Here is a 61116-nt window from a genome sequence, read left to right as displayed (position 1 = left end):
ATTTATTGATTCTGCTTTTGATTTTTGAAGAAATCTCAAAGACAACAAAGTACTTTACTTTGTTGAGTGAAAAATGTCTCCAAGATATTGTCTACCTTACTAAGTCACCCTGAGGTCTAGCAAGGTTAATCCAAAATAAATAGCAAATCTCTTTAGGACACACAAAAAGCCTAAACATTTCATACATCCATCTTACTCAGAAACAACTGGTGGTCATTATAACTACAGACAAAAATAATATAAACGTGAGTTTGAGAATCAGGGAACAAATTTATTGGAAAAAGAAGCCATCAATTGATGCTTCCAGAGGAATTTGGGATAGTTTAATTTGGTCATTTATTCAGATTAAGTGGTTATTTACAGATAATCTTCACCTCCAGTGAGCTGCTGAGTCAGCTGAACTCAACTCACTCTTGAACTAAAGGTTCAGATCATCAGATGGGTTTGAAGAAAGGTAAGGGTGAGTAAATCAGTAAATTTTCATTTCTGTCTGAACTATTCCTTTAAAGGCAGCTCTGTGGATCCGGAAAGATTTCACAACCCTGACCACAAATACTCTAACAACAGTGCAATAAATTCTGTACAACTGCAACCTTGATACATGCTATTTCAACTCCAATTTTCCCTCTTGTGAGCAGTATATAGTTTCCATGTTGGAAACAGGCTCGTTCCCTCTCTTCGAATGGTGTCTCCAGTGGAGGAGGTTAAGCCCAGGGTAATAGGCCTATATGTCAATACTTTGAGGAAAAATGCAATATTTCATTAGTTGAGGGGTCTGCAGTGCATCTGTCTTTGGAGAACACATACACATTCACACATACAGGCAACATCCCCAAATAATTTGGCCAATTTCCACTACAAAATTAATGTAATATGTAAATCAAGATGATGAAAGCTCAAATTGCATATCTGCTAAACCAATCATTTTTGTCCTGCTGTAGGCTATGGAATATTTTCACGAAGTTAAAGGAAAAACAATGAGAATGAGATACAATACTCTATAATATTATGTTAAATATAAAGCTTCTTTTAAACATTAAATTTATAAATACCTATACTTACTCACAGAGCTGGGTAGTTACTGATTCCAAATTACATGACAAAAATTGTAGTCAGTAACGTAATCCACTACATTACACATTATAGGTAATGTAATCAGACCTGTCCTAACTCGTTTATCACATTGATTTAAATAGGAAAATCTTGTACCATAATGATGTAAAAATACAAAGAGTAAGAAAATATATTCCATTCATTGTAATTAACAACATGAAGTGTATTAAACATTACATCAAGGTTTTCCAAACTGGAGTTCGTAAAGGAACTGCAGGGAGTTTGTGAGTTTAATGAAAAGCTAACAATTAAATCATAAATCACGTAAAATTAAAATAAATAATTTTAAAATAACAATCAAATTAAAACACCTAAAAAAAGTAAATGTTTTATGTTTACCTGCATGCCATATGACCATTAACCAATGTCAGAGAACTGTGAACACGCATATGTGATACTTAGTTATTAAAATATTTATTTTTAAATCTCAGGGGTACTTAAAGGAGTCCTTGATTATGATTTCACTTTTTTAACTTCAGTTAATGTGTAACGCTTATTTTGTTTACTGTGTGGAGACGTGCTGATATCGTGTTTGGTCTCGTTCTGTATCGCGTATCTTGTCAGTGTCTGCGCTTGCTTGGCCATTTGTTGTGGAAAAAAATAAAGAAAGTGTGTCCAGCTGAATTAATTTAGTATTTTGTTAGACGGGTATAAAAAAAGCTTAGTTTACCGCGGTAGCGGTCGCGTGACGGCCTCCTCGTGTGAAGACCGAAGAGTGTAAAGACCATGGACTCTACCGTGCGACTCCACCGGGCAGGGACAAGTATCAAAGGATAAGTATCGCTTTTTATTTCTCCTCTTTCCTACTACTTGTTTCACTTCTGTTTCAGTTTTTATAACCATTTCTTACTATGTGTAAGTAAGTTGTTGTTTTTTAGCATGTAAGTTTGGCAGTGTTCTTTTTTTAGGATTACTGATAAACTACTGTCATTTGATTTGTATTATTTGTATTTGTTATTTATTTTAATTTTAGTTAAATTATGTCTGAATTTATCATGTCTGTATAGGTATTTTATTAAGTTTTAGTTTTATTTAATTATTTTAATACTTCAACAAACTAAATGGAAATGAAATAATATATATATTGAATTTATAAATGTGTATGTCTATATATATATTTATGTATGTGTGTATGGTTGTACATACACATATGTAGTTGTTTTTTTGGTGTTTGGCTTAGTGTTATGTTAGAATCATTATCATACTCTTATACCTTTTGTTCTTTAATATTTTGAATTGTTTTTAGCTTTATTTTTTGTTTTTCATTTAAATGTTAAGTTTTGAAATTTTGTTGTATGCATTTGTCATTTTTATTTAATTACTTTATTTTTAAAATGTGTATAAGTAGTATCCTTAAAAAGCTTCATCCTTCATGAACCCTAAAATGTAAATTTTCAAATGCTGTGTAGCCTCCTGACTTATGACTGATCTCTGTGTGAATGTCCACAAAACTGGACTTTGAGTGTATATAAGTGGCAGACTATTTTAGAAAGGAAAATGTCAAAGATGAAAAAGAGGAATTCGAGTAATAATCAATAATTTATTGATATTGTTGAATAATATGTAATCATGTAATCTATAAAACAAGTAACTGTAGTCTGATTACTAGTATTTTAAAATATACTCCAATTACAAGTAGGCTACTTAATTTTTGGAATCTGATTATGTAGCCTAATCCAAATTAGGCTAGGCCTAGGCCTACTTGTAATCAGTTAGCTCTGCTTCTACAGTGAGACTCCCAGAAGGAGCCACATAAGGCTCTTTTATAACCATTAAACATTTATTTTGTAATTATTTATACAAATTATTAATACTTAGTACCGCCTCAACACCACGACTGAATCTACAGAGTGACCGATGTCATTCCATTTTTTTAACGAATCACAAACATACAGCGCAAACAATGTAGTCTTATTACCAAATGAACAATTTTAATGATACATTCCCTTTTAGTGAGTCAAAAAACATAGCCTACCGCACTGAATCAAAGACATTTCTTTTTTTCAGGCTTTTAGTAAATCGCTTTCGAATAAACTTTCTTTAAAAGGGGTCATATGATGCTTTTTTAAAGATAATTATTTTGTGTATTTGGTGTAAGAGGATATGTTGACATGCTTTAATGTTCAAAAAACACAATGTTTTTCAAATACTGTACATTACTGTGCTTCTCCATTAATGCAGAGAAAATCAGCAAAAGGTGTCTAGAAAAATTTAAATCAGAGAAATTGTCTAAGATGGATTATGATGATAAAAGAAAACCAATAAAATAACTCTACTCTGTAGTGTCTTTTTGTTTCCTGTTACACTTTTGTTCTTTATTGATATGATCATTTTCGTATAGTAACTTGTGCCAGTTTAAAACAGTCCAAAGCTGTATTTGAGGTAAAATAACTATGATACAGATAACTTTGTGATTTCCCTTAATTTTTTTATTTAATCTTTTGCAAATAAGGCCTAAACTGACTGGTTAGCTTCACTACAGTACAGGTGACTAGGTTGATACTTCAAATGTGGCTACTGTTGTGAAAATAGAAACAAAAGACAATCATTGCTACATATCTGAATTTTTGAGTTGTCACGAGTGTTGTTTTCATGACTGCAATTGTATCACAAGCACAGAGGGAAAAGTATGAAAAGAAAACTGATGATATCAATGACATTTCCCCCTTAATGGCAACAATGACAGAATATGGCCTGGGTATAGAATTCAAAGCACCAAAACGTTTAACTACAGTCGTTTAACACACAGTCGTTTAAGCTTATTTGTTGAGAATGCAAGTTTACAGCTAATTTAGAAATGTTTACAAGTTCTGTATCTTCATCATTGGCTGATACACCCCTGATATGAAATATTTTTTTCTTATTTTATTTAAATAAAGCTTTATAATTATTCTTTTCCAAATGTATTAACAAAATAATTCTCTGGATAAAATATCCCATAATTAAAAATACTTTTTTTCTATGAAATGTTGCAATCTAAAAGAAGATTTCATAGATTTAGTTCTAGTACGTGGACACAAAGGAGAAAAAAAGTAGTCTGTACTTCCAAAATTCTGTAGTTATAAAGCAAAGCTAATTGCGACAACCATTAGACAGGGTTGTATTAAAGGAGAAATAAGACGTGGCACACTGCAGCTCCTACTTTATGAGAAAATATCTGTTAGTTCTGTTAGTGTCTCAGAATATCCTGGAAGGTTTCTCTACCGGTATAAAAAAAAAATCAAATTCTCAAACCTCTTGTACAGTACACGACAAATCAATGACAGTTCAGAATAAAGGCTGAAATATTATGTCAATCATCTATAAATATACAGATGAGCAATGAACCACTGCTGCTTTCTCGCAGTCATTTTATCTATATCCCAGAGATTGAGATATAAATCAGTATGACATTACATTAATCCCTAAATATAATTCTATCATAATTTAAATAAAATGGCCCCGTATTTATGCCTCAGTCTGTTCTTTCAAAACTCGGCTGTACACAAATAGTGCTTCATTAGATTAGATTGTCCAGTTTCTCCACTTACAGGAAAGAGCTCAAACTGTGTATACAGTGATGTAAAACTGCAAATTTCAACAAATCCCACACATTTTGTACACTTACTGAACAGAGCACATACTCAACAAATTCAAGTGAAGGTGGACATACATTTTACGTGGAGATGTGACATGTTCTGGTGTTTTATTGCATGCTGTACAAAGGATGAAGAAACTGAATTATGGCCACAGTGAAAGAGCGTTCTTCAGAGACGGATGACCAAAAATCGATCTTTTCACAGCATGTCACCTTCCCTTCAGTGGCACAGTGTAGGCTTGACAAATCTAGCTAATTCCTATGAGTTTTGAACTCAGAGAAGACCTCCAACTCTGAGGAGTTTCACTTTAAAAGTGAATCCATTCTTCTTCAAATGAACAGTACACTTGATTTTAAGGGTATTCACAGAATACATTGAGATTGAGGTCCTCATTTCTTATGCAGTCACAGAAATCTTCCATGTTGGTTGGTTAAGTAAATATACATGATGACACCTGAAAATTGTGACAAAAATACACAACCCAATTTGGGTCTTTGAAGAAAAGGCAAACTAAACACGGGTAAAAAGGATTAAATTAGTTTTCGTAACAGTTGTTGGAATGCTGTTTGACAGTTTGAGATTCAGACAGCATGAAGATTCTGAAAAACACACATACTGTACGTTCCATTACATTTCACTAAACTAAAACTGGATAACTTTGTCCACTTGCCTTGTTATTTAACAGTACATCCAGGTTGTATATTTCAAGGTATAATTACCCAAATTAAGAGCAAAAGAACTGATGGTTTTGCAAACCAGTCTACTAGAACCATGTTCATAACAGTTCTAGCTTTCTTTTTCTCAGAAATCTTTCCCCTTGCACACCCTGCTAAGAATGGCCATGGTGCGATTGTCCTTAGAGAAGCATCCACATATTTGTGTAAATTTGTGATGGATGATGGAAATAGAATTTTCTATATTAAAAAGTTACCTTTCAATACCTTGTTGAAGAACTAATTTCACCTTCTCATTTTGTGAGCATACAAGTGTGCGATTATGATGAAAATCATAGCTCTCAATGATAAAACGTAATACAAAAGGAGTTTAAAGAAATCAATGTGTTTTTTCAAATCACAAACATCAGGGGTTAAAACTAAGATAGATCATAATGTATACAGCACTCTCATACAGTTCAAATAGAATGTTTTTGTATTATAAAATATTTATAATTTTGCTAAGTGGTAAAAAAAATGATTATACCACTAAGAGGAGCGATCATCGTGTGGACTTCCATCTGAGTTCTCAGTCTCTCCCTCTGATATGGCCTGCATTGGGGCAGTGTACAGCCGACTCCGCGTGCTATAGCGACTGCTGTTTGCCGCAGGTGGAATTCTGGAACGTCCCTGTCTGGAGGCAGCTGACATGGTAAGTGTTTTTGGGGAGAATCCTTCACTGGAGGGGAATTGGCTTGGAAGTGGATCTCCACTGCTAGTGGACTCCTGGAGGGGTAAGGGGGGCTCCTCTGTTTGCCTTGCAGCCTCTAATAGCAGCTCTTCTTGAGTCTTGGGTGTGATGGGGCTCTTGAGGATCTCCGTAGCAGACATGCGGTAACTTGAGTCTGAGCGACTACCCTTCTTTAGCAGCAGGAGTTTGAACTCCTCACTGGATGTACTGGACTTTTTGGCACTCCTGTAGATGGGTCCTGAGGCTCGCTGAGAGCTGTTTGAAGGGACTGAGGCAGCAGGGGTGACCGGGCATACAGTAGGATAGCTGACTGGGGCGGTTGCAGGTGCTACTCCAGGCCGACTTTTTCCACTCATCTCCCCCGAGTCTTTACGTCCCAGCACTTTCCTTTTAGATCTGCAATCATTTGGTTGACAATCATTTGGTGTATTTCGGTCACATAAAAGTTTCAATGATTGCATGAAATATCATCCTAACACCTGAAAATTGTGACAAAAATACACAACCCAATTTGGGTCTTTGAAGAAAAGGCAAACTAAACACGGGTAATGATTGCATGAAATATCATCTAATGTCACATCATAAGACACATAGAATGAAAATGTGGCACTTGAATGTGAAACAGTCATGCTTACCTGTGTATCATGGCAAACAGATCTTCAGTTGTGCGTAGTTTGTTGGGGGATGGGAAAGCATTATCATCATCAGGTTTAGAGTCATCAGTCAAAGGAGAGGTTGAATTGTCACTGGGAGTTGATTCTGTCAACATGCAAAGCATTCATACATCAAGCTCAATTAGCTCTTGAAATAAAGCTATGCATTCAACAGCTTGGCACCTGCCTTCATGTTGAGGCTGACCAATATGTCAGTTTTACTGACTGATCTGCTCCAATAATTCCTATAGTACAGTTGGAATAGTGGCCGGTAGAGGTGAAATAAAAACAATCACCAACTCTGCATGGTGTCATGTGACTATGTTATGCACAGGATTGGGGAGTAATGAATACATGTAATGTCGTTACGTATTTAAAACAAAATATGAGTAACTGTATTATGTTGTAGTTACATTTTAAGTGATTACTTTTCAATTAAATTAATTTATTTAATTTAATATTAAAGTAAAATATTTGTCTGTAAAAGTTATTGTTTTTCTATATTTGTAACATATGGTTGTCATGACTGCTAAGGTGAGGAGCGAGGAGACATAGGAGTTACACCACATAAGAGTCTTTAATAAACCAAATCACAGGAAAAACAGGGCACGCAGGAGACACACATAGCACCAATTGACGTATAACACCGGACAGGAAACAAGAGGCAGAATACACATTCAATTCTGAACTAAACGAGGGAATTAATGAGACACACCTGAGATCAATCAAACACAATCAGAACAGTAACAGGAAGATAACCAAATAAGGGCATGTCACACACGAGGGAATACTAGGTCAATGGGAGCACATGGGGAGCAAAACACACACAGACAGTCCATATTTCTGACATATCGCCCCTCCCGGAAGGTGCGTCCTCGTGCTGAAGTAACAACAGAAGGAGGGACGGGTGGGAACTTGGGAGGAGGCTCAGGAGGGGGATGGACAACTGGGAGAGGGCCGGCAGACAGAGTCCAGGGAGGTGACGATGGAGGGAGGAGCCAAGGAGGAAACAGGAGGAGCCAGTGCGGATCAGACGGAGGGAGGAGCCAGGGAGAAGACAGGAGGGACTTGGAGCATGCGGCACCATGTGGGACCCACGGTGGAGCCGACGGAGGGAGGAGCCATTGTGAAGGAAGGGCTGACGACTCCAGGGGGTCGACCAACGGCGGCGGAGCAGGTGGCGGAGGAGGCGGAGACGGAGAGCCAATGAGCCAGGGTGACGAGGAGGATCTGGAGGGCTCGAGGTAGAAATGATGGCTCTGGCGATCGATGCGGAGACAGGGATCCGGAAGGCTGCGGTGGAGCCGGAGCGACAGAGGACCAAGGTGGAGCCGAAGAGAAGGAGGAGCATGACAGAGCCAGAGGGACGGGGTGCAGCTGGAGGAGTGGAGTCCCGAGGCGACGGATGGTCGACGACAGACCAAGGCGGAGCCGGAGGGATAAGGGAGCCCGTTGGAGCCAGTAGACTGATGGGCCATGGCGGAGAGGAGGGAGCTAGGAGCCACGGTGGAGCCGATGGGCCGAGGCGGAGTCTGGGATTCAGAGGCTGGAGGCGGAGGTCAGGGATTCTTCCGCCACGGTGACGATGGAGACTGGCAGACCCGCGGAGCTCACACCATACCGATGGTGGGCTGAGGGCGAGCAGAGGGGCTGTCAGACGACAGTGGTGGAGGAGGCAGGAGCGGGAGGGTGGGCGTGCATTTCTGAGCCTCCGGGCTCTCAGGGCTGCACTTGGGAACAGAAGCCCTCTCTGGGCTGGACAGGGAAACAGGAGCCCCCTCTGGACTGGACGGGGAACAGGGCTAAACTCAGGAATGGGAGGGACAGAAGTCACAGACGGAGGAGGGAGGAGAGGGGGCAGGTCGGTATACAAGTCAATAAGGTCTCCTTCCTCTTTCCATTTACCCAGATCAATTCTCAGCTCACCCTCAGCCACAGTGCAGGGGGTGGAGCTCCTCTCCGTGCTCTCTCTGTCCACGGCTTTCTACCTTGTGGCGGGCGTTGTAGCCAGCTCTCACACCTAGTCTGATGATCCATGAGGCTCTGGCTCCATGGCGATCCTCAGCTCTGTCGCACTCCTAGGCAATGGCTCGTCGGTCGCGACGGGCTCTGGCTCTCCATCAGTGGTGGGCTCAGGCTCAGGCTCTTGCTCCACGCAGCAGGGTGATGGTGGGCTGGGCTCTGGGTCTGGCTGTGTTCTGGATCGGGGAAGACGCTCTCCAGACACCGGATGATTGCCTCCCTCCCATGTTTCCATGGGGGAAACACGGGAAACAAAAAAAAACACTGTACAAAACACGGAAACAAAAACTAAACTTCTTTGTAGGTCCGGTGGTCTGTCACGACTGCTACGGTGAGGAGCGAGGAGACGTAGGAGTTACACCACACAAGAGTCTTTAATAATCCAAATCACAGGGAAAAAAGGGCACGCAGGAGACACACATAGCACCAATTGCCGTATAAAACCGGACCGGAAACAAGAGGCAGAACACACTTTAAATACTGAACTAAACGAGGGAATTAATGAGACACACCTGAGATCAATCAATCGGAACCGGAACAGGAAGATAACCAAATAAGGGCATGTCACACACGAGGGAAAATTAGGTCAATGGGAGCACATAGGGAGCAAAACACACACAGACAGTCCATATTCCTGACAATGGTATAGTTAAAGAAATAGTTCATCCAAAAATGAAAATTTTGTCATCATTTACTCACCCTCATGTTGTTCCAAACCTGTATAAGTTTCATTCTTATGTTGAACACAAAAAAATATATTTTGAAGAACCAAACAGTTGTTGGTCCCCATTGACTTCCATAGGGAAATAAATACTATGGAAGTCAATGGGGACCATCAAGTGTTTGATTACCAGCATTTTTCAAAATACCTTCTTTTACAATATGTCCAACTTAAGAAAGAAACACATACAGGTTTGGAACGACATGTGGGTGAGTAAATGATGACAACATTTTCAGTTTTGGGTGAACTATCCCTTTAAGCAATATCTTTTGAAGAAGAAGAGTGCTGCTTTCCTGAATATTAGCACAATTCCAAAATGTCATACTGATTATATCCAATTCAAAAACAATAAGTTAATATTAAGTGACACATTAAAAAACAGCCTGAATAGCCCTCCTTGTTGGCAGAAGCAATTTAGAGTAGCTACACCCACCAATGTCTGGACATTACAAAAGATGGATGTTTAAGAACAGTAGCAGTGGTGTACGGAGTAAGACATGCGATCAATCCGAGTTCGGTTTCCATCTTTTGCCGAACTAGTTCTACTACCGCTCTTCTCCCTTTTATTATCACATATCAGATCAGAAAGGCATTTATTTTCAATTAAAAAAAATTAAGTAAATATTCGAAAAGTGGAAATAAAGTGCCTCTCGGGTTCTTAATAATGAAGTGTTGATTGGGTATAGTGGTAGAGTTAGGTGTAGGGAGGGCACCCAATAAGGCAGCATCCATTAATAAATTTAAGTAATTATAATTTACATTTAAAATGCATACTGTTTCAGAATGTACTACAACAATATCTGCCACTATTTGAAGTAAGTATAAATAAAGCATCTAATTACTATTACACTTATTGCAAAGAAAATACTACCTTTTTACCTAGTAGGACCAAGGTGGAGCCGAAGAGAAGGAGGAGCATGACAGAGCCAGAGGGACGGGGTGCAGCTGGAGGAGTGGAGTCCCGAGGCGACGGATGGTCGACGACAGACCAAGGCAGAGCCGGAGGGATAAGGGAGCCCGTTGGAGCCAGTAGACTGATGGGCCATGGCGGAGAGGAGGGAGCTAGGAACCACGGTGGAGCCGATGGGCCGAGGCGGAGTCTGGGATTCAGAGGCTGGAGGCGGAGGCCAGGGATTCTTCCGCCACGGTGACGATGGAGACTGGCAGACCCGCGGAGCTCACACCATACCGATGGTGGGCTGAGGGCGAGCAGAGGGGCTGTCAGACGACAGTGGTGGAGGAGGCAGGAGCGGGAGGGTGGGCGTGCATTTCTGAGCCTCCGGGCTCTCAGGGCTGCACTTGGGAACAGAAGCCCTCTCTGGGCTGGACAGGGAAACAGGAGCCCCCTCTGGACTGGACGGGGAACAGGGCTAAACTCAGGAATGGGAGGGACAGAAGTCACAGACGGAGGAGGGAGGAGAGGGGGCAGGTCGGTATACAAGTCAATAAGGTCTCCTTCCTCTTTCCATTTACCCAGATCAATTCTCAGCTCACCCTCAGCCACAGTGCAGGGGGTGGAGCTCCTCTCCGTGCTCTCTCTGTCCACGGCTTTCTACCTTGTGGCGGGCGTTGTAGCCAGCTCTCACACCTAGTCTGATGATCCATGAGGCTCTGGCTCCATGGCGATCCTCAGCTCTGTCGCACTCCTAGGCAATGGCTCGTCGGTCGCGACGGGCTCTGGCTCTCCATCAGTGGTGGGCTCAGGCTCAGGCTCTTGCTCCACGCAGCAGGGTGATGGTGGGCTGGGCTCTGGGTCTGGCTGTGTTCTGGATCGGGAAAGACGCTCTCCAGACACCGGATGATTGCCTCCCTCCCATGTTTCCATGGGGGAAACACGGGAAACAAAAAAAAACACTGTACAAAACACGGAAACAAAAACTAAACTTCTTTGTAGGTCCGGTGGTCTGTCACGACTGCTACGGTGAGGAGCGAGGAGACGTAGGAGTTACACCACACAAGAGTCTTTAATAATCCAAATCACAGGGAAAAAAGGGCACGCAGGAGACACACATAGCACCAATTGCCGTATAAAACCGGACCGGAAACAAGAGGCAGAACACACTTTAAATACTGAACTAAACGAGGGAATTAATGAGACACACCTGAGATCAATCAATCGGAACCGGAACAGGAAGATAACCAAATAAGGGCATGTCACACACGAGGGAAAATTAGGTCAATGGGAGCACATAGGGAGCAAAACACACACAGACAGTCCATATTCCTGACAATGGTATAGTTAAAGAAATAGTTCATCCAAAAATGAAAATTTTGTCATCATTTACTCACCCTCATGTTGTTCCAAACCTGTATAAGTTTCATTCTTATGTTGAACACAAAAAAATATATTTTGAAGAACCAAACAGTTGTTGGTCCCCATTGACTTCCATAGGGAAATAAATACTATGGAAGTCAATGGGGACCATCAAGTGTTTGATTACCAGCATTTTTCAAAATACCTTCTTTTACAATATGTCCAACTTAAGAAAGAAACACATACAGGTTTGGAACGACATGTGGGTGAGTAAATGATGACAACATTTTCAGTTTTGGGTGAACTATCCCTTTAAGCAATATCTTTTGAAGAAGAAGAGTGCTGCTTTCCTGAATATTAGCACAATTCCAAAATGTCATACTGATTATATCCAATTCAAAAACAATAAGTTAATATTAAGTGACACATTAAAAAACAGCCTGAATAGCCCTCCTTGTTGGCAGAAGCAATTTAGAGTAGCTACACCCACCAATGTCTGGACATTACAAAAGATGGATGTTTAAGAACAGTAGCAGTGGTGTACGGAGTAAGACATGCGATCAATCCGAGTTCGGTTTCCATCTTTTGCCGAACTAGTTCTACTACCGCTCTTCTCCCTTTTATTATCACATATCAGATCAGAAAGGCATTTATTTTCAATTAAAAAAAATTAAGTAAATATTCGAAAAGTGGAAATAAAGTGCCTCTCGGGTTCTTAATAATGAAGTGTTGATTGGGTATAGTGGTAGAGTTAGGTGTAGGGAGGGCACCCAATAAGGCAGCATCCATTAATAAATTTAAGTAATTATAATTTACATTTAAAATGCATACTGTTTCAGAATGTACTACAACAATATCTGCCACTATTTGAAGTAAGTATAAATAAAGCATCTAATTACTATTACACTTATTGCAAAGAAAATACTACCTTTTTACCTAGTGTAAATAGAATCTATGGCTATCTGCACTTAGTGTAAGTTGCATAGCGACAGATGCTATTTACACAGTGTAAGTGCCATGTACAGGTGCATCTCAATAAATTAGAATGTCATGGAACAGTTCATTTATTTCAGTAATTCAACTCAAATTGTGAAACTTGTATATTAAATAAATTCAGTGCACACAGACTGAAGTAGTTTAAGTCTTTGGTTCTTTTAATTGTGATGATTTTGGCTCACATTTAACAAAAACCCACCAATTCACTATCTCAACAAATTAGAATATGGTGACATGCCAATCAGCTAATCAACTCAAAACACCTGCAAAGGTTTCCTGAGCCTTCAAAATGGTCTCTCAGTTTGGTTCATTTGCACATAATGCAAATAACTACTGCCTTTGAGATAAATACACAGAAGACTTGAATGTCTGTGAGCAACCTAGTGCTGTTTGGTGAATGAATCCACGCTTCAAACGAATTGGTTTAGCGAATGAAATCAATTACGTTCATAAATCACTTGTTCAATTCCTTGAAGAAATTGGTCCTTTAGAACAAATCAAATGATTCCATGACTCATTCATTAAGAATGTAATATTTGCCGCCACCTACTGGTGGTTTTAGTTTCATATTTAAAACATAATTTATTGCCCTCCCCATCATTTTATATTTCAGTGTTCAAAATGTTATATTTAAAAAGATAATTGCATAATATTATTTATGCATTTATAAGTTACTAAACTTGAGAAACCTAACAAAATATGTTACAAAATACGTTTTAAAGCATGTATTTTGTAATCTGTAGTGAAAGTAACCTTCCCAAAGTAACCTGTGAGCAACCTAGTAGTTTGCGGGGAAGTCGTGGCCTAATGGTTAGAGATACTCGGACTTGTAACCCAAAGGTTGTGGGTTCGAGTCTCGTACCGGCAGGTATTGTAGGTGGGGGCAGTGAATGTACAGCACTCTCTCCCACCTTCAATACCACGATTGAGGTGCCCTTGAGCAAGGCACTGAACCCCCAAATGGCTGCCCACTGCTCAACCACTGCTCCGGGTGTGTGTTCACGATGTGTGTGTGCACTTAGGATGGGTTAAACGCAGAGCACTAATTCCTAGTATGGGTAACCATACTTGGCCACATGTCACGTCACTTTCTTTTCACTTTCAACCCTGGTTATGCACAGAGTCATGCTTGAGAAGCTGATTTAAAACACTGACAGAAAAAAAACGAGGTATGTTTACAGTACTTGTTATCATTACCTACAGTCATGGTAAAATAAATCACATTTGTTAAGTAAATGTTTTTTACAGGACAATTACCTTTGCTGAAGTAGTCCTCTGTGTCCGGGGTCGACCCTTCTTCTTCTTCCCTTATGTCCTGTGAGGCACTTCTGGTTGTGACACCTGATGTCTCATAATCCTCTTCTCGGCCTTGTACATCGCTGATTGTGTAAGTGTGCGATGCCTCTTGAGTTGAAACAGGCACTTTGTCAGGGCTGTTGCACAGTACAAAATTGCTCCTCTGTATATCACTGTAAGCTGGGGGCAGCATTGTGCTGGCCGAACACATGGGCTGTGCTGAAGGGTCTGACCATGATAGCTGATTTAGATCTTGTTTTAGTCTCTCTGGTGACAATGTCAGTTGCACATCTGGGTACTTTCTGATGTCTTGTTCTTGCTCAGGACCTTGAGATGACCTTGTCGAAGAGTCTTCTTTTTCAGGAGTAGGGCCTACAGGAGTTCTGAAAGCAGTCATTGCCCAGTAAGTACCAGGACCAAGCCTCTCCTGTCTCACTTTCACTTCCTCCTGGGGAAGAACAACATTTTCCACCGGTGGTACCTGTGATTCACAGATCTGTGCCGCAGGGGGTTTGTAGGCTGGTGGTTTCCTGTTGTGCCTGTTGCTAGAGGATGGGGCATCAGTTATTACTGTGGGACACTTGGGACGAGTTACTGGATTTGCACTGACCAGATCATACCCTTGGTTCCCTTCAGCTAATCTACAAATAGATCGCAGTTGGACTGATCTAAGAACAGTTGGAGTGATGGCCAAATGGGCTGAGCTGGGTACTGTGCTTGTTGCACTCTCTGAAGTAGAAGCTGCAGTGCGAGCCTCTGCAGCAGCGGCGGCAGCTGCAGTGCGAGCTTCTGCAGCCGCAGCCGCAGCTATGGCGGCTTTCTGCTTATTCTGGTGGAGGATGTGCATCTGATTTCTGTGAGAAAAGTGCTTGCTGTGAAGAGCACTTAGGTCAAGGTGACTGGGGGGTATGGCATGGAAGTCAGTTTCCCTCCTGGAGGAAATGCCTGGGTCTCGGACTGAAAGCTGTGGCTGTTGTAGGGAACAAAGTGAGGACTTCCTTTCAGGGACTTTGGGTTTCCTTTTGCCACTGGTTGGAGACAGGGGCCCTGGGAAGAAAGCGGAGGGGAAGGAAGATGTAGGTGTTTCCGACTGACTAGAATATCCACTGGAAGGGGATGCCAAGCTCACCAACTTTTCAGGGGAAACCAGCTTGAAGTCACCTTCAGGTGGAGGAAGAGTTGGAGAAGTAGGTCTGGACCTGGGTTGACAGGCTTGCATTTCTGCACATTCTGGTGACTTGATGCATTCAATAACAGTTGTACCCATAGCAGTGCTAGAGTTGGACAGAGGCCGGTAAGGGTCATTTGATTTCAAGTCATTGTGGAGCCAGAGGTCTGCATAGTCAGCTTGCACAGCACCTTCATCCTTGAACGAATGTGTGTCTGAGGAACTGAATGGAGAGGAGCAGTCAAGCATGTCCCTGACATTCTCCACTCCCCATGCGCCAAGTGACTCAAGACCTGCAGTGTCAAGGTGCCCTGCAGAATCAGCCAAGTCCAGCTGCAGTTTCATCTCCCTGGAAGACAAGGGCAGCGGCAACTCACAAGTAATCTTTGGTTCGTCCTGCTCTAGAATGTTCACACCACTGCTTGTTTCCTTTAATGAAGAGCTACGTTTTGGTGGGGGTGGCTTGGCCTTTGGTTTTTTTAAGGAGAGACATGGTCTACCGAGTGTCCTGGTTGCTCTATACTCTGACTGAGTGTATTCACCCATGCCAGGTGCTATATTTCCACTTGGGTCACAGTCAGGGTCAATGGCTGCATAGTTGTAGTAGCTTCTGCTACCCTTAAGACCACAGTCAAAGTGCATGGAGGAATAAAATCCTTCAGTGTCAACGATGTAGTGCATCTCAGATTTTCTAGCGGATGCTTGGTCACTGAAACTCTCGTAAGTTTCCCCACTTGAATAACTGGGGCAGCTGACACCACTCTCATCCTCTCTGGAATGCTTTGGGCTGAAGTCTTGGGGGCAGGGCTGATCCCGCTGGTCCTGGGTGCTGTTCCACTCACCATCACTAGCAGTACTGACCCCTGCATCATCCATCTGATCAGTAGCCGATGAGGTAAAAGAATTGGACCGCTGCCCCTGTCCTTGTGGCTTGTCAATGTGGTAGGGATCAATTATGAAGCCGGTGGTGTCATCAATGACATGGGATCCAGTATTGAGGGAGAGTTCTGAATCACAGTGTGAGGATCCAGTCAGGGGAGGAGAGGCAGCAGGCGGAAGAGTTTCAGACGTCTGCGATGGGCAAGTGGAGCTGCTTCCACTCCAGTTGCCGCTTGATGACTGGTGATCCTCTTTATGGTCCATCTGACTGCCTAGCACTCCTGAAGTGGAGGCAGAGTGGATGGGGCTGCTGAAAGTATCAGAGCTGGAGGAAATCTCACAGCTCCCCATGTCAACTTTGCGTGGGAGTCTAGATCTGCCTCTCTCAATCCATGTGTGGTCAGGGCTCTCCGAATGCTGCATGCGCTTGAGGCTTCCAAATTGAAGCTCTGGCATGGCCTGGTCATCAGTGCTCTCCTCCTCATCCTTCAGAATTCTCTGTCCTGGACCTGGTAAAAAGTCCTCAGCTTCATACGGAGAGAGTTCTTCATCTTCCTCTTCGTCATCTTCATCATCATCTTCTTCATCATCATCATCACTGTCATCTTGGTCCTCATCCAGAAGCCGGCCACCCTCACGTGGTAGACTTCTAGAACGGACACGAGTGGCTGATGCTGCAGCATACACAGTATCAGAGCGATCTGGCAGGGAGGTGATGTTTCCAGTGGAGTGTGAGAGAGAGGCTGGAATTCCCTGACACCTCTGGGCACGGATACGCCTCCGGGATGGAGCAGCAATCAAGAAGTCATCAGTCTGACAGCCAGAGTCCTTGGTGTTCAATACTCGGCCACACAAAGAGAGCTCCTCATGCCACAATGACTTGTGTGGGTTGGCATGGATGATCACTGTTCTCTCTCTAGCCACAGGTGATTCGTCAGAATCTACAGGGAAATCAGAAAACCAATAATTAAACTAAAAATATATGAAGATAGAATTGAAGAAAATGTGACATGCAGATTTTAAATGAAAACAATAAGCTGCTTTGATGAACTTGGACTTTAGATGTAAAGCATCAGTTGGTCATACCCATGTCTTGTTGAACTCGTTTGGGGATGCCAGTGATCGTTTTTCGCCTCCTGAGTTTCCGGCGTCTCTGTAGAACTGACTGTGAGTGAACAAGAGAGCAGCGAGCACTGGCTTCTCTGTCAAATCCAACACCTGTGAAGAAAAATAACAGTCTCAGAAGTAGTTAAGCCAATGTCATGGATTCCCTTAGTGGTAGAGGGTGATATATTCCACAGTATCAAATTATTTTTGATTTAATTTTACATACATATTGTTATAATACATGATGCAATATATTGTTGCCATTTTTAGTTTGTGTTGAATCTGAAGTAATGTTGCTTACCAGAAACATTTATTGGAATGATACAGGATGAAATCACTTGAGAGTCATTCTTTATTCTCTCTTCTGGCATGGGAAGAGGCAGGGCTTTGGACCAGTTGGTCTTTTTGTCCAGGGTGGTAGGTACATTGGGAACAGGACATTTAGGCCTATGGCTCATCACTGGCAATTCACCATCTGTTTCTGTGTTGGTTCCAGTCTAATATGAGATGATGTTAGAACTGTTAAGCTGTACTCAGAACAAGATTGACAATTTATGATCAAATTCACATACTGTAAACACACAGATAAATGTAAAGACAAAATTTTATCTACAGGATCACAAGTTTTATACAGTGGCCCCAAAAACCTTCAGACACTTTTGGAGTCATACTTAATGTATGGATTTCACTGCATTAGAAATATACAAAAAATATCCAAAATAACAAACCAAGTGGCAACTGATGCCTAAAGGGGCCAGTAACTTTTTGGTTACCTACATCCTTCAAAATATCTTCTTTTACATTCAAAACAAGAAAGAAATTCTAAGTCAAAGGCAAGTAAATGATTTCATTCTTGGGTGAACTACCCCTTTATTTTTTTCTCAAAACTAACTTAGTTTTTCAATGCAGACATTCATACATAAGTGAGGCTTAAGTGTCCAAATACTTTTTGGGACCAGCTGTATTAAGTAGACATCTACATACATACATGTATTGCCAAATTCCCATTTTTCTGTGTTGATAAGAAATGCAGCTTTGATTATGGAGACACACACAGAGAAAGGAAGAATAGACTAAAGAATCAAACATAGGCAAAGAGACAGCATGATTGTTTTTTCTATGGTTGCATGAAAATGTATAAAATAATGTATTTTAATGAAGGCCAGGTTGCACCCTAGGGAGTAAATAATCCAGAAAGGAAATCCTTGGAAAAATCATAAAACAAAATCTGTTTTACTCACACAAAAAGCAGTAGAATAGTATTCAATATTAAGCAAGAACTATAAGGAATGATCTTACCATATCAGAACTCTCTGTGATACTCCAAATGCAATATACCATACAAATATTTCAATATATCTCAATATAATGTAGCAAATTATACTGAGCTGTCCCACTTAACATGGTGCTATTTAACAAATCACATAAACGATCATTTATACAATAGCATACTCTTTAACTGATTCTGCTTATACAGTAAATGCAAACACATCCTTAAGAAGTCATTTACTTTATGATCATTAGGGTTTACTGTGATGATGTTATCAGCAATCCCAAATACATATCTTCTCAGATCCTTCGTAACTGCTACGTATCCTGCTAACTGGATGAATAATTTTCATCTCAAGGAAGTCTTGTTCTACAACTAATCATATTAAAACAAGAAGAAACTAGAGCTAGAGGTAATAAGTAGTCTTTAATGGGGCAAAATACCTTTCTAATCCAGGGAATGAAGTAACAACACTGAACAGGGGAGGAGGAACGGGAGCGCTGATACTAAAATTAAAAGATGGAAAACAGAGCTTAACAAATGACAAGAAAATGTGCTTGATAAACCAAAATAAATGTCTGATGTGATGTTTCTGAGAAGTCCATGGTGTGAGGGAAAAGGGGTGACATATACGCACACAAAACAACACAGACATATTCTCTTTTGGAACTGTTTTTTGTGAACAACCTTGAACACTGAGATGTTTGTGGTTCAAGTGTGCAACATACATGCTGAAATGAAAGGCTGTAATCTGATGGAGATGGAATTTACTAAATTGAATTGTTATGGAAGGATTTGAATCAATCTGGCACCCATACAAAAATTTTGGCAAAACCTGTACTTTGGTTAATAAAAAAAAGATAGAGGTCAGGAGCCCTGCTGTCAGATAAAAAAAAAAAAGAAAGAAAGATGTAATTTACCTTTCTGAGGACGGGTTTGAATTCAGCCTCTTTGGCTGGTCTCTCCTGCAGCAGTTAAATGCAATAAGCATAACTGATAAAGATCCCAGAATACCTTTGACCACCTTTAAAATCACACGTAGCTGCCCATTTTACACTTGTGCATTTTACTTTATGAAAATATGTAAAACATTTAAAGATGTAAAACAGAGTACATTATAAATAACATCAATTATAAATAACCTCCTCATTCCAAACACCTAGTATACTGGACATTTTTAAAAATATTTTATTGTTCTATGGCAACATTATGTTGTCAACTTTTAAGTGTTTCTACACAACTCATAGTTAATATTGATTGGTCTTATATAGAAAGAGTTTGTGGCTCATCTTATAAATAAAATCAGCATGTCAGAAAGAAACTCAACTCAACTTTGATATTTGTCATGTTCATTATTATGGAGTGTTACTATGATGACAAGTATACTGAACAAATTTCCAGTATACTGAACGTTCTGACTTAAGTTACACTTTTTGACACTTTAATGTAAAAATGCATTATAGGGCATGCATTATTATTACATAATTATTTAATCTATATTATTTAAAAAGGGGTCATATGATGCGATTTCAATTTTTCCTTTCTCTTTGGAGTGTTACAAGCTCTTGGTGCATAAAGAAGATCTGTAAAGTTGCAAAGACTAAAGTCTCAAATTCAAAGAGATATTCTTTATAAAAGTTAAGATTCAGCCACACCTATCTAAAATGGCTCGTTCTAACATGTCCCCACATACCTACGTCACTATCTGGGAAGATTTGCATAACGCCGCCCAAATGTTCACGCAAAGAAAGAAGTCGTAACTTTTATTCTCGCTGTAATTTTGTTGCCGCAGCCGCCATGTCGAGAAGGCGCTGTGTGCTTCCTTGTGAAAGCAAAACTACTTTGTTTGGCCTTCCAAAAGAGGACGATATCGCTTCGTCATGCCTAGAGCTGATCCTTGCTGGTCGCTGAGGAAATACTTCAACTTCGCTCTGTGGATCGCTGGATCGGCTTTCACTGTGGACGAAGCGGAGTCCAGCCCGGGTCGTCACATGTGGTTGCCGCAGGCATCACAGTTTGGTAAGGGACGTAACATTTCCGTCACACGCTTGAGGTATTCAGCCAATCACAACGCACTGGATAGCTGGCCAATCACAGCACACCTCGCTTTTTCAGATCGATGAGCTTTGTAAAAATCGACGCGTTTCAGAAAGGCGGGGCATAGAGGAGAAACAATAATGTACAGTATGTGGAAAATAATGTGTTTTTTTACACTTAAACCGCATAAACACATTTCATTACACCAAATACACAAAATAATGTTCTTTTTAGCAGCATCATATGACCCCTTTAACATGTTAAAATCAATATTTTACATGCAGTAAGCACAAGAAATCATGAAAATACTAGACACTGAACATATACAGTTGTGCTCATAAATTTACATGCCCCGCCTTGCAGAATATGCAAAATGTTAATCATTTAACAAATTAAGAGGGATCATGAAAATTGCGTGTTTATTTAATACTGTCCTGAATAAGCTATTTCACATAAAATATGTTTATATATTCTCCACAAAACAAAATAATAACTGAATTTATAAAAATTACCCCGTTCAAAAGTTTACATACCCGTGAATCTTAATACTGTGTGTCGTTTCCTGGATGAGCCTTTTTCTGAGGACAATTGGGGGACTCATACATAACTATTATAAAAGGTCAAAATATTTACTGATGCTCAAGATGGCAACACTGCATTAAGAGCTGGGGGTGTAAACTTTTTGAATTGGATTATCAGGGTAAATTGTACTTATTTTGTCTTCTGGGAAACATTTAAGTATTTATGTAGCTTCTTAAGTGCAATACCAAATGAAAAAAATATGATCTATAAACAAAATAAGAAAAATGTACACATCATCATCCTGTTCAAAAGTTTACACTCTTAATGCATTGTGTTGCCCTTTTGAGCATCAGTAAATGTTTCTACCTTTTGTAATAGATGTGTATGAGTCCCTCAATTGTCCTCCATGTGAAAAGATGGATCTCAAAATCATATAGTCACTGTTGGAAAGGGTTCAGATATGCAGAAGATGCTGGAAAACCAAAGAATGTGCAGGAGCTGGAGGATTTTTCTGATGAATAGCAGACAGTTGAACTGCTCAGGAACAATGAGGGACTCATCACAAAACAGGAAACAACACAGATTATTAAGATTCAAGAGTATGTAAACTTTTGAATGGGGTCATTTTTTATGAATTCAGTTATTATTTTGTCTTGTGGAGTATATATAAACATCTGTTATGTGAAACAGCTTATTCAGGAGAGTACTAAATAAAAATAACATGCAATCTTCATGATCCCTCTTATTTAGTTAAAATTATTAACATATTTGCATTACACTTTACTTGAAGGGGTGTGTCATGTAATGTGCCATTTAATATTGGTTTATTAACATTTCTATAATTACATGTTTTGTAATATTTCCTGTTCCAGAACTGAGAAAGTTAAAACAAAATAAATAAAAACCCTGAAACATGGCAAAATACATTTCAATGGGATGGTATCACAGAGAACGAGCACACAAATTAAACAAACAAACAAACCAAAATAAAAACTCTTTACCTTCCTCTGGATGTTTTGCACATCACTCTCTCTAACACTCCTCTCCTGGTGTGCATGACAGGAGAGAGCATGCTAGTTTAGGCCAAAAATATTTTTTGGTCTTATAACAGTTTATGTTTTAAGATAATCAAATCTGGTACTTCTGGTAAATCTGGTAAAAATCTGGGTACTGAAGCAAAACCAGCTGAGAACCACAGATTTTTGAACCTCCTCTACATGAGTGGAGATTAAATGTTGTGTTCTTCTTACCAGGCGTGAGTGCCGGCCCCTCTGCTCCCGCTTTCTGAGTTTGTGAGTTGAAGGGAAGGTTGGCATAGGCGGCGCCACAGATATTGATACGGTGACCCGACCCCGCTCTCTGCTGGTTGAACGCTGACGCTGCTGCTGGTCTGTAAAGTGCACACACACACACACACACACACACACACACACACACACATTCAGCTAGCTGAGCTATTTTAGTCTAAACTAAAGTATGAATTATAACACTTTCTGTTTTATAGAATTTACAGACTGCCAACTTCTAACTAAATTGTTCATGTGTAGTAGGCCTCTAATGAATTTTTTCCATACTAACAATGTACAATCAATGTTCTGGTCACATTTTATGTGTAACTGATGGAAGTAAAATTGATTCAAGGGGAAAATATAAATTATGCTATGATGGTTCACATTGAATTTGAGGCAATGCCAAATCAATTCATCATTCAAACACAAGGTGGCAGTATGAATCAGATTTTTACCAACAAACAAATGCATTTTAAGGTGGTGTGATATATTTTTTCTTTTTTAACCTTTTTTTTCTCATATACCAGCTTAATATAGACAGATATATAATTTTATATATCTACAACTTCAAACTCATTAATTTAGAACAGAATTTAATCAGGTATCTTACGGTTTGCCTTCAAAATATACTGAAAATTAAATAGATCTCAAAGCTGACATACAGCAAGATACAATGGGGAGATAAAATATGGTGATGTAACCCAATCTCTAAGGTCTGAGGTTTATTTCCAGGTAGACTCAGGAACCTGATAGATGTTTAGACAGATTCAGGACTACATAGAATCACTTTATTGATCCCTGAGGGGGAACTCCAGGATCATAATTCTCATCTATCCTGATCTGTCACTTCTCTACGCTGATCTATCACCATAGTGGCCCTGGGCAGACCACTAAACCACAGGGGGAGCTGCTGGTCTGTAAAGTACACACACACACACACACACACACACACATTCAGCTACACACACACACACACACACACACACACATTCAGCTAGCTGAGCTATTTTAGTCTAAACTGAAGTATGAATTATAACACTTTCTGTTTTATAGAATTTACAGACTGCCAACTTCTAACTAAATTGTTCATGTGTAGTAGGCCTCTAATGAATTTTTTCCATACTAACAATGTACAATCAATGTTCTGGTCACATTTTATGTGTAACTGATGGAAGTAAAATTGATTCAAGGGGAAAATATAAATTATGCTATGATGGTTCACATTGAACTTGAGGCAATGCCAAATCAATTCATCATTCAAACACAAGGTGGCAGTATGAATCAGATTTTTACCAACAAACAAATGCATTTTAAGGTGGTGTGATATATTTTTTCTTTTTTAACCTTTTTTTTCTCATATACCAGCTTAATATAGACAGATATATAATTTTATATATCTACAACTTCAAACTCATTAATTTAGAACAGAATTTAATCAGGTATCTTACGGTTTGCCTTCAAAATATACTGAAAATTAAATAGATCTCAAAGCTGACATACAGCAAGATACAATGGGGAGATAAAATATGGTGATGTAACCCAATCTCTAAGGTCTGAGGTTTATTTCCAGGTAGACTCAGGAACCTGATAGATGTTTAGACAGATTCAGGACTACATAGAATCACTTTATTGATCCCTGAGGGGGAACTCCAGGATCATAATTCTCATCTATCCTGATCTGTCACTTCTCTACGCTGATCTATCACCATAGTGGCCCTGGGCAGACCACTAAACCACAGGGGGAATTTGGTTACAACGGTTGTGATATAAGATATGTTTGGATGAAAAGAATCATAAAAATCAAACAGCACTGTGGTTTGGAACCAAAAAATGTGGGCCCAGAAGCCTGACTCTACTACCTCTGTGCAGTGCCCGCAGGTTGAGCTTGGCATGTCGGTGTAACTCTTCCAGACATTGTGGCCGTGTACAAGTGTGGAACAGGTTGCGTTGTTGATGCCATGGAGTCTGATAGTGTGATGTTAGTTTACTCTCAATGTCCAAATTTGATACGGCTAGAGAGAAAGACAAAGAAGTTACAAGGTCAGAAATCTGGAATATGTACAGGATTTCTATTAAAACATCAATTAAATAAGAATCCACTAGAATAGAATAAGGTCCTACTGGACAGAATGAAATTCCTACATGATGTTTTTAATGCTTATTTGATTCTTTTGAATATTACATAATCTTTATCATAGCCCGTTGTAGTTGTAATAAACTCACTCTTGCTATTGGTCAGTTAATGGAAATCACAAAGGACCTACAGAAGTTTAAAAATCCTGAAAGATTTATTTTTATTTATTTTATGTTCTAATAAGGGAACTATGTATTTTAAAAGAACTACATTATTTTGTTTTATGTTGGAATCCTGTGAGGACATTCTCAGGAGAAACCTTCAGAATAGGTTCCAAATTATGTAAATCCAAAAAAGGAATACTTTATAAATCAATGAATAGGAATATACACTACCATTCAAAAGTTTGAAAGAAACAAGTACTTTTATTCAACAAGGATGCATTAAATTTATATATATAAAAATTATAGCACAATCAGCATATTAGAATGATGTCTGAAGGATCATGTGACACTGAAGACTGGATGCTTCTGAAAATTCAGCTTTGCCATCACAGGAATAAATGAAATAAATAAATAAAATTACATTTTAAAATATTACATTAAATTGTAATAATATTTCTGAATACTACTGTATTTTTCACCAAATGATTTTTATCAAAGGATGCAGCCTGGGTTTAAGAAACTTTCAAAAACATTTAAAAAATCTTATCAAACGCCAAATTTTGAGCAGCAGTGCAAGTTTCCATATTCATTCAACTGTAACAATATTATGCATTACAAGACAACAAATGGCATTCTAGGGAGAAGAAGGTGAAAGACAGCTTCATTAGTATTTCTCCCTCTATCTTTTTCTCTTTTCCCCAGCTTCCTGTCTCCTCCTCTCCTCTATAAAGGAGCATCTGCCCATCAGTATTCAATGCGCAGTGGTCCCCTTGAACTACCCAGAGTCATCTGTATCCAAGCAACCCTTCATATCTAATTTACAACGAATTAGCAGATCCTTATCAGGCCGTGATCAGCAGAATAATACCAGAAATGCATTTCCTGTCTTAGAAGACCTCAGAAAGAAGGGTGGAGGGTTGATGATGATGGACGCTTAGAAAAACACTGGATTTTATAGAAACAAACACTTTGTTGTATGTAATTGGAACAAAAGCCATATTACTCTAAGGATAATACAAAACAGAAGTGGCTCCTCAAGTAAGGGTCTGGGAATATTTTTTTCTTAGGCTCTGGTACATTAAAGGGAGACTGCAAAGGGGTCTTACATTTCTGAAAGCCATGGCTAAATATGAAGCAGACAATTCAGACTGACAGTCAGAAAGGAAACATTTTAGTGCTTATTAACCATGAGGTAAACCAAGACAATAGCCAAGTCTATTGGTTTGAGAGATGAATACATACAAGGCCAAACACATACACACACACACACACACATACACACACACACACACACACACACACACACACACACACGAGGGCATTTGGTAATCCGATACAAGCCTCTTCTATAACCTTAAGCCTGACCACAACCAGAGAACCATTAAAATGAACAATGTTTTGAGTGGTTTTACTCAAGAATGATAATCTGATACTCACTTTTTGCACTGTTAAATGTCCTTCTATGTTCAGTGTTAACTTGCACTGATGAATGAGACAGCTGGAGACTAAATGTTAGGAATGAGAACAAGTATCCATAAATTTGCACAGTGGACACAGTACTTACACAATTAAGCTAGACTTAAAAATAAATGAATTGCATTGCATGAGATATCATACTACTTTGCATCTGTAAATAAAGGATGCAAAATTAACTTTATTAATATTTTAGACATTTTTACATTAACTTTAAACCAATTTCTAATCAACAGGTAAAAGAATAAAGAAAATTGTTCTATATAAAGAGAAATCAAATGTCTTTGGAATATGGGAAATTAAGTTAATCACTGTAGTTCTCTTAAAGACAACTGATTGACACTTTACTGATGGATTCAGACCTCAGCCAGTGTGAGGAATTTAAATCAGAATTTCATGCTTCAACAAAAAAGTCTAGACTAATACTTTCAGGTCTCTGGGAGTGGGCCAGTTTTTGTTTTTACTTCAGCTACTTAAACACCTTATTAAATATCCTTAGTGATTTTAATCAATACCGGATATCCTCTGACTTTAAACCAGTAAAGTTACAGATAAAAGCCCAAATTAGTGCAGTGTAAGTGCAGACTGATAAACATAATATGGGTGATATTGTTCAAAAGTTTGAGGTTGGTGAATTTTTTTAGTTTTTGTCTCTTATGCTCACCAAGGCTGAATTTATTTGATCAAAAATACAGTAAAACAGAAATATTGTGAAATATTATTACAATATAAAATACATGTTTTCTACTTTGATCAATTTTAAAATGTAATTTATTCCTGTGGTGTTAGAGCTGAATTTTCAGCAGCCATTACTCCAGTCTTCTTTTTCACATAAATAATTTTTATATGTCGGTGCTCAAAAATCATTTATTATTATCATAAACAGTCTGCCTAAAAGAACAGTATATATTTGAAAAAAGAAATAGTCACTTTTGACTGATTAAAAGTAATAATTTCTCAAATAAAAGTAATAATAAACTCACTGGCCCCAAACATTTGAACTAATATAATAATATAATATAAAATAATATAATATAATATAATATAATATAATATAATATAATATAATACAATATAATATAATATAATATAATATAATAAAAAACAATATAATGTAAAATAAGATTTTCGAGTAAATGTCTAAAAGACACTAATGAAAGTTTTTCCAAAAGGTAAAAAACTCAATATCAGTAACAATGTTACTATCAAAATTATGCTACTATCAAAGCATCAGCGGTAGCCTTCAAAAAGAAAGCAATCCCAGAATGCACTGTAACAACGTTAGTGAAAAAAAATCCAAGATGGAGTACAAGGTGAGAGAAACACTGATGGCAGTAAATGTATATTTCATTAAACATCTGCTCTGGAAATAATTGTCGAGTTAGTGTTTTGATGAAAGCCCTACCCTCATCTGCCCTCCCTCCATTTGGACTTGTGCTGTAATGATGTGCGAATGCAGTGAACAGACTCTATTACTCAGCACCGCTCTGCTGTTTCTTTCGTTTTTGCCCCGCATTATTAAGTACTGATCCTTATGCGGCACATATAGGTGATCTCTACATGCATGCGTCTTAATCACTCCCTCTGCACTTGGAAATTTCGGTCATCTACTGCAAATTAATTCAGCCAAAGATAAAGTATGCTTTGTATATATATATAATCTGAGACTCTTATTATGTCATGAGTCACAGTTTATGCACATAGAAACATTTTCAAATTTTTGGGGATTTCATGCATTTCTTCAATGTACATGTCAAAATTTTAATCAAAGAAACATCAAAAGTCTCAATGTTCTGTTCAGTGGCATTGAAAACCGCAGTTACAGGAGAGTTCGATTCACGTAAAGAGGTCAGTGCTTAGTAAGACAGCATTACACTGCAGTATAATTGCACCAGAATGCAAAGTAAATGAGTTAAAACTTTAAAATGATGGTCATATGTATTCTCGTTCATTGACTACTGCATTCACCTCTGCAGGGAACCTAGATCACTATCCTTGTTTGAAATCTATTCATCTTACCTGTTGTGCCTGCTCTCTGGCCTGCGTTTTTACTAGCCCTCTTTGTTCTCCTCCTCTTTTTCAAGCCACAGCCAGGTATCTTTCTCTGAGAGTTTCCCATCTTTCCCTGGACTGCTCACACAGAATGAAGGAATGAAGGATTCTGCTAGCACTACAGCAAGACTGGGAGAGCTGCTCTCTCTCTCCTTTTCTTTCTTTCTGTCTCCAGCAGGTGCACAGTCAGCACTGTGAGTCAGGACTCTGCCAGCAGCAAGGCAAAGAAAAGTACTGACAAATGTCTAATTAGTAGTACAGAAGGGCAATAAAGAAAGAAAAAATGAAACTACCAAAATATACAGGTGGAAGAAAATTTCACACCACAATCTGACATCAACATGATATCACTATTTTGGATTAAGAACTATAGAAATGTTGGCCACTACCAATAACTGTTAATAGTTTATATCATATACATACAGTATCTATACTGTATATACACACTACTGTTTGGTATGAAACATTATTATGATTTAAACTTAACTTTTTAAAACATATTTTATAAATGTAAATTATTCCTGTGAATTTTCAGCAGCCATTACTCCAGTATTCTTACATGATCCTTCAGAAATCATAATAAGAAATAAAATTATAATAAGACTAGAATAATATGCTGGTTTGCCGCTTAAGAAACTTCAAAAGAAAGGCATTTATTTGAAATCCTTACTTTCACTTTTGATCAATTTAATACATCCTTGCTGAATTAAAGTATTAATTTCTTATTAAAAATTAATAAATATAGCTTTTAAATGACAGTGTACTGGCCAATATTGTATTATAAAATAAAAATGCCCCCCATAAAAGTCCAACTCTTTAACATGCTTCACAACACAAACATTTAACAAATATAGGCCTATAATGACCCTATAATTGGAATAAATAAATTATACATGCCTATTACATTCATAGTACAACTATGCAAAGTAAAGAAAAATAAATATTCACTTCTATTGAGAATAAACTGAGAAATCAAAATAGCAAAATTAAGGACCCAGTTACAAACCACACACTCAAACTATAAAGCCAATGTAATTCAGTTTATGGAGTTTCTCATTCCATTCACAAATATCCAAAGCAAAAGTACAGATTTTCACGCTACGCAAATCATCAGTTACAGTTCTTCTTTTAATAATACAGATGCTCTAGTCATTAACAGTCACAGAGCTGCACAGTTGAATCTAGGTCAAGCTTGCCTAGCAGAGCTCAGAGAAAGACATTGCTGGGGAAAATCAAATAGGGGATTTATCTATTGGTAGACTTCATGCACTGACTGATCAATGATAAAATCATTTATTCCCTAAAAAGGAGATTGTTAGCTGCACCTGTAAGAAAAGAGATTGACTGTCCCTCTGATGGGGGCTGGGGACTCACAGCTGGTCCCTCTGCAGGAGTGCTTAATACCCACTGATACTACACAGCACTAACAACTCTATAGACTATAGATATCAATATAACTTGTCCTCTTTGAGGACCCTATTTATACCATATTTTTCATCAATTTACATTGATGGATTTTCTGCTATTTATACTACTTATTGCAAATAGTGGCAATTATCTGCACCTCAGTATTGTAGTACATTATAAAACAGTATGCAATAATAACGTATTGAGTGGAAATGATAATTTTAAGACAAATTATTAAATGGATGCCACTTTATTGGAACAAAAAAGGCTCTCCCTACACCTAATGTAACCCTACCCGATACTTTATTTTCATTTTTATTGAAAATAAATGCCTTTCTGATGTGATATGAGATTTAAACAGGGAGAAAAAAAGTTTGTCAAAACTCTGATTCGAACTCGGGTCGATCACATCAAAAAGACTACGACACACACTTTACCGTCTATGCCACCAAAGCTGTTAGTTGACAATTGTCTTTTGTAGTGTTGACTAGCCCAATCACATGTTGGTGGGCAGAGTTAGTTTAAATAGCCTCTGCCAACAAGGCAGGCTGTTTGCACTTAGTGTAAATAGACACTCCGTTTTTGTAATCATCAAAGAATCACGGTTTCCACAAAAATATTACAAAGTAAAACTGTTATCAACATTGATAATAATAAGAAATGTTTCTTGAGCACCAAATCAGCATATATAGTTTTACCATAAAATTTATTTAAAAATATTTTCCAATAGAAAACATTATATCTTTTCATTTATGGAATACTAAAAGTTGCATCAGGCCCAATAAAACCAAACGCAAAAATGATTAACATGGCTTAACATTTTGCTACCTTTTAAGTGACCGGCAACATAAATAAAAGAAAGGTTTCCTACTGGAAGTGCTTTCACGGAAATTCCAACTAATATGTTTGTTATAAATCATGTAACTGCTGGTAAAAAATTTAGCATATCACTGAATATTAAAACACTAACACACAGTTAACAACATGCTTACTCATATCATCAAATTATATTTTATTTATAAAGCAAAAGTGAACACTGAGCTATTTATGCAGATGCTTGAGTTTCCTAAAATCCAAAGCAGTTCATCCTGTAAGCATGTCACCACCCTTAATTTAAAGGGGGTCTCTGATAAGAGAGGTCTGAGCTGAGGACACAATGGCTGGCTGGAGGGTGAAGAACAAGAGGCCCTGTTGAGACTTGACTTATAGACCTTTACAAATGAGTCAGAGCAGAATCACTGAAGCATGAAGACTGACCGCTGCCTGTAGTGCTGACCACTGCACTGCTCCGACACACACACACACACACACACACACACACACACACACACAGACAGCCATTAAGTCAAAGATTAAAACATTATATTGGGTAAGGATCAACACACACACACACACACATCCATTTCAATCCCAAACTCACTTTATGTCAAAGATTAAATCATTATATTGGGTGAGGATCAATCCTGCATTTTTTGAAAGCTACTTATTCATTTTGATTCCTGTTTTAGCACCGTCATTCATTATGAGCCCTTTTCTCTGCAAATAATAGAGGAGAATAATAAACAGATTTCAGACAGAGGAAAAGATAAGCAGATCAGATGGGCTGTTGAGTTTAGATGTAGGGCAGCACTGTCTCTTTTCCCGCTCTCTCATTCAGACACATACACAGACACATGCACACGGACGCACACACACACACACACACACACACACACACACACACACATGCACACGCACAGACCCCTTTTAATAATCTCTACATTATGCCAGTGTGTCAGAGTTTAATAATTCAGATTTTCTTAAAGGGCCAGTACACCCAAAAATCAGTTTTGTTATGATGCATCATCTTGTCATTCCAAACCCATATGCAGTTGTTTTCCATGTTTAATCTGATTTTAATCTGATTTTTGAAAATTCTTCACATTTATTTTCCATAAAATGACAGTTGATAGTTCATGGATGACATAAAGCACCATAATAGCATCACAAAAGTAATCCATATGACTTCATGCACTACATTCTAAATCATCTGAAGCCATACAGTAGCCATATGGACTACTTTAGAGTTTTTTGTCCTTTTTGTAACATAATAACCAGTGTTTCTAAAAACTGTCACCATATGGTTACAAGCTGTGTGGATATATATATATATTTAAAAAAGTGAATGAAACATTATTGGATTTACAAGAAAATAAAATTTTCCCCAATTTATAAGTTTATTGTTATGTAAGGACATCAAATCACAACCCCGCTTCCCACACCACACATACATGTGTAAACTATGGAAATGGCAATGGTGCACAGAATATATACATTTATATCTGCAGATGTTTGGATACAATATATATAGAATAAAGCCATCAGAAGGACGGCAAAGAACATTGTAATTCAGCAAAGCAAAAACACGGCACTTTACAGTTTAAACAACTGCATGCTCCAACATGTCAGACCAAACATAGACAGACAGTTTGTGTGACAGAGACATCATCACTATGGCAGGCTTAGCTTTCCTAGTACAAATCAAAGATGATCTCAGATAGGGAAATAATTAAGGCGGATGGATTATGTACGCTGTAAAAAAAAAAAGAAGCTTTTACAAGAAAATACTATCCTATTCTTTCTACTAGAAAAACAGACAAAAAGATGCAAACGCCTTTCATTTATATTAAATACAGTTTGGAGCATCAAAACAGACCAAACAGCAACAGATCTAAATGAGCTGCATCATTTCATATTTATTCAAATGAATAGCAATTTAAATCACAACAAGTGAGAGAACAGCATTATCTGATTGGAAGCATTGGAAAGGAATGCACTGAAGGACGTACCTCTCGATCTGACAGGAACACAGCAGGCAAAAGCCATCATCTGGGAAGGACAGCTACGTCCAACTGCTTTTTAGCCAGATCAGCTGTCCTTCAACACTCATTCCATTCGTCTTCATTCATGCAGATACATGCTAGTGCACAAGCTAAACAGACTAACCCTAACACCAAAGTAAGCACATCTGCAGCATTTGCACTTACACGGCTCCATTTCCACCTAGAGTCCCCCCTGTTTCTAGGGGCATATTGCAGGTGGTACAGTCTAGTCTGCATTCCGTTTGCCCTTAATCTTCAAATGGGCCAGAGTAAGAGCTGGCCCAAAGGGGGATATTAAGGAATATAAAAAGATTGGTGCTTTGATTTGATTATTCCTGCAAAATCATACAACAAGTTTGTATAGACTGACTGACTTTACCAAAAAAAAAAAAAAAAGTCAGTTCTCTGTCCTTAAATCAGCTACACACTCATTTAGTTAGGAGACTGAGATGTTTCTTTGTAATTATTTGAGCAATTTACTAGCTATTTCTAAGTAAAAACAGTTTCAAAGTCAACTTTTTTTCAGTGTATCACAGGGAATAAAAACATCAGACAAGCAAAAATGCATAAAAATGTCAGTTATATTAAATAGAATTGACATTTTCTGTCCTTAAATGAGCTACAAATCCATCCAGTTAGAAGATCAAGGAGTTACATATATCTATTTATTTATTATAATTTGCTAGTAAATTTCCCAAATAATTACAGCATGAAAACTGTACAAAATACTACACCATTTTTATTTTTTTTTTTATTTTTTTTTTGTTTATCACAGAGACAAAAAAATATATTATATTCACCCATATGGCTATATCGGCTTTATTAAAGAGTTTGAACCAAAAAAATCCACAAGTCCAAAAAAGTAAATGATCTTGAAGCATAAACAAGCTGCATTATTTCACAATATTAAAATTAATAACAATAAGGAATACATAGAGAAAGGTGCTGATATGACTTTTTTTCTGCAAAATTGTACATCAATAAAATCATAAATGCTGAACAATGACAGTCTCCTGTAAAGAAATAATACATATGCATCCAGTTAGGAGAATTCATTAAAATAATTACAATCTCATTAAAATACATAATCAAAAAGTCCTTTTAGTGCAATGTTACAAATACAAATTATTATTATTATTATTATTATTGTCATAATAATAGCTTGTTGCTCTGTGTAAACATCAAAGTGAATGAGAGCCCCCATATACACATATTTGAGAAGTGACCATCCTCATGTGCATGTGTGAGCATGCATTTGAGCATGTGTGTGAGTGGTACACACCGCAGTCTCCCTGCCTGCAATAATACAGACCTTCCTGCTAATCCATGTTAATCTGGTCATCCTGTGACCTTGGCGTCAAATGGTCTGACAGTAGGTGAGTGTTTAGTACAGACAGAATCACGTTGGCAAACAGAGAAACACAGGTCTGGCCGCTTTGGGCAGCAGCTTGTGACTCTGCAAGATGCCAATTAACAGCACATATTCACATGCCTGGACTTGGGGAAAAGCCAATATGGCTATTGCAATGACAGGCGTCTGAAGCAAAATTGCACCTATGTGTGATTTTGTGGCAGATTTAAACAGCAAAATATGTAAAACAAAAGATATGGTCATGAAATAGTTGATGACAATGAAAGAGATCAGTCTGCATTATTGTCTGTCAGCAGTGTGATCCCCAAATGCACCCACTTTATCATTTGCTGACTTGCAAAAGTCACAAGCCATGGGCGGCACCATGGCTTCTGATTAGCCTGCACGAAGCACACCTGTTCTATTCTTTCCTCATCCTCTTGGGTCACACCCTTCCTCTGCCTTTTATTGTGGCTTTCCTTAATATGACCTTTTTATGTGAGCAAACAGACCAAAAACAAGTTTGGCATGCACTGCAGTTTCCATTAAAACCTCTTTTTTTTCTATTTTTCTTTCTGAAATGCATCACTTTCTAAAAGCTAAAAATCATTACCATTGCATAGAAAGTCTTGAATGTCCCTGTTTTTGTTCATTGCTTTTTCTTCTAACAGCTGTTGGCCCTCTCTTTCCAGATGACTCTTCTTTTGTCTGCTTTCCATCTGTATTTCTGGCCACATGCACAAACTTGGTGTTTTTCTACTTTCTAAATGATAAAAATGTGGGTAAGTGGGTTTGTGTAAGAATCTCTCAGACAGGAACAGGAGAACCTGTTTCATTGCATTGATTTGTCTGGGGCTGATGGCACTCTGTAATCCAAGATGCCATCCTGGTCTGAATAACTTGTTATACTGTATGTAAAAAAAAATTGTTTACCTGTACACCTTAAAAAAAAAAAGCAACTCCAGATCAGTAAATTTGAAGCAGGAAAAAAAGTGTGCATATTTAATGTTACTAACTGTTGCTTTAATTAATTGTGACATGTACTAGCAATTTCTGAATTGTATGCCATTTTTATGTATTATGTGGGGGTTTTAACACAGATTCCTTTGTCAAAAGTAAAAGTTTCTGAAGTGAAGACCAGTAAGACCAAAAAAGACTAGAAAAATGCAAAACTGTACATACTGAAGATGTATAGCATACATAATGTATATAAGTATCAATATTACATGAGTAAGTGAGTCTTTTGCCTGTCAATCAGTTTTTATTTCCACAAGAAACCCAATATATTCTCAACACTGGCCTCTAGTGCTGGAAAGGAGATAAATCTGCATTTAATAATGGTTGCAGCTTAAAACTCCATATTTTCACAAGCTATATTTGAGATAATGTTTGTATGCATAAACAAAAATATAAAAAGTTAAGATAAACATTTGCAAAAATTTAAGTAAATATGAAAGTCAATCTTTCATTATTGAACATACAATTAATATAATTTAATATATGCTCTTTGAAATCATATAATCAATTAACAGACCACTTGATATTTTTATTACTGAGTTATTAGTGTTTGTGATCGGCGTCACAGACACCTCTGGGGTAAATGGGCGCTAATTTGTCATTTCCAGCACAGGATCTCAGAGCCACAACACCTCAGCTTCTCCTCCTCTGCCATCACAGGTACTCACCTGAGTTCACAGCAGGATGTGGTTGTCTATAATTATGCTAATCACGTAACTACATCCAGACATGACCCTTTAGGAGATGATCTCTGCAAGTGTGCACATGCAGTATTTGAAACAGAGTGAGCAAATTGTATGTGCAAAATTTGAGAGTAGAGACAAAACTAATGTCTAAATGTCTAAAACTAATGTTAATATAATATGAATTGCCAACAGATTTCCTAAACATTACACTGAAATGAATAGGAATGCTAATGGATAGCTTTCTCCAGGTTTAGGCCGAGTCAGTTACACAGTAGCCGTGTTTCCACTGTAGGGCCAAAAGCGAGAGTGCATTTCCACTGGCACTTCCAGGGCTTCCTCAGGTTTTTTTTTTTTTTTTTTAAATCTATTTAATGCATCCTTTCTAAATAAAAGTATTAATTTCTTTCAAAATTATGATCCTTTTTGACAGCCACGCAAGGTTCAGTGCTATGCATCAAAATGGCATTAACATCTGATCCAATCATGGTACTTACGTACTCAAAATCTATTCAAACACCCCCAATACAGACTCCATCCAGTTACTTAATAACTAATGCTGCATATTAATACAGTTTCAGCCCTATCCATATACACTATACATAAACTACCACAACCCACCCATAAGCTGCACACATGCTAGACACAAATATACAGAAACACGCAAATCAGAGACAAAAGATGGTCCACCACATGTGTGTGACTAGCTGGCTCAACATAAACGTGCACTTAAACAAGAAGTTAGAGACACAAACTGCTCTGACTTTTTAAATGATACATTCTTTGAGGGCACAAATATTGATACGCCATGATAAAATATACAACGTTATGAGCAAGTGTGATGCACTTCAGAACACTGCGCTTCAGAACAGGAAGGAACAGATGGACGGAGTTCTTTACAAGAGTCTTTGTTGAAATGGCTTCCATTTCAATCGGCCACAGTGGAATCCAGTAACGTTACACACACAAACACACCTGCGTAATTCAACATTCATCTTCTGTTTACAGGTCCAGTAAGGTCATGTATGTATGCGACCGTACAAAAGTTTGGGGTTGGTAATATGTTTTAATGTACTTGAAAGATGTCTCTTATGCTCATCAAGGCTGCATCTAATTGATCAAAAATACAATAATATTGTGAAATATTATTATAATTTAAAATAACTGTTTTCTATTTGAATATATATTAAAATGTAATTTATTCCTGTAATGACAAATCTGAATTTTCAGTAGCCATTATTCCAGTCTTCAGTGTCACATGATCCTTCAGAAATCATTCTAATATGCTGATTTGGTGCTCAAGAAACAGTTTGTATTATTATAAATGATGAAAACAATTGTGCTGCTTAAATTGTCTTTAGAAACCATGACACATTTTGGTTAGGATTCTTAGATGAAAAGAACAAAATTTATTTAAAACAGAAAGCTTTCCTAACAGTGTCTTTACTGTAATTTTTGATCAATTTAATGCATCCTTGATGAATAACAGCATTCATTTCTTCTGAAGAAAAAAAAATCTTACTGACCCCAGACTTTTAACTATTTAAAGTTATTTAAAATGTTCACTATTAATTAAGGCTTGTTCATAATAATAAACAGCCGATGTTTATTTATACAACTTGAAATAAAAAAATCTCCAAAATCTCCACGCACCTGACATTTTCTCTACAACTGTCATAGTATTTAAATGTACGAATTAATAACATCTTCTTTCTGTGCCCCTAAAAAGCTGATAAAAATAGAAAAGCAAAATAAAACGAATTAGTCGTCTTCTTAGACATCTCTGACTGAAGCATTGACTATTCTTCTAAAGAAAAGGATGCTCAAGGGATTAAATTTAGGTTAATGAAGTTTGCTATGTCTTCCAGTGAACTGCTCATGGGACGATGTCTCTCTCTGTCTGACTTATTTTACATCAAGAGATCGCTGGGACGTGCAAATGAGAGATGTGTGCTATGCTTTAGGTTGTATCGTTTAGAGCAGGGCTGCTGTTTGCAGTTGGAAATGGGTTAATGTGGGTAAAGGGAGCTTCTCATGCACACGCGTGTGTGTTTAAGAATGCCACTGCAGCAGGGTGGGGTGCAGCCTCGTCGTGCAGCAGCACTGCAGAGCCCATGGGACAAGCAGAGCGTGTGTGTGCACCAAAATGAGAGAGATAAAAGTCCAGCATTCACCGTTATCGCCATCAGTAATGTCACTCCCATCTCATCACTGAGAGGGATGGGGTCTCCGTGTGTGCCTATATGCGTGTGACATTTTGTGTCAGACGTGTTGGTGAATGGTACAATAAAGCCATCGCCCATGTTATTTTTAACTCTCTGTCTCCATGGAAACCAGCACATATGCTGGGAGTGATGCACCCTGCTGAGTGTGTGTGTGTGTGTGTGTGGAGATGCAGCAGTTCATCCTGCTTCATCTGGAGGAAGCACACACACGTTGCGCATGCTTGCCGCAGTGTGTGTGCGTGTGTGAGCGTGTGTCTTATGAGGTCAGATCAAATCACAAAATCACATCTGATTAACCACACAGAGTATAAGCAATTTGGTAAGTCATACTTCAGAAAATGAGGTGGAGCGATACACAAACGAGTAGCTGGATCACACAGGCACGATCTAGATTTAACATTATTAGCTAATCACATGACAGACAGTGCCAGTTCACACTCAGGCCTGTGTCTGACTAATATATCACAGTTAAAAAGCATTAGTTAACTAAAGAGTTCATAACAGTTATGTAAGGTTCATAAAGCCATATATCTATACAAGACTCGCCATAGGTTATGTTATGTAACTATAGCAAATGCAATAAGGAGAGGGAAAAGTGAAAGAAAATCAAAGAAAATCTAAATCTAGGCATATTATCTATTCTAGACAAGACCTGCTACAGGTCACATAACGTTATATCACAAATAAAAATATAAAAATGTAAATAAATAAATAAATCCAGAAAATGATAATGATATTTACAAAAAAAATAAAATAATAAAAAATCTAATCAAATCATACCTACTTTAAAATGTAAATATATAAGCATGTAGCCATAAAAAGCAAATTTTCAGAGTAGCTTCTGCAACATTAGGTATACCATTAGATTACTATGTGCAACAATGACAACATAATTCGTTAACATTCTGTCTAATAAACTATGACAAAACAAACCAAAGTGAATTTTGAAGTGGAATAAATCAACTTACCTATGTAACACAGAAGGGGATGTTGAAGGAGTGTGAATCGGAAAGCAGGGTGAAGTCACGAAAACATGAAACAGCAGTCAAAAGAGAAAGACAAAAGAAAAAAAGAATAGAATTAGTTTATGGACATGGTTTTATGAACTCCCTCTATTCCCTCTCTTCTCTCTATGAACTATGTTTTACAGTTTATTTTTCAACTACTACATTTTCAAAACTTTGCCTCTTTTTTTTTCAAAACTTTACACACAAATCCAAGAATTGCGCACACAAAATACAAAATGCCTCACATCTCTTGCAAAATGAAGCAATGCATTCAAAATATCATAAACTCATCTCAAAAGCAAACATTTGTCTCATGTTGCAAACACCTTTGCCATAATATTATATTTTTGGATATATCATATACACACAGTTATTCAAAACCTAAAGCTCTTCTGTCATGAGCTCCTATGTACATTTCTGTACAAGATTGAAAGTAATTACTATAAATGACATGAAAACCAGCCTCTACTCTTGTATTTTATTTCAAGAAATCATTCAAAAAATCTTTTCTTACACTTCAATTACTTGATCCGAATCCAATTCTTACGGTGGGACAGTAGTGCACAACACAACGAAATTTCTACATCACAACGCATAAGACTAATTTCATTGTGTTGACGCTTGTTTTCCATTGTGTTGTGCTAATTTCTTTGTGTTGCAGCTTGTTTCTGTTGTGTTGACGCTTGTTTTCCGCTGTGTTGTGCTAATTTAATTGGGTTGTGGCTTGTTTTCGTTGTGTTATGCTAATTTCATTGTGTTGTGGCTTGTTTTCATTGTGTTGTGCTCATTTCTTTGTGTTGTGCTAATTTAATTGGGTTGTGGCTTGTTTTTTCGTTGTGTTGTGCTAATTTCATTGTGTTGTGGCTTGTTTTCATTGTGTTGTGCTCATTTCTTTGTGTTGTGCTAATTTAATTGGGTTGTGGCTTGTTTTTTCGTTGTGTTGTGCTAATTTCGTTGTGTTGTGGCTTGTTTTCATTGGGTTGTGCTAATTTTGCTGTGTTGTGGAGATTTGATTGTGTTGTGGCTTGTTTACATTGTGTTGACTCTTGTTTTCCATTTGTTGTGCTAATTTCTTTGTGTTGCAGCTTGTTTCTGTTGTGTTGTGCTAATTTTTCCGTTGTGTTGTGTTAATTTAATTGTCTTTTGTGGCTTGTTTTTCGTTGTGTTGTGCTAATTTTGTTGTGTTTTGGCTTGTTTTCGTTGTGTTGTGCTAATTTTGTTGTGTTGTGGCTTGTTTTCGTTGTGTTGTGCTAATCTTGTTGTGTTGTGGCTTGTTTTCGTTGTGTTGTGCTAATCTTGTTGTGTTGTGGCTTGTTTTCGTTGTGTTGTGCTAATCTTGTTGTGTTGTGGCTTGTTTTCGTTGTGTTGTGCTAATCTTGTTGTGTTGTGGCTTGTTTTCGTTGTGTTGTGCTAATCTTGTTGTGTTGTGGCTTGTTTTCGTTGTGTTGTGCTAATCTTGTTGTGTTGTGGCTTGTTTTCGTTGTGTTGTGCTAATCTTGTTGTGTTGTGGCTTGTTTTCGTTGTGTTGTGCTAATCTTGTTGTGTTGTGGCTTGTTTTCGTTGTGTTGTGGCTTGTTTTCATTGTGTTGTGCTAATTTTGTTGTGTTGTGGCTTGTTTTTCGTTGTGTTGTGCTAATTTCATTGTGTTGTGACTTGTTTTTCGTTGTGTTGTGCTAATTTTGTTGTGTTGTGGCTTGTTTTCGTTGTGTTGTGCTAATTTCATTGTGTTGTGACTTGTTTTTCGTTGTGTTGTGCTAATTTTGTTGTGTTGTGGATTGTTTTTTGTTGTGTTGTGCTAATTTTGTTGTGTTGCGGCTTGTTTCCATTGTGTTGTGCTAATTTCACTGTGTTGTGGCTTGTTTTCGTTGTGCTATGCTAATTTCGCTGTGTTGTGGCGATTCCGTTGTATTGCGACTTGTTTGCGTTTTGTTGTGGAGATTTCATTGTGTTGCGGCTTGTTTCCATTGTGTTGTGCTAATCTCGTTGTGTTGTGGAGATTTCGTTGTGCTGTGCACGACTGGGCCACTGTAAATTCTCACTCCTGAATCTGAAAACTTAATAAGTTCAGAGGTGATTCAAGGAAGCTGACCTCAGATCAGCACTGTTTGCAGAAGTAGTGCTGTGCTCATCAGTAAGGTTGCCAAGCAGACAACCATTCATTCCCAACTGCATTTCTATGTTACTATGGTAACAGCTTAAAGATTAGTGCATTAGTTACAGCACCATACACAGTGAACTCTACTTGATATAAGAGTGCTTTGTAACTTCATCTTTTCATTTTTCTTCCTTCTCAGTTGTCCTGGCTGCTATTTATCTTTGAATTGACTAAAAATACATTCTTAAAAATATAGTGACAAAAACAGAAGCTAACACATGGCTGGTCCACCAAAACTGGATTCGATATGATGCAAACGGGATCCAACAGAGAACAGCCAATGGAACGGCAGCAACAACAACACGCTCTGGGTGATGATGTGATTGAGACAGTTTTATGCTAACAGCCAGAGCCTGGCGAATGTAGGTCATGTGCAAGAAAGACATATATACACGCCCTAATACACATAGCGCACACATAATTCACAACTTCCAGAAGGGCAGTGTGCTTGGAAATTGAGAATGAATAATTTATTGTGACCTGAACCCACCTCTGCCTGCCATGTCATAAACAAAATATACCTGTTTTTGTTTGTAACATATTAAGACACATTCACAAATATCATATAAGATTTAATCAAACAAACAATGACAGTATATGATTTTTAACTTTGGTTACGTCAATGCTTTGAATGTTTAATTCACAAAAATGCAAGAGAGACATAAATAACCCTCATTAGACTGTCGCAACTGTCGCTGATGACAGGGAGGTTTGTTTCTGCAGTGGCCCTGAGGGACAGGCTTCCCTTTAAATGGGACTGTGTGGGCAAAGGCAGCGCATCTCACGTCAGGCTGCTAGCCAATACCAACACTCCATGGAGAATCATTTATGTGCATGTGTGTGTGTAAATGTGTGAGAGTGTGTGTGTGTTTTCTGCCTCCCTGAGCAGCGATCGCACAGTGACCTATATATATCTTCCTCTCCACTCCTGCAATGCACTCAACCTCAATTATTCATAACGTACACAAATATTTCAGAACAAAGACGAATCTCACAGAAGAAATCAGATCATTATGTATAGCATTTGTGATCAAATAAACTAGTTACAATGAAGGTATCACATTAATGGGAATAACATGAAATATAAAATATAAAAATAATGAATATTTTATTAATATTAATATTTTATATATAATTTTTCATTTAAGAAATTTTATGATTTTTAAATCTATAATCTAATCTACAATTTAATCAGGGGTGTTTCCTCCAAGGAGGCAAGGGAGGCAGTGTCTCATCAAAAATTTGTAGCACAAAAATACAACAACGCCCATATTACAAAATATAATTTTAAAAAGTGTATTAATCACTTGCTTGTCCAACAGCGACACCAGCAGGTAAAGTTACAGCAGGAGTCTCCCGCCTCCCCTGAGCCCATTGAGTTTTAACAGACCCCCTAAAGCGTGCTGTGAGTTTTTGGGGGGTATTTGAGAATGAATGGGTGAAAGTCACGTGAGAGTGAAATGATTGGATATGACTGGTTATGTTCGGCTGTGATTGGTTCATGCAATAAATTCTGCCTCTTGTGTTCGTGCGCATTTGTGAATCAGTCTAAATTAACAATATAATGGTGTTAATGGGAAGACTAATTTTAAAAAGTAAGTAAACAACTCACACACTTAGATATAACCACTTTGTTACATCAAAATAAGACTTGAAATGGCCTGAAAACATGGTCTGTGGGAGTTTTAAGTGAGCTTGGTGAAATTTAAAGTAAATCTCCGCATCTGTGACCGATATTTACCAAGCTTTGATGACTGATGATTCGAAACATTCAAAAATAGTTAAAAGTTAATTATTAAAAATAATAGCTGAACATAAATTCAAAAATATATATATATATATATTTTAATAATACTGCCTTCAGTTATTATTTTAACTTGATGAGATTCATACATGGCTTGAATAAATGAATATTGATTACATTGTTAATGTAAAAATATAAAATAGACATTGACAGACATTGAGTATTCAGATAATTGTTCAATCAATGTGTTTTACAATAGCTGATTCTCCACATTGCATTCCTAACATATGTGGTTACATTCAAGTATTTACAAGCAGTCAAAACAAAACTCCATTCATACATGCTCTGTCTACCATGTGATAAACATTTTCTCCTGACCAATCAAGCTTTTTGAAGGATTTTCCATCTAAACTGCCTGCCAGACCAACCTGCTGTCCAGCTAGGCTTACACAGCAGGCCTGCATATGGTCAATCCAGTCCACAAACCCTTTAATTCCTGCCCATGGTTTGCACATAGCTCTCCATACCACATTGCATAGTGAGACCAGGTAGCAATATAAAGAAGTTGTGGTTTGTTCAAATCAGCTACACATTTACACTCAATTCTTATGATATTAATGCAAACTAAGTAACTAAAGAAAGGTCGATATACAGTATATGCTATAAGGTAATATACAAGATATTTTTCATAACATGCAATAATATTTTGGTCAGTACATTTAATAAATCCATTTATTCATTTTCACCTTCACAATAAAAGTGGTTGACAGGAAGAGGCTGGGGTAAATTATGAGCAGCTGGGGTAGTTTATGAGTGTATTTATTTTGCTTTTCTGCACAATATTTTGTTTCAGTAGCACATGGCTAAAACCCCAACTACAAATGCTGGATATAGAGTATGGCAGGGTCACTGCAAGAGAGAGAAACCAAGAAAAAAAAAGAAATAGAAGGAGAAAGAGTATGCCAGTATGTGTTAAAGAAAGACTGAGAAGGCAGAGACTGTGCAGTGAATGGGTGCCATCAGAATGAGAGTCCAAACATTACAATAATCCACAGGTAATCCACACAATTCCAGTCCATCAATTAACAAAGTTGTCTCATCTGAGTCAGGAGAAAAATATACACAGATCAAATAATGTTTACAAGCAAAAACAGTCCAAAACAATTCTAAACAAAAATGTCAGTGGATTATGATATGAGAGAACAACAGGGGATGGACTTTTTCACCGGAGGAAGCATTATTACGTATTATGGACTCGTATTTTGTCCAGAAGCAATAATTTAAATTTAAGAGATCTTGATGGGTTTTTTTTTCCAAACACTATGTTTTTCTTCTTACACACAAAGATTTTGACTTCACAAGATGCTAATTTATGGACTGGAGTTACTTGTGGGTTATTGTGATGTTTTTAATCCGCTTTTTGAGCTGTCATTCTGACGGCACCCATTCACTACAAAGGATCCATTGGTGAGCAAGTGATGTCATGCTGAAATTCTCCATATTTGTTCTGATGAAGAATCAAACTCATTTACATTTTGGATGGACTGAGGGTGAGTACATTTTCAGCAAATTATAATTTTTGGGTGAACTATTCTTTTGATATATTCTAGCCTATGGTTTTATGCAGACTGCATGCATGACAATCTTTATACAATATGCAATCTGCAAAACATCAAATGCTAATTGACATTTTCCAATGTCCGGGAATGGAAACAAAAGTTGCAACTGTATAGACAGTTACTGGACATTAAAAGCTGGTGGTATGTGAGGGTACAGAAATAATCTAGCCAGGATTCTGCTCACTGCCTAGAAATGTTTGTGATGGCTAGATACAAACACAGATTAAAAAAAGCAGGGAAGGATTGCATGAAGGCTGTAATCCCTTCAGATAGAGCAGATTTGAGTGGAGAGTGGGAACCAAGTGAGATTACGGACTGCTCCTTATTTTTCATCTATTTGTTTTTACACCAGACACGTACAACAGAACAGGCAAAAAAAAAATTTGTGCTGTCTTTTAAAATTAAACACATCATAATGACACTTCTTATCTTAATCACAGATGGTAACTGCATCAAGAAAGTTTGCCATTGCCACAAACCACATGGCTGTAATGGTGTAGGGGCATAATGGTCAAATGAAGGGAGAGAGGTGAGTAAAAGGCCAAAAAGAAGGTTAAAAAGGGCGGAACCGAACACTGCTTCACTGTCATCTAGTTGGCACGCTTATTTGTTTCTATGGAAGCAGGGGAATCTCCTGTCTGTTGGTTTGGGTTTCCCTGCAGATCACAAACACAGTAGAAGTTTACAGTCTCAGACAATAAATGCTTAAAAGTCTAAAATATTTAAAATAATACAAACTGTGAAATTCTCTTGCATATACAGGCCAAAGTAATAGTTGTTGTAGTGACTTTTGTCATGCAGCACCAAAATGCCACCATTGTGACATTCTCCCCACAAACCTTGGCACACTTTGGCTATTACCATGTTTTTGAATGAAGGAACACAGAAGTGACAAAGAAAGAACAACAAGAGTAGTCAACTTGCACACTATATTTCAAGTCTCCTGACTCACATGACTGAAATGTTATTCACTGGTCTCATTCAGATTCAAGTACACTAACTTTGCAGGCTGTATCAAAAATACAGTAAGATATTATATTATAATATTATGAAATGCTATTAAAATTTAAAATCACTGTTTTTAATTTTAATATATTTAAAATGTCATTTATTCCTGTCAAGGCAAAGCTGAATTTTCATATACTGATTTAGTGCTCAAGAAACGTTCTGCATAATATTTTTGTGGAAACCTTCATAAAATATTTTTACCCCATGGATTCTTTGATGAAGAAAAATTGTAAATGAACAGCATTTATTTGAAATATTAACAATAGTAACATTACAAGAGTATGTAATGTCACTTTTGATCAATTTAAGGCTATCCTTGATGAATTAAAGTATTATAATAAAAAAAAAATGGTAGTGTACATATTCAAATCACCAAAATGAGATTTAAGAGGTATGTCAGAGAGGAATTATTGATTTTTATCAGTTTCTCACACAATGAATATGGCTTCAGAACATAATACGTATGAAATACTGTTACTGTATATTTATTTTACGTTTATCTGGCAATTTTGGTCACCATTCACTTTCACTGTATGGAAAAGAGCAGTGTGTGAACATTCAGCCAAACATCTCTTTTTACATCTCTTTTTACGTCAAACTGTAATAGCTGTTCTGGAAAGATATGACTGTGAATAAATGAAGACCTTTAACCCTAACAGTTTGACCTTGGGTAAATCAATACGGTACCAGAATGATCCTTGAATGTCACTTTAATACAGTGCAACAGTGACATTTTGGTGAAGGAGGATAGCTGCCATGTAATAATTCTCCTGTCGGTCAGACTGTGCTTTAAAATCTGTAGATGCAGGATAAACAAACGAGCAAAAGAAACAGCAGATGGTGCCACAGATAGAGAAATATAATGACCTTAGTGAGTTTCAGGATCACCCGTCTTGATCTATTAAAACCATATGGCAGATCTGCACTTCACGCCCAGGGAGAGTAACGCAGCCCCCTCCTCACGCAAAATGATGCATCCTAAATACAACACACATTCCCACGAACATGCGCACATATATTTTTGCACACACAATGACACACACTGAGTGAAGCAGGGGGGAGAACCCAGTGGAAATTACAATGCAAGTTAATTGCAGTTTGACATAGCTGTAATTATTCAACTGAGTAAAAATAGTCACTTTCAATTACTTGATCATAGAGTGGATGTAGATCTGGTTCTATCAGACAAATGAGGCTTCTGTATATTCATGCTCTAATTTATAATTGTATGATCTAGGTGGTATATTTCATTCAGTGTCTCTTTTTTGGCTCTTCATCCTCATGTATAAGGTGCAGCGTGAGCATGTTTCCAGCATGCAGTGTTTTAACACTGTAGTGGAGCAGCTGCACTAACCTGCAGCCCTGCAGCACACCACTACTGCTGTCAGCACACGACACATCAGCCCACTCAGCAGACCACGCAAAAATAAACTCATACAGACTGATCTAGGGCCAGCTGTCTCCGACCAAATCCTTTCCTAAAGAATTATCAGACGAAAAGCTAATCTAATCACTGAACAGTGACAAAAGGTCACTCAAGTCTTTCCACGATTGCTCCATGATGCCAAATTCAGACAAGCTGAAGACCTTTTGGGCTGGTAACTGAAAGACTATAGGTTTAAACCCTGTAAAGAACAATTTGTGAACTTTCACCATTGTGTCCTAAAGTGAGATACTTAAATGGGGGTCTAGGATTATGTATACATACACTGAAAAAACATTTCAAGCTGTTCCAACTAATTATTATTTAGTAACTAGTTCCACAGAAATTTTACATTCAGTCAATTTCTGACTTCAAAGGTTATCTGAATTTTTTAGTTGGCTCAACCTTTCCTGAACTAGTTTTATAGTCCATTCAGCTAAAATGTTTTAATTGGTCAAACATTTAGAAAAGTACAGCAAGTTGTGTCAATTAAAATTTTACCATTTACTCCATGTGTTTTATGTTACCTCAACTAAGATTTATTATTTGGGCATCATAAGAAATTACTGGGGAACTAGTTGTTACATTTAATATATTTTTATAATTTGACAAAATTATTTAAAATGATTAACTGATGTTTATTAATCACTAAAAACACACACATTACAACACATAATAGCCTTTATTTAATAACAATCTCCATTTATAAAAAATTTCATACAGACTAAACATACAGGCTTGAAGAAAAAAGTCACCCTAAGGTCAAAAAAGATGGCCTAAGGGTCAATAAATTAACAGCAAATTTTCATTTTTGGGTGAACTATCCCTTTAAAGCTCCAGTTGACAAACATTACATCTGTAATACAACTGCAAAAACAAAATGTCTGCAAACAAACATTTACAAATATTACTACTGTTCACAATTACATCTTTAAAATGAGGCAGAAGTAAAAAAAAATAAAAAATAAAAAAAAATAAAAAATGGCACCAGTGACAGAAAGGTCACAGGGGGGGGTGCAGTTCTCCTCTGGCCAGATGAAACCAGCATGACGTGGTTAAATTCCAGGCTGCAACACAGGTCAGATTGAGCAGAGGACTTGTCTGGTTCTCGTGGTCTTGTCCCGATGGCCAACGAGGTCTTCGGAGGGGATCTGTCTCTGGGGCTCATCTAGTTGTCCTGGTCTCCGCTGACTTTCAGGGCAGTCGAAGTCTTCTCTAGGTGCGAACTTGTGTGCACAATATACTGATTCACTACCTAGGGAACTGACTCTTTGAGATGCTTTGAACGGCCTTGTGAAACGATTCAGTTGTTCATTTTCGTTTGGAACGACTAACTCCCCTCTCGAAGTTCCATTCACAAGACCAGAAACGCTGTGTAATCCGCACTGTTTGAAAAGAGCGCCATTTCACCGTGGCTGGTTTATATATATATATTTGTGACCCAAAACTTTTAAACAGTAATGTAAATGTAATATAAATTGATAATGGATCAACAACCATACTGTATCCTGCTTGCTCTGACAAGGAAAAAAACCCAAAAACATGTTACTTCTTCTCTGGTGAAGCATTTGACGAAACCTTAAATTGAGGACAAGTCAAACAAGACAATCCATACCGACTCGTGGGCAGGGGATGTTTGGACAGCACACTTCAACATCCTGGCTGGAGATTGCTTTAATTTGAGCCCCAGTAATGGAGTAATAGCAGTTAATTCCTGAACTAATGAGCTCGGCTTTGCGCTTTGCTTTCGGTGTCTGTTCTACTTAAGCCGCTCTTGATCTGTTCATGCTGATATCCCTATATCTGTCCAGATATAATGACAGCATCATGTGACCTCCAGGATGTCTCTTTCAGGAACAGTATGGGCAGCTGTCCTTCAGACTAGGAAAACAACACTGTAAGATGCTTACTAAAGGCAATCTGTTGACAGAATGGTGTGGTTTAAGACCACACACACACACACACACACACACACACACACACAAACCACACATATATACGTACACCTATAATCTACAGATGTAGGTCTACTGAAAAAGAGTCTAGTGCTATCATCAACACTTGACAAACAACTTACCTATACAGATTTTTCTCCTGAAACCTGAACAGTGAGGAGAAAAACACAAGGGATTTGTTATAAATCAAATAAACAGCCAGTCCATTCATGTTTAAAAGGTGTGTGGTAAAAAAAACTATAATAATGCCACAGGTCAGCATGAATGTTCTTGAAATCTCTTTAAAAAGATGACATATTTTGGTACCTTATGTCTTTAGTCACACCGTATAATGTTTTACAGTGCAATGGTTTTTGGACATGGTCAAAACTTGCAGAGATTTATTGCCTAAGGCTTTTAAAGTCCCCACAGAAGACAAAACTCAGTTTAGAACTATTACATAAGACAGAGTTGTTTTTCTGGCTCACTTTCCATTCTCAAAGTGGCATGTGTTTTTTGTTAAGAGATAAATATAGCGAACGAAAGCTTGCCCAGACCCAAAGACATTTTTTTTTCCAGTGGACAGTTATACACTATACAATATGATTTTTGTATTCTTTTATACTCACCTTTTATCATAATATAATATAATATAATATAATATAATATAATATAATATAATATAATATAATATAATATAATATATCATTTAAGCCTGCATTAAAAATCATCACACTAAAATATACATTTCTTCATTAAATAAGCCATTAGCTGTCCATACAATCTATTGTAAATGAATGGCACTTTAAATATAATTTGTTTTTTTAAACACAGCTTACATATTTGATTTCATTTTATTTATTAGTGTCATGAAAAGTTAGTGTCATTTAAAAAAAACGTACACAAAAATATTAATTTCTAAATTAATTTCTAAAGGTTTTTTTAGACACAGCTTTCATCTATTAATAAATGATTTATTATTTTATTTAATATTTAATTACATTTAAGAAAGCATTAAAGTGTCCTTAAAAAGTTAAAAAACACACAAAAACATAATTTCTAAGAGAAGAGTTGCCATACAGTCCATATTAGTATTTTATTTTAGACAAGACTGTCATCTGTTTGTTTAGCATATCACCTGAACTCTTTTATGAGAAGTTACAATATCAAAACTTTAATAATCATAATATTAAAAGTCATAATAATCAAAATATTATACTTATTAAAATATAATGATTTAAAGATTTTATTACAAATTAATTAAAAAATAAAATTCAGATTAAAGATTCAAATGAAGAATTCAGATTTAAATGAAAGTTGTCCATACAATGCAACAGAGTTACTGCACACTGACTCCCACTGATTCAATCAGTGTAGATTAAAGACGGCTCAAATACAACAGCCCTGTTTACTGTTGCAGCTTTGATACACTGTCATCATCACAGCCCTCTCTCATTTCTCTCCCTCTGTCTGTCTGTCTTAATTACGGCTATTCCCTCTGTCGTGACTCAATCAGCCAAGTTTTTCCTCTCTGTTTTCCCTCACTCTCTCTTTCAGAGACCGACCGATCTTTTGCAGCACAAGCAGCCAAATAAACACTCCTCCTTCTGTTCCTCTGACACAGAAGAGATTTTCCTTCAGTCACTGAGAAAGTGAGGATTCCCACTGATTTTTGTCATTTATATGCCACTAGCAGCACCAATAAAATTGCAAAAAGTAATTGTTAACTAACAGGTTTCCCACACACTTCCCGTTGACCTCTCAGTCTTCCATTTTTCAAACCATTTAGTCAATTCCCCCAGTAAACAACTTGTTATAGTTACAAATTTATGCTATTGGCTGAGTCTGAAATTGGTCTAAATAAATACAACACTCTAATAAAAGTATTTGTATTTAATTTTCACAGATGTTTTACCCATATTTTGAATCATGCATTTCATTCTGTGTTTTGGGGTTGAAAATGTCTATAAACTTAACAGAAAAGGTATCAGATGTTACAGTATTTGACTTTATTTGAACTTTTATTATTATTATTATTATAGACTTCACTTTTAACGTTTGACCAAGTTAGTGTTCAATGACGTAATGAATGTAAAATAGCAGAAATAGTTGAATTTGTGTGGCCTTGTCACTAGATTAACTCCAGCTCCTCTTCAGCTACCTATTCTGTAGATCTGGAAGCCCCTTTGTGGTTTTAATAGATCTTTAGGACTAAAAGTCATAGACAGAATTCAGAAGTCATGACAGACAAGTCTCTCACTGTCTGTGGAGCATGGCTGCTTAGTCTGGGCAGATTGCAAACTCGAGTCGAACTGCAGTTTAACCCATCCATACATCCAGTGCATCGAGGGAGGTGGTTAATGATTTCCCAAGGTGTCCCTCCAAGGTATAAAAAATTACCCAAATTCTTGAGCATTGCTATATGCAATATTTGGAGAAACTGTATGATAATTGCTCACTTTGCTAAACATTGTGTTCCTGTGGCTCAGTGGTAAAGCATTGCATTAGCAGTGCAAAAGGTTGTGGGTTCAATTCCCAGGGAACATGCATACTGGTAAAAAATGTATAGCCTGAATGCACTGTAAGTCGCTTTGGATAAAAGCGTCTAATTAATTATTATCTCTAGATATTTAGGGTCTTCAGACATGGTGACTGGTGCAAAAATAAAGAGAGTTTTGCAGATTTAGATTATGCCTGATAATAATGTTACTACATCATTTGTCATCTAGTATTTTACGTTTTTTTTTTTACTTACAGTACATAAACAATAATTTGTTTTCTGAAGAAAACCTGCCTCTCTCTTTCAGTCTAAATAAAGTCCATATAGCTAACAATATACTTCCAGTTTCACTGTTTCTCAGCTCAACCTTCATTTCTGAGGCTTTGTCTTAAGAGGATGCGGATTTCTTCTCCATCACGATGAACAGTTCTCAGACAGGCCTCATAGAGAACCTTGATGTGCTTCCAGTGAAAATCAAAGTGCATTAAACATTAAAAGTACTGTCAAATGCAGAAGCAAACCAACTCTAAGGGGAAAATTAGAGCACTGAGAAGGCTAGAAGGCAGAAAGCAAAAAAAAATCGACTTTATGATCCTTGTTGAGCTTTACTATTCACCTGCATGCTTACATATGTACTGTAAATTAAGTCCCATTTTAATAGATTTTTTTTTCATACAGAGAAATAAAAGGGAACCTATAAGTCTACTGTACTGTTTGAAAACCCAGAGAATGAAACCCCAGATTGCATTGTGACAAGCTCAGTGAAAAAATTAATCTATCATGGCAGAGAAATGTTGATAATAAATATATTTAATTCATTAATGAAAAGATATATTTGACTCTACTATCGGTCCTTCACTATGTTCATTTGATTTGAATGAAATGCAAACAAAACATTAAGCAAGCTTGACATATTAAAGAACAGTGATGCTTTGCTGCAAGTCAACCAGTCATGTTCCTTGGCAGAGAGACGCTGACCTCTAACCCACATACAACTCTCTGACTTCATTATGTGTCTGTGCTCGGTGTGCTCTTTCGTTTAGGATGGGGGTACTGTAGAATGTGGGAAAGGGGCTTCCACTTAGAACAAGTCAGGACAGAGAGTTTATGCCATTTTTTAAAGATGAATACACTGCGGTCCTAATGGTTGAATAATCGATTGGTTTCATTTAGTCTTGATAAAGTATCAGTGAAAGCTGGAAGATCGAATCTGCTATACATCCCTCAAACTCTGTAGCCTCTGTAGCCTGTCCTACTTCCCTCCAAGTATACGCTTAGTTTATGAATTTTTAATGGAAATGAAAGAAATAATGGTTCACGCCGGACCTGCTGGTCTTACTAATTATTCATGAGGTTAGGATTTAAACTCTGCCATTAACCAGCTGTCTGAATGAGTGACAGCACAGGGTGCCACCTATACAATAAATATCTAATTATAACTTAAGCTGACAAAGGGTATGGTTATTTGATCAAAAATACAGTAAAATATCAATATTCTGAAATATTATTACAATTTCAAATAAGTGTTTTCTTGTTTAAAATATTTTACAATTTTCAGCAGCCATTACTCACTCTTAAGTGTTCAGCTTAAAAAGCATTCTCAAAACATAGTATTCTAAATTGACAAAAATTCAGTCTTACAGAGATCAGACATTTAAAAGAAAAATACTGCTGGGGCAACCAGAAGCACAGGTAATCAGCATAAAAACTCCTGACACTAACCCAAATCACCCATTAGACCATAAAAATATTTTTCGCTCTTTCTTTGAACCTACCTAATACTTCATTTTGAGTTTATATCTGAAGTAAATTATAACCTGAGAGTGTCACTTGCCCTTTGTCTGGACTCTATTATAAATTACCTGAAAGGAAGTGGTATAACACTCCTTACTATTCCATTGTGTAAACCTCTATGTTATGGACTGCCCAGCCCCGAGGCTAAGAGAACAAGAGAACAAATCACATTACACCATGCATTAGTAAAAAAAACTGTTATATTACATGAGAAAATCAGGAATTCCGGTTTTGGGTTGTAACATGCACTAGATAAATCAATAAATCAATATGATTTCCACATACATAAAACACAAAGCACTTTTACCTCACTTAAAGTTACCTATTAGCGCGTGCCTGACATGAAGTTTGCCACTCTTTGCAGAATTTGCACTAAGAAATGGCTCCTTCAGTCAAGCAAATGACTCGCATATGTTTTTGTGCGACTACCACTACTAGTTGAAGTAAACTAAGCAAATATTTCTGTTTAGGGATTCTCTCTATTGAATACTAAGACTCAAAACTATGGAAGTCTGTTTCCACCATTGAACATAAAACAAAAAAGGTAATTGCGACTTTTTATCTTACTTCTATTTTTTTTTCAGAGAAAAAAATTCAAAATTGCGAGATGTAAACAGAATTGCAAAATATGAACATGCAGAATTCTAACTTTGGTCACACTTTACTTAAAGCCTTTATGTACAGTATTAAGCATTTTAAAGGGTTATTAAAGGGTATAATGCATTATAATTATTCATAATGTGCATTGTAATACATTATGTCTTGTCGTAAATAATTATAACCAAATTTAAAATGCACAGTGTAACAATTAATTGATAAGTGTTATAATGTATTAACTATGGTTACAATTATTCATGAGATTGTACAGTGCATTATTAGGTGCATTACAAGACATAATTAATGCATTAAAACTACTTTTATAATGCATTATACATAAAGGCTTTAAGTAAAGTGTTACTCTAACTTTTTTCTTATAATTTCAAATTTACATCTCATAATTCTGACTTGTTTCCTATCAATTCTAAGTTTACATCTCACTATTTGGACTTTTCTTTTGGTAATTGCAAGTTTATATCAGAATTGTGAGATATAAACTCATATTTCAGAGACAAACTGTGAGAATTGTAAGATTAAAAAACATGCAATTACCCTTTTTATTTTAGTTTTTCTTTTTTTATTCCATTGTGGAAAAAGGCTTCCATAAAAAAGAGCTTCATTTCACATCCTAAACATCAAAAATAAAAATTAAATATATTTTTTCTTGACACATTATGTGTAAAATGGGTTAATTTTTTTAATGAAAGTGTAAGCCATGTTTTTCATGTCTTTTTCAGGCCAAATTTCCCACATTCCACAAAGCATCTGATTGTTCCATGATATGCTGCATTTGGAATTCTAACATGAACATTATTTATTCAGTAAACCTTAGTTAAAAAAATTATGTATAATAAATAAAGTAAGTTATTGCCTCTTTACCAACATATAACTTTTAGATCAAACATCAGCTTAATACCATCAAAACATATACAAAACAAATAAGCATATAAGTATAAGCATATACTTCTGTTGACCTGAGGCAATGTACAAGTGCTCACAGTGGACTTGTTCTCTAAGACTGTGTGTGTGCTAATGGTGGGCAAACTCTGAGTATTTAAACCATGGGCTGCAGTGCTCTCTGAATCTGACCAATCAGATCTGAGCACACAGTAGCCTGAAGCTGAGAGGATGATGTGCCGTCCATAGCTACTTTAATTCCAGGCCACTGAGACTCATTTATGTATGATACTTATCAAAACGAAACAAGCAAGAGAGCCTTCGACCTATTATAAGACAAAAAGAGAATGGAAAATGGAGTGCACGTTTTCTGGGGTGCTTTGTGTCTTTTAGATGCATATGTACATTTTCATGTATGTTTATCAGTACAAACAATCAAAAATCTTTTTCTGTTGACGGTGTAAATGTGCACTAGTGCATGTGGGTAGGGAGGCCTGTGGGTATGTCTGTGTGTGGTGATGGGCTATTAAAGTTATAGGACAATGAATTTGGCTCCAGGGGCTCTTAGAGTAAAAAGAGTGGATGCTGCAGTGGGCTCTGTTAAAGGGGTCATATGACGTTGCTAAAAAATAACATTATTTTGTGTATTTGGTGTAATGAAATGTGTTTATGCGGTTTAAGGTTAAAAAACACATTATTTTCCACATACTGTACATTATTGTTTCTACTCTATGCCCTGCCTTTCTGAAATGCGTCGATTTTTACAAAGCTCATCGGTCTGAAAAGCGAGGTGTGCTCTGATTGGCCAGCTATCCAGTGTGTTGTGATTGGCCGAATACCTCAAGCGTGTGACGGAAATGTTACGCCCCTTACCATACTGTGATGCCGTGTTCCGGCGTGACGAGACAAAACTAATAAAACCCAATATAAACTAGGCATTTGTAGCATCCAGTGGGGACATAACTATTGATTATAATGACTTATACTGTCTTTTTACGCGTTGCGTTGCTCCGCGTAAACATAAAACCATGTCTGCATTTGTGATCGGAGAAATGACAAACAACAAGAGCTACTCTACACTGCTCAAAATTCGCGTTTGAATCATCAGTGGCAAATCCTTTAAATATGAAAGCATACTTACAGGCTGTGAGTCTGCATTATTTGTCAGAACACCGGCATTGTAGGCTAATCTCCCAGGAAACAGTCCTCGTCCTCCGTAAAATGCATTGCTCACATCTGAATATATGAGTTGAACTGTTCTGGAACGGTGTTGTAAAAACAACTTAACCACTGATTTCTAGTTGTGTCCTCTATTGGAAGACCAAACAAAGTAGTTTCGCTTTCATAACGAAACACACAGTGTCTCCACAACATGGCGGCGGCGGCAACAATACTACAGCGAGAATAAAAGTTATGCCTTCTTTCTTAGCGTAAACATTTGGGTGGCGTTATGCAAATCTTCCCACATCGTGACGTAGACATGTGGGGGCGTGTTTATATGAGGCGTTTTAGGAGGGTGTCGATGAGTCTTAACTTTTATAAAGAATATCTCTTTAGGTTTGTGACTTTAGTCTTTGCAACTTCAGGGATCTTATCTATTCACGAACAGCTTGTAACACTCCAAAGAGAAAGGAAAACTTGAAATCGCATCATATGACCCCTTTAAAAGGTTAGAACCCCTCTCATTCAGGCCAGGTTACTATTCTGCCTTTGTGTGCTGGTATGGCAAAAAAATATAAATAAATAAATAAATATACAAATAAATAATAAAAAAATTATATATGCTATTACATTGCATAAATGTAATGCAAATTATGCATACAATATTTTATTAATATTTTTATCTAAATACTTCAAATTAGAGCACCTAATATATGTATGTATTTTTTAGTGCTGTCACGATTAATCGCATCCAAAATAAAAGTTTTTGTTTATGTAATATATGTGTGTGTACTGTGTATATTTATTATGCATATATAAATAAACACACATAAAATATATATTTTGGAAATATTTACATGTACAGTATATATTTATATTTATATAATTTATATTATATATAAATATATTTCAAATACAAATATAACATATTTTTCTTAAATATATGCATGTGTGTATATATATATATATATATATATATATACATAATAAATATTCACAGTACACACACATATTATGTAAACAAAAACTTTCATTTTTAATGCGATTAATCATGATTAATCGTGATAGCATTAGTATATTTATAACACTACATGTAGCCTGTTTTCACAAGAATTGCATACAATTATTGCAAGAATTATTAATAAAAACAAGTCAACCTCAGAGGTTTCCTTATGTCTTACAGGCACAGTTTTCAACAGTATAAAGATGAGACTGTTCCAATCTCAAACACGTTGGTATGGGTGTTAAACGTAACAAGTAAAAAATGTTTCTCATTGACTTTCCTCAGTCTGATCTTTTCCCTTCATTAGTAAAACCTGCAAATGGCTGTATGCTCTGGAAGAGGTCTTGTCTAATTAAACAGGTCCTGGGGCAGGCAAGGTAATCTCTACCCATCCTCGCTTGGGGAGGACAGATCACAGGCCTTCTTACTTCTAGGATAGAAAGAAAAAACGGTCCCAGAATGGATTAAATCCAAGACTAGGCACAATGCTGTGTGAGGTACTGTAGCTGTGCCTGTTCTGTGCTATTATGCAATGTGATGTACTTATCATCACTTTTAATGCACTGCTCAAAGATTTCAGGAATGAATATCCCTTATTAAAAGAACAGTCCAGGACCAAGTCTAAGGAGCGTTTATGCAAATACCTCAAAACTTACGAACAGTTTCAGCTGTAAGAACCGTCAGCAACACTATCTGACAGCTTACACACACATGACACAGCAACAGGACTCCTATGGACCCCCTTCCCATGTATTGCACATACATTGCATCATATTTAGCTCTAGACACCTTAACAATCCACCTCACTCCAGCTATTTTAAAACTGTGACAATTACAATAATAACAATTCACACAGCTGTCATTGTTACCGGATGTTGCACTAGCCATTTTATGCTGACTTTGTCTATTGTTTGTATATATAGACTGTTTATTGTCCCTTATGTCTATTTATTGTAACTCTGGGTTACTGTGCTGTACATAGTGTGTTTCTAAAGGCTGATGTTTGCAACAAGGTTTCCTTTTCTAATAAGTTGTGTTTTTGTCATTTTAAATATATTTTTTAAAATGTCTATATAATTTTATTTCAGTCTTAGTCTTTTGGTACATAAATTTTGTATAGTTTATTTCAGTGAATCTATTTTTCTTAAATGTCTATATAGTTTTATTTAAGTCTTAGTTTTTTTTAATACATTACTTTTTTATAGTTTATTTCAGTTTTTCTTTTGGATTTAGTAAAATAACCCTGATCTGGAGTGAATCTAAAGAGGCAAGCTAGCAAAGGTCACAAATAAAGTTGTATGAGGGCCCTGCCTACAGGCCAACTGTCCATTCAAATTCAGGAGGGTGTCGTTCCTGGCACCACATGCCATCACTGGAATAACAAGACAATACACTGCAGTTATGGGATTAGGATCGTTTACACTAATCGAGCCATAAAGGGCTATGACACACGCCTCAACCACACAATGAGACAGTTGGAGACTCCCAGCAAAACTGTTTACAACCAATGTTTTCCAATCAAACACAAGGTCACATTTCTTTCCACCTTTTTCTCACTGATTTGTCATAATTAATTCTCAAACATACAGCTTCCTAAATGTTAGCGAAAGAGTCAAACTTGAAACTCGAAATTTTTCTGTCTGTTAAAGAATGCAAAAATTACAGACTGGCATAAGTTTGTGCTCCTCAAAGCTTAAGATTGAAAACCCCTGGCTTTTAATCTTTTTATTTTGACTGCAAAGTCAAACACAGCAACTGGCTTTAACATTTAACACTGTTCTCCTATGGCCGGGTTCAAAACACGTCACATGGCATCGAACTGAAATAATTTGATCCTATTTGAACTAATTGCATGTGTCTGTAAATGTGTTTGTTTTTCTTTGCCTCAAAGTGGAGGGGGAAATCTCTATCTTGTCAGTGCTGTATCTATGCACTGGACTTATCCCCATGCACTGCAGCTTAACATCCTCTTATAATAAAAGCTATACAGCAGCACCCAGCGCTGAGGCTATGATCCACATGAGGCTATGATCTCCTCAGAGGCTTGACAAGGGCGCTGAGGTTGTAGCATTTTATTTCAAAGCAGGGGCCTGATTTCATCGGCCCATGCAGTTGAAATGAAGCAGGTGGCCGGGTTCAAAACACGTCACATGGCATCGAACTGAAATAATTTGATCCTATTTGAACTAATTGCATGTGTCTGTAAATGTGTTTGTTTTTCTTTGCCTCAAAGTGGAGGGGGAAATATCTATCTTGTCAGTGCTGTATCTATGCACTGGACTTATCCCCATGCACTGCAGCTTAACATCCTCTTATAATAAAAGCTATACAGCAGCACCCAGCGCTAAGGCTATGATCCACATGAGGCTATGATCTCCTCAGAGGCTTGACAAGGGCGCTGAGGTTGTAGCATTTTATTTCAAAGCAGGGGCCTGGTTTCATCGGCCCATGCAGTTGAAATGAAGCAGAAGCAGGGTTTTTAAATCACATATGTTATGGATACCACTTTTTCACTGGGCATTAGACATTTCATCATGGATATGAGGTGGATGTTGCTTTGCATTTATTGCTGCATCCAAGCAACTGCCATATTTATTTTCTCTCCACACCCAACCTGGAAGTTTCATGTAAAATGCCTAATTTTTATTTGAGGGCGAAAAAGATATCATATCTCATCTTGTTTAAATGTCACATCACTGATAACCTTTAGGTTAGATTTATCCTTTATCTTGCATTTAATTCTGTTGCAGCAGCTGGGTGGGTGCAGCGCCAGTTTAATATGACATAAGGACAACATATTTTATTTTCTTTATAATGGGATGTGCAAAAATAAGCATAATAATTGGGGGAAAAAATTGTAATCCAAGCGCAGCCGAATGTGATTATGCAATTACGCGTTTTAAAGACACTACAGATTCCTTATTACTATGCTCGAAAAAATCAAATGAAAATCATGTTATACCTGCAGAGATAACTGTTGCGTTTATCCATTTTAATAAACAGTGCCTATTGAAATAACCATGGCATACACGCCCCTCTCTCTAAACAGCTGCTGAAAACGACCCATACTGTCTCCTATCGTCTTAAAAATCTTAACGATCACACATTTATAGACTAAAAACTGCATGCAGCGGCTGGTTACTGTGTGTCAAGACGCTTTTCGTTTCGGAGCGAAAAGCGCAACCGGTCACGGTGCAGGTGTTGGTTACGCATACAGGCGTGTGACACATTATAATTTGCTCGGCAAAGCTTCGAGACAGTGTCTACATGTGACCTGATACATATAACCACCATATTCATTCATTCTTTTCCAATAATTTGCAAAAACATCACACTTTCGTGTATAAAATCTCCAAGCCATAATTTACGCGTAATGGTCTACTTACGCACAGCCTCCAGTTTTGGATCCAGCGCACTGGCGGTTTGCTGGATTTTGCCTATTTTGTTCTGCAAAGCCCAAACCCGTTGGTTTGTGGAGACTACTTCGTTCTCAAGCTCCTGGAATAAGGAGCAGGCGTGTTTGGACAGGTCGGAGAGCTGCCGCAGGGTCCGGGATAGAGCCACATTGGTGATGGAGCACAGATCCTCGAACAGTATCCCTTCATCATTAGGGATGGCATGTCTGCACAGCAGCTGGGGCTCAACGATCCGTTTGGCAAAAGGCATTTTTCAGTAGGTAAATGCAAATCCCCCATAAATAAAACAATCAACTAATCCAACTGAAGATTCTGGTGCCTGTCAAGCGAAAATCCACGAATCCTCCGCGCAACCCGCCATCACTTCAGTTCTCCCGTTAGAGGAGATCACACAGGGATGGTGGTTACTCAGTGAAAATCTCTGCTCCTCCTCTGCTCCTGAATGCCTTTTGGTAGGCTAGTGGCTTTTTTGAGGGTTTTGAGGCTGATGTGGGATAGAGAGAGGCTTTGCAAAAACACGGACTGGTCTACTTGCGCCAGGAGCGGAGAAAAACTACGCATTCTACTACGGCGAAGGCATATGTCTTAAATATTAATTACGGCACGATGTCAGGAGCCTCATTAATATACACGAGCAAAGCCTTAACCGTATTAGGTTTAAGGGGGGGCTTAGATGTTTGAAGATGTACGCACGTTTATATGGCTTTGATTAATTCATCTAGAAAAATAATGTGTTAGAGAGTCTCGTTACACAATTCGTTTTAACAGCTTTAACTCTTTTTTGTTGATGGGTAAATTTATCGAGGTAATCAAATGCACTGTTCAAAATAATTATTACACATAATATTATTTTCTATAATAATACAACGTCTGCTGTTACCTCAGGAAGTTGGTGGTGATGTATGATAGTGAGCTCGTTTTTTAATCTGTTAAAATTGGTTACAACTTATCCTGCGTTACAATAAAACACAGTCTCCTCTCTGTATAGCTAGAGGCCGTTTAAGTCTTTTCAGTCTGCTGAAATGAATAAGTTCATTCACAACCCCTGACTACGTCATTAATGCTCCATTGTGATTGCTACAAAGGTGACGGCGTAAAGTATCTGTGCCCCGTTTTGGAACCGCAAAGGTTGCAGTTACATCATTGCAGCGGTTTTCCGGTTAGGGGTAACGTTTGGATCAACTTTGTCCACTCTTTTGTCGAGGACTTAGAGATGCTTGGGCTTAACAACACAAAAGCTGA

At 37.4% G+C, this 61116-nt stretch overlaps 1 protein-coding gene across 4 annotated transcripts; it reads right to left on the bottom strand.

Moving 5' to 3' along the window:
* Positions 1-4095: 4095 nt before the first annotated feature.
* Positions 4096-60306, bottom strand: nhsb (Nance-Horan syndrome b (congenital cataracts and dental anomalies)). Of its 4 annotated transcripts, XM_016256055.1 has the most exons (11): positions 59845-60306; positions 24169-24321; positions 22271-22410; positions 22022-22066; positions 19382-19426; positions 18905-18967; positions 17493-17688; positions 17171-17302; positions 13999-17025; positions 6731-6854; positions 4096-6491 (listed from the first exon to the last, which is right to left on the bottom strand). In XM_016256055.1, the coding sequence occupies exons 1-11, from the start codon at positions 60122-60124 to the stop codon at positions 5894-5896; spliced, it is 4803 nt and encodes a 1600-aa protein (XP_016111541.1). In that variant the 5' UTR covers positions 60125-60306; the 3' UTR covers positions 4096-5893. The 4 variants fall into 4 exon arrangements, with proteins under 4 accessions (XP_016111541.1, XP_016111612.1, XP_016111753.1 ...); XM_016256126.1 differs by lacking the exon at positions 18905-18967; XM_016256267.1 differs by lacking the exons at positions 18905-18967; positions 19382-19426.
* Positions 60307-61116: the final 810 nt, after the last annotated feature.

The sequence above is a fragment of the Sinocyclocheilus grahami genome, unplaced genomic scaffold (assembly GCF_001515645.1).
Source record: "Sinocyclocheilus grahami isolate Dianchi unplaced genomic scaffold, SAMN03320097.WGS_v1.1 scaffold3.1, whole genome shotgun sequence".
Taxonomy (NCBI): domain Eukaryota; kingdom Metazoa; phylum Chordata; class Actinopteri; order Cypriniformes; family Cyprinidae; genus Sinocyclocheilus; species Sinocyclocheilus grahami.
Note: the sequence above shows the minus strand (reverse complement) of the source record. Positions and strands in the feature narration are given on the sequence as shown.

Excerpts from the sequence above, each read along its gene's own strand:
- nhsb (XM_016256055.1), bottom strand. The coding sequence starts at position 60,124 with ATGCCTTTTGCCAAACGGATCGTTGAGCCCCAGCTGCTGTGCAGACAT. Across the intron at positions 19,427-22,021 it reads TGCAAAACATCCAGAGGAAG|GAGAGACCAGCCAAAGAGGC; the intron begins GTAAAGAGTTTT and ends TAACTGCTGCAG. Across the intron at positions 18,968-19,381 it reads TCAAACCCGTCCTCAGAAAG|TATCAGCGCTCCCGTTCCTC; the intron begins GTAAATTACATC and ends TTTTAATTTTAG.